General features: G+C 43.0%; 1 protein-coding gene across 1 annotated transcript; it reads right to left on the minus strand.

Moving 5' to 3' along the window:
* Positions 1-10,735: 10,735 nt before the first annotated feature.
* Positions 10,736-32,256, minus strand: TCF24 (transcription factor 24). Its single transcript, XM_068238381.1, has 2 exons — positions 31,819-32,256; positions 10,736-10,849 (listed from the first exon to the last, which is right to left on the minus strand). The coding sequence occupies exons 1-2, from the start codon at positions 32,254-32,256 to the stop codon at positions 10,736-10,738; spliced, it is 552 nt and encodes a 183-aa protein (XP_068094482.1).
* Between the last annotated feature and the right edge of the window lie 39,833 nt (positions 32,257-72,089).

Below are 72,089 nucleotides of genomic sequence, written 5' to 3' on the forward strand. Positions count from 1 at the left end.
TTGCTCTGGGTGGTAAAAGTATAACCCCCAAGCATTACATTATGACGGGCCCAACACAAAATCACATGGAGGAGGCCTCTAACACCGTGTGTTATGGTTCCGTCATTTGAAAGATTTGAAAAGCTTGACTGTGAAACATCAAGCAAATGTATGCCAGAATTGGTCCGATTTTTGTTAAATCCAGATTTTCAGGCTTCAGCATTTCCTAACTGGGCTGATAAGATAGTTTGCACTCTGTTCAAGGGCAAGTTTTTTGATTGGGCAGTTGATGTTTTGAATCACACTTCTCTGAGAGAAAAGCCTTTAGAATTTATAGCTTTTGTGATCCATAACTGGATAAGAATATCTCCATTACCATATCCTCTTAATGAACTGCTGATTGCTAGTCAATCAAATGTCTCTTCAGCAGGATTTAAAAGCTATGATGTGCTCTGTGTACCAGAATGCCCAAGTGTGTCTTGTGTGTCAGCGTACCCAGATGCTTCCTTAGTGGTGACATTTTCTGATATTGCCAGTCTGCCTGCATGCCCAGAGATGGTTCTGGTCCCTGAAAGCCCTGATCTTGATGTTTGTCCTGTTAACCCTTACTCTGGAATTGCCCTAGGTTCCATAAGGGTTCTTGATAGTTCTCCATGTGAGCCTAAAGGACGTTCTAACCTTTTGGGATCTCTATGGAGCTTTAAAGTGTTCTGGGAGATTTCTGAGGAAACTTGTCCTGGTGCCTTGGACTGGTTCGACAGTGGGTACTGTGTTGGAAAGGACAGTTCCGGTGGGCATTGCATTGAAAGGTTTGGCATTTTTGGACAGTCCCTGGAAGGTGGTGGGTATCGCTCAGAGAGTTTCGGGGGGCTTTTTCCTGAAAATCACAGTTCTAATGGGTATCACACTGGGGCTTGTAGTACTGATGGGCATGGTTCTGAGGGTTCTGGTTTCCGATTGGTTCAGTCTTGGTGTGACTGATTCTGGAATTTGGTCTCGTGGGCTATCCCAACCTTCATGATTTATCAGTCAGATCAGTTTGCTGGATTTTCTGCATCTGATTTTCTGGTTTGGGTGGTTCAGGAGAATTATGCCAGTTTCTATAGGCATCTGTAAGCCGCCTTTCAAGGAGGGGGGTACTGTAAGGAACCCTCCTGTTCTGTCCGTTGCAGTGGAGCTGCAAACGGACAGTTCTGGCTTATCTGCTTGCATTTGGTTGTACATTTGCAATAAGTCACATTGGCATTTGCAATCACTCTGCAGTTCTGGGCAGCTCAGGATGCTGTCATCATTCCACCAATTGCTTGTTGCAGCTGAGCTGCGGCCAGATAGCCCTGGATTTCCTGCATGCATGTTGTTACATAATACTGCATGTATTTCTTATGGGAGTCCTTTGCATTCACAGCCAGCTAGCAAATGGTAATCAAGCCAGCTCAGGATTGAATGATTACCATTCAGCTGTGTGGAAATTTGCATACTTGCATCCATTGGCTGATGCCGGTTTAAAAGTCTGCCTCCCATTTTAGACCCTGCCCGCCATAGTGGTCAGTACGCTAGTCTGCTGGGCACCTTGTTACTCTGTATAGTTCTGTTATTGTAGTTCTATGCAACCTTATTACTTGTGCTTTACCTAGTTTTTTGATAAATATATATGCAGACTTGCTAATATATATTTATCCGTTAGATGAGCCGTTTGTTATTTTTCCTATTATTGTGTATTGCCTAGTTCCATGCTTGATGGACGTTCGCTGCATCCACGGTGGGTCAGTGAAGTCCATTATCCAGATAGCTTGGATTCTGCCATCACCACGTTGGTGAATGGTCGTATTCCTGCTACTCTAGTTTCTGGGAACGTAACTATAGGCTGCAGTTGCTATTAGTTACGTTCTATCCTGTAGTCTTGCCTGGGTGGATGCTTGCTGCTGACTGTTGTTAGCCTGCTTGCTCTGCTTCTGTGGACTTGACTGTGAGCTGCGGTTGATACTAGTTACGCTCCAAACTCTAGTCCTGTCTTGTGCCTGTCTGAATGCTTGCTATAGCTAAGGCAGCGCAACATCGCACTGCGCTGCCATTGGCCTCAATTCACTAAGCTTAACTCCTGTCTTTAATAACTCTTCTGAGCTGTTTTACAGTTATCACAATTATATCACCATGGTGATAACTGTAAAACAGCTCAGGAGAGTTATTAAAGACAGGAGTTAAGCTTAGTGAATTGAGGCCAATTGTGTTTTATTTGTAGCGATATCGGAAGCCTAGAGCTGCAGTTGCTTTGGGCAGCCTGTGTAGCCTCTTCCATTATTCAGCTACCAGCCTTGTTGCTCTGGGTGGTAAAAGTATAACCCCCAAGCATTACAACTACGCAGGGCCGGCCTTAGGTTTCACAGCGCCCTGAGCAAAACCTGATTTTTGTGCCCTTCCATATGCAATTCACCTTTTCTCCTGAGATATCTCCTAGGACAGTGGTTCCCAACCTTTTTGACGTTGTGACACAAATGCTCAGGTCTCTGTGACACGTCACATATGTTTAATAGAACAAATACTATTAATAACTATGAATGGATAGAAAGAGTGCATTATCCTGAATACACTTAAAAATAAAGGCTGGAACCTTTCAGGAATATTAATAAAAACAATCAGTGGAACCGTTAGCCGCCCCTCCCCCCCATTTAGAATGAAAGCACAGCACCAACAATTTGCACAACGCATTATAGCCGCAGTGCGCCCCCCCAATATAGTGAGCCCTCAGACTCAGTTTAGGTAGGTAGCCAGGTATAGGTGCCCCCAGTGTAGAATCTCATGTGTAGGTGCCCTCAATATAGGTTGTCAAGCATAGGTGCCCCCAGTATAGGAAGTCAGTTGAAGGTCTCCATCCCCCCATAGGTAGCCAGGCGTAGGTGCCTCCAGTATAGGTAGCCAGCTATACATGCCCCCAGTATAGGAAATCAGGTGTAGGTGCCCTCAGTATAGCTAGCCAGCTATAGGTGCCCCCAGTATAGAAAGTCAGTTGTAGGTCTCCCCCCATAGGTAGCTAGGCGTAGGTGCACTTCCTCAGTATAGGTAGCCAGCTATAGGTGCCCCCAGTCTACGAAGTCAGGTGTAGGTGCCCTAAGTATAGCTAGCCAGCTATAGGTGCCCCCAGTATAAGAAATCAGGTGTAGATGCCCTCAGTATAGGCAACCAGCTATAGGCGCCCCCTTGGAAACCGGCGCCCTGAGCGACCGCTCCGGTCGCTCAGGTCAAAGGCCGGCCATGCAACTACGTCCACGCCATGAATATTACAACTGCTTTTTAGATATGGTTTTAATAGTTCAGCAAGTGAGAAGAAGGCATTTCAGAGTACTCTCAATTCCAAGATGATCAAACTTCTTTGAAGAAGAGGAAGCAGCCAATTCCCTTGGGCTGCTAATTCATGGCAGATTGCTGCCCATACTCTCTGACCGGTGTGTTGTTGGGTAACTAGTTTCCAGGATTTTAGAAGTAGGGAATGACCAGTCAAGTTTCTTTTTGTGAAGACACAAATGTGGAGATGTGTCTGTGTGAGGAGATATAACCATCTGCTGCAAGAGGCTGGACTTGTGCCACTGTCTGAGGAGGCCCAGTTGAAACAGCCTCAGCTGCAAGTGGCTCCACTAGTTCAGGGAAATGCCTGCCGATGGCAGATTAAGAGAACTTCTCTATTATAGATGTTACATTATTAGAACATGAGAGACAAGATTCTGAATATGGGACCTCATGTTTCTTACCAGAGAGATGATGCTGATTATCATATTGAAGGCTTCACCTCAGTGAGTTGTAGGGTCTAGTTCACCCTCTTCCTTTTCCTATTCAATACCCAACTGGGTTGTTAGCAGTCCAGAATGCCCTGGTCCCATGCTGGTCCACCACACTATATGCAAGAATCTGGCCTGTGCTTAATAATAATAATTATTTAGTATATTTATAGCGCCAACATTTTCTTTAGTGCTTTTACAGAGTATATATAGTCATGTCACTGAGGCCTCTTTTCCATGGATGGCTGAACTGCTTGTTTGTTAAGCAGTTCTGCCACCTGACGGCCATCCACAAGCAAACCACCTATCATTTATCAGTGACTTATCAGATGTCAGTGGGCTTCATTCCTTAATGAAAGAACGACACCCACTGACATCTGATACTGAGTGAGTGCCATGATTGGCACAATGACAGAGCCGTGGTCCCGCCTGCGAGACCATCGGCGCCAGTCAGTAAACAGAGCAGAGGGCAGCCGTGATTGGCAGGTCTGGTGGCAGCAGGCCATTGCAGTATCTACTGGTACTCGTGATCGCGATGTGGGGGGACACCTAAGCCGGTCCGAATTGTATTATTCTGACCAAAAGAGGCACTGACTTTTTCCTCAAAGTTTTGGGGGTGAAAAAGTGCGTCTTATTGTCCGAAAAAAATGGAAACTTATCTGTATGATTTGGGGATGCGGTAGGAAACCCACATAGACTTGGGGAGAACATCAACCCAAACATGTTTGTTGAAAGTTTTCCCTCTATTCTGCACAGTGGTTTGATGGGGGTAACCCATACCGTCAGCATTACTCAGATGAATGCGGTTAAATATTTCTCCCCTCAAATCCATTTGTCAACTGCATACCTGGTGGGAAAAAAGTGACTTGATAGGGGATTTGTTTTACAGCTACTGAACAATGGAAAACTTTTTCACATATTTTCTACCCTGTTTTGTTTGAGCACAAATGAAAAAGAAAAACTCCCAATGACTGGGAATCACTTTCGATAAATGGAGACTATTGTCCTCGATGTGACAGGCCACTTAAGATGACAAACTGTTTGGCTATTGTTGCATGCATTTAGTGCAAATGTTTTCACTGAGAGAAAGCGCTGCCTTCCAGCCAGGCATGGCAATTCAATTCTCTTAAATATACCAAATTCCTTAAAAGCACAATGTCAATAATGCCAAAAGCTTCTCAGGAAGATTAAACTGAGAAAAGGAAAGACGTGTGTCACACACTGGGGGCACGTATAAACCTGTGCGCATTTTAATTTACACATACAATACATTATTACAGCTTATGCACAAGAAATCTGGACAGAGCATAGAATACAGGTCACTTTACAGGACAAAACATATTACAAGCAGAAAATGACCACAATCCTTTCATTTCAAGAACAGACTTGGTAGGTCATACCTCAAAGCCCTGGAAGCCTATAACAGTAATTAGGAGTTGCATGTTTGAAAATGGACATAATGTATTGGTGGCTCTACAAATGTGAGACCACAATATATATACAGTATGCACACTATGAGTCAGATGAAATACACTGCGTAAAGTGGGAGTGCACAGCAATTTGGCCTCAGAAGCATCACACGCCAACACATTAGCGCCACGGGTGTTACTGCAGTAACGTGTGCATTGCTATGGTAACATGCTTTACACAGTGCAGGCATTACCATAGCAATGCATGGATTACCGTGGTAATATCCATGGCATTAACAGATTAACAGGAGGTGCTTTACCAGCCTTAAAGCGGACCTGAACTCAGAACTTAATGATAAATAATCTTTACAGGAAAAAAACATTTCCTTGATAAAGCCTAAAGAGGTGCTGCAGTGTAGTTACTTCCTGGTTTGCCGGGAGCACAGGAAGGGTTAAACTCCTATTTACATATTAGCTCTCAACTCTGCAGACTCGGCAGACAGCTGGGAGATCAAATTACACAGGCTCATTATTTGGTGAGAAGGGAGAATTAGACAGGCTGTTCTCTATAAACACATGCAGGGTGGATTTCTCTGTGTTCTCCTTCTCTCCTGTGCAAGAGTTCAGGTCCTCTTTAATAACTGTAAAATTGCCGTTCACTCCCTGTGCATGGCAACTTTATTTATTTTTATTGCATTATTATATTTATACATTTATTGCATCTGGCCCTATATCATCGCTTCAAAATACGATGCAATGATATTCCTATGAGGATAACACATTGATTGCAGTAGGGGGGTTACGCACTGCATGCAGTGCATTTACAGGGTAACGTGCACATTTACAGTGGCAGTGAAGCATACTTTCAGTGGCACTGTATGCTTTACTGTATGCGTTGCAAAGCCTCGCATTGCATTTGTAATGTGTGATGCAACTTTTTGGCAGCATAGTCTTGTGATTGTACATCGTGAGCAAGGAGACTTTAAAGCTTTCAATACTAATAGTGAGCACAAATGTGCCGAAATTTGGCTTTCTACTGATCCAAAAATAATCACCCTTTAGCTGCTGGCTAAACGCTATCAGGTCATCAAGTTCAGCAAGTTCAGGATCAGCAAGTACTGGGTTTGAGTTGCTGGATTTCTTTCACCCCCTGGGTCAATAAAAATCTCCATGTTAGTAGATATTTTTGCCCATTACTATTCAATAACTTTATTCTTGATGTTTCCAAAAATGTCATAGGATCTTTTCACTAATAGTTGATATTTCAGCATTATGAACTATTTTACCTTCCTAAAACAGAAGGTATGTGCAAGTTTCATGCCTACGTCAGCATAAAGTATCATCCATATTACATTTATTTAGGTAGGCAAATTATGAAAATAATTCCTTAACCTTTCTAACCCAGGCATGCAGTATGTACAGAGCTACTGTGGTACAGCCACCAATGCCTTTATTCATTTTACAGAGCTAAAAAATAAAAAATCACATTTCAGACAGCTGTTTCAGGCTGCATTGGGCATCATCAGTGAGGAATGAATTGGATATGTCTCTATGGTAAGACTCGCAATGTCAATATTAGGTAGACACTAGTGTTCTCACTCACTCATAAGCTTCTTATATCTTGCTAAGTCTCCAAGGGCAAACTCTAATGATGGCCATACACTCCTCAATATTTCTGGCAGATTCTGTTGCTTTGAAAAAAAATCTGCCATTGACTCCATCATAACTGACTGATAAACTTCCAATGATTTTGGCCAGTTTATTAAATGAAAGGATGAGCAGGTATGGGTCCTGGTAATTTGGCCAGTTTACAGTACATACATATATAAAATGTACAGGTCTCCCAGAATAAAATTCACTATAAATTACTTTTTCTCCTTGTTTGCTGTCACTTACAGTAGGTAGTAAAAAGCTGACAGATCTGATGGATTTTCGACTAGTCCATCTCTTCATGGGAAAGTCTCAGTACCTCCTTTGTTTACAAAAGCACTCCGTGGTAAGGATCTATACAAAGACGTCAGACAGCTTCTTATTTGCACACTATTCTGGCAGTTGAACGGACTTCAGTAAGGCCTTGTTTACATTGCGTTCGGCTCGCACCGCGATGGGCCTTTTTCCCCGCAGTTTTTTTAAGCGTTTTCCGCGATTTTCTGCACGTTCACTCGTTTTTGTGGGTGTTTTTGTAAGCGCTTTTGCAGAGCGCTTCCGTCTTTTGATCCGGAAAAAAATCCTGAAAAAAATAAATACAACGTATTTTAAAAAAGACGCTCACGCAATCACTTGCCAAAGCGATTTTGTGAGCGTTTTGCTTTTTTCCTATACCTTCCATTGAGGCAAATCGCCTCAAAAATGGCCCAAGCACCGCTTTTGTAAGCGGATCGCAAACGAACCGCTCAGATATGAACTGTCTTATAGAGAGAATCATTGCACAAGCGCTTTCAGGGCAATTTTGAAAATCGCCCGCGCTTAAAATTTTATAAAAATGCCTATAATGTCAACAAGGCCTTAGAGATTTTTTTTAAAATAAAGAAATAACTGAGAAAACCCTGGGAAGAGATGGACTAGTCCGAAATAAATATGTCAGATTTACATTATCAACGGTAAGTGACCGCGACATAGCAAAAAAAGTAATTTATAGTGCATTTTACTCTTGGAGAAATGTACAACATTATACAAGAAATGCCAAATGATAATTTTCCTATCTTTGGATCGCTTACTACCAATGCTACTGTGTGATAACTCATACAGCCATCTACTGTGCGCAGCTCTACATTCTACTGAAGGCATCACTTTTAAGCAAAAAACTTTGGCTTTATGGTATCAATAATAAATGCTGCTAATAGTTACGGTACCTGAAAACATACCAGAAAGATTTCAGTCTTCACGTCATCATGGCTCCTTTTCAACAGTGTTGTCTTGTAGTGCAGGTTACAGAAGAAACACACATGTTGTGTACATAACAAGAGTTTTGCTATGTGCTCAACACACACGTATTGTGTAAACTTGCTAAAATGCTTGTGCCTTGCCTGCACACAGCAATTTTACCACCGTCTAGTGCTTAGAGCCCATTTGGCTTTCTGCAGAACAGGTACTTCACTATGGAGGGGAAGTAGAAGGAGATAGCTGGTAATTTTAAAGGAAAATACAGTTACAACCAGATGAATAAATCTAGCTTGGACATATTGCTGAAGAGGCAGCAGTCAGGGGCAGGGATTGTAAAGACAACACACTGTCACCTGAAACAATTTTAAACCATTGTTTTGAACATCGACCTACTGTGTCTGTTAAAGAGACAAAAGAATGGCACCAGAGCTAGCAGCCGGGTTCTGTGCAGGCCACCCTGGGATCACGTACCTCCAATCCGTGCACTTACTGAGCAACAGTCCACATGCATGAAAACAGGGATGAGGGGTCACTGTAATTGCATTTGGTACCTTTATTCACCAGTGAACACAGACAACGTGGTTAGCAGTGGGGGTTAACAAGCCTGACAGGTGTTTTGTGTGTATACGCTTCCTCAGAGGCTAATAAAGTGACAAAAAAAGCAGTTTAACTTACCTGGGGCTTTTTGCCACTCCCTGCTGTCACCCTGTGCCTGCGCCGTCATTCCGGGACCCTCCAGCCAGCTGCGGCGACCCCCTCAAAGGAATCTAGCCGTTCGTGGCCAGTCGGAGGCCACTGCGCATGTGCGGCCTGCATCCTGATTGTGCTCCTGTTGTGGGGAGTGTTCTGCGCATGCGCAGTAGCGATTTTCCCATACTGCGCATGCACACAACACACCCATGCATGGGGATGCGATGAGTAGGCGCATTGCCGGGCAGTTTTGAGAGGGTCACTGCTGCTGGCGGGAGGCTCACAGAAGGACGGCGCAAGCACAGGATGACTCCAGGGGGCTGCAAGAAGTCCCAGGTAAGTAACTGCTTTTTCTTTTTAATTTAAGAATTCCTTTAAAGGATACCTATAACCACTAGGGGAATAAAATGACATACTAGTTAAAAAGAGTGAAGGCTCTGGATCCCTTAGGCCTCGTTCACATCATTTAGCACAGATGGATGTGCAATCGGAACGCAACGCATACGATCGCACGCCATCTGCACTACTATGCGCTGCGCTGCGCTGCAGACCCCATTCATTACAATGAATGGGATCTGTGCTGCGATTCCCCAAAATGCATGCAGCACGCGATAGCGCAATCGCGCTGCTGCGCGGCGCATATGATGGGAACGGTAGAAGGGCTGTCTATGCCCTTCTACTGTTCTTGCGTGTCGCACACTATACACGCTGCCAAAATGCGCACGGCAGCGCGTATAGTCTGAACGAGGCCTTAGAGCCTTTCCTCTCTGTGACCAGGGCCGGTTCCAGACTTTTTGCTGCCTGAGGCAAACTGAGGCCCCCCCCAACTGGAATGGTCGCACAGCACCCAACAATTTGCACTGTAAGTTATAGGTTCCGGTGAGCCCCCCTAAACACCCTCAGTATAGGTAGGTAGCCAGTTATAGGTGCCCCCAGTGTTGGTAGCTAGGTACAGTTTCCCCAGTATACAGTAGGTTGGCCAGGTACTCTTCACTTCCTGTTTCTGCCTCCTTGCTGCCCCCAGACTTCTGCCACCTGAGGAAGTCACCTCACTTAGCATCATGGGCAGACTGTCTGTGACCCCTTGTTCCACCGTAGGGCCCAATTCTAAATTTCCCAACAGCTGCATTTTCATGTTTCCACAGTAGGCTATGGAAGGACTCGGGGTACCTGAGTCCTTCTGAAGACAAGAAGCTTCGTACCGTACACGCCCGTTCATCTTCATAAGTACTCAGAGACTCGAGTGTTCCCGTAGCCTTCCGTGAAGACCTGAAGGGTTTTATAACATTAAAGTTGGACACCGGGAAGAGGGGCCTGGGGTCGGAACGGGGGCACAGAGAGAGAACCAGGAAGGCTCTAAGGAATCCAGAGCCTTCCCTTTTCTTAGGTGAGTCAGTGTGTAACTTTTTCCCCCTGGTAGTTACAGGTATGCTTTAAGGCAGTGCTGCCACTGTTTATACACTTTTCACCAGTTCTTTTTAGCGATGGAAGTATTATACTGGCAATTAGAGCACTGAAAATATACCAGGCTTACACTCCGCATAGTGTCATAGCCCTACTCATCACACTGACAGCAAATTTACATGACCACATTAGCAGAATATTGCTCCTGTCATTGCAAATAAAGTTTGCCTTTTGTAGTATTACGGTGAGAGTTTTAGTACTGACAGACATAGGCTTCCCTACTTTTTGACATGGCAGCCATTTTCACCATCCCTAGTCATGAAATGGGATTATCCTGTTGCAGAAATCACATGTGCAGACAGTCAATAAAATGTGAACAGATTTCTACTGTAATAAATACAGATATATACCAAGGCTTACATTCAGCCACTGTTAAATAAGCAGTTTGTGAGATGCTTTTTACACATAATGCTTCCATTCCATGAGGGCCTTTTAGGCAGAACATGTCACTTGCAGTGAGGAAGGAGAATGAACCATGAAAGTGTTTATAGGGAAACAGATCCAGAGCCGTCATCACATTTGCAATTGCTTGTGCCGGCATTAGCTCTCTGATCGGGGGACATTTTCATCCTGGTCTTGGTTTTCAGAACCTGAGGGCTGGTGGAGGAACTGTCCTGTGGCTCCAATGTAAAGCCGGGATCTCATAGGCCATTTCTGAAAAATAATCAGAAAACATTTTAAACCAACATGTAATAGGAATAACTTGGAATACAGCACAAAGCATACCAAAGGAAAGGGGGACACCGCAATGCAACTGGTTCTAGTAAATCTACCACAAAGCTTGATGAATGGCAAATACATTTTGAGCAGTTTATGTGCAGACTCACCCGGGTGGTTAACATGAACAATTTAGCAAGAAATTTTGGCGCTCATAAGCACTAATGCAAATACTGGCTATTAGGCACACAAAGCAGAAATTTGGGCACACAATAATTATCATTTTGAAAATTACATTATTGTTTTTAACATGTTTAATGTTTAGTACCGTATTTACAAATTAATTATTTTTGAAAATTGTTTTGAAATGTATTATTTTGAACTTTATAAGGTTAGGAAGGGGGGTTTTAGGATTAAGCATCAGGAAGGATGGTTTTAGGGTTTGGCATCCTGAAGGGGGGGTTTAGGGTTAGGTACCAGGAATGGGGAGTTAGGGTTTGGTGTCCATAAGGGGGGCTTTAGGGTTAGGTGTCAGGAAGGGAGGTTTTAGGGTTAGGCATGAAGAAAGGGGGTTTTAGGGTTAGGCATCAGGAAGGAGGAGTTTAGGGTTAGGCATCATGAAGGAGGAGTTTAGGGTTAGGCATCGGAGGTCAGAGAGTTCTGTGTGAGAGTAGGACTAGGTTAAGTTGTAGTAAAATATTGTTCATAAAATAAAATTATTGGTAGATATTAACTATAATTTTATTAATGAAAACGGGTGCCCATTTTTCCTCGCACCCTTATTTTATGCACACCTTTAGGTCGGGTGTCTGAACCAGCAGCCGGCAGCAGCCTGGCGTCTTGGTCAAATGCTTTTCTGCTAGCGTGTAAAAAGTATTTGCAACCTTCAGTGGTTTTTGGGAACTGTGTCTTGCTTTGATCCCCTCAAGGGGACACAACAGTGCTACAGTTCAGGATGAAACGAGATAATGAGATCAAGAGTGGGGTTGGTGCAAACAATGGTAAATAATCGTGTCATCAGCGGCTGTTCATTCACTAGACTGGGCAGCGCTTAAATGACAAGTGCCGCGGCCATCGTTTACACCATGTAGATGTGTGAATCATCAGCACAATACTGCTGCCCCCTTATATACTTACCTGGGGCATCCTCCAGCCCCTTGTAGCTGACATGTCCCACGCCGTAGCTCCGCTCACACGCCGCCGGCCCGGGGTCCCCGCTAGTGCAGAGGCCGACCCAGAGGTCATCCTTACTGCGCCTGTGCGAGCACCAATTGTCAATCTAGTCCACACTGTCTGCAGTGTACTGCGCAGGTGCAGAACTACTACGCCTGCGCAGTACACTGGGGACAACGTGGACTTGATTGACAGCGGCGCTCGCGCAGGTGCAGTAGAGGAAGTCGGCCTTTGCACCGGTGGGGACCCCCGGGCCGGCAGCTGCGATTGGAGCTGCGGCGTGGGACATGTCAGCTGCAAGGGGCTGGAGGAAGCTTCAGGTAAGTATATAAGGGGGCAGCAGTATTTTTCTGATGACTCCTTTAAGTGTACTTAATAGAACAACAAAAACAAAGCAGGTTTAACGGCCCAAAGAGTAAAACGTAACTTTTATTACAATAGCAAAACCTTTGAGCAGCCTTAGGTGGGCCAATTCAACAGAGGCATAGAGTTGTGGTAGAATGCCTGTGAAGAGATAAATTTAAAAGCAATATTGAACAATTAACATAGTGCCACCTACAGTATGTTCGTTATGCCTTGTTTTTGTTGCTCTATTGGTTATTGTTATACGGGGTGGCCCGCCTCACTATATCATTGTATATTGTATGCCCTTTAAATATGTTGCTTAAATCAAATGGTGAAAACGCCAGTAAAATTTATTTTAATTCCAGTTGAAATTATTGTAATGTGTGGAGAAGTCCAAACATGGGTGACTAATTATGCAAGGCATTATATATTTATCCCTTTCAAGTTTAACAAAACAATTTTACTCTCAAGGTCACTGGGGGACATTTATCAAGAGTGTCTGAGCCAAAATATTAGTAGGTTTTTAGAAATCCATGCAGAAATGGCTCAAACAGCCTAAGAAATCACTAAATAGTGCAGATTCCTTCTAAAACTGTTGTAAAATAGGAGGAGCTAGGAGGAGTCTCTCAGACAGTGCAGTGTGTGAGGGGAATTGCTGTTGCTGAGGTAACCAACACACCTGCTGTATTGATAGCAGCAGGCTCTGAGGAGAAATTCAGCAGGGGGAGGAGCAGATCACAAATCATGTCTGGCCTGCACTCTGAAATCATGTCTAGCCTGCAATTCTACATCTGTAGAACTTCTATCAAGCACTTCTTAATCTGCGCCAGTTTAGGGATGGATTTGCACTTTTCTTAACTGCAGATGATACAAAATTGTGCAGAATCATCAACTCTCAGGAAGATAGTGTCATATTGCAACAGGATCTGGATAGGATGGCTAAATGGGCACATACATGGCAGATGAAATTCAATGTTGACAAATGTAAAGTCATGCATTTTGGAAGTACTAATGGTCTAGCACCATACAAAATAAATGGGATACAGTTGGGGACATCAAACTTGGAGAAGGACTTAGGAGTACTCATCGACAACAAGTTAAATAATCGCACTCAATGCCAAGCAGCTGCAGCTAAAGCTAACAAAATTTTGGGATGCATTAAAAGGGAAATAAAAACTCGAGATGCTAGCATAATATTGCCCCTGTTTAATTCTCTAGTAAGGCCACATCTGGAATATGGAATCCAGTTCTGGGCACCACATTACAAAAAAGATATTGCAGTTTTAGAGCAGGTGCAGAGACGGGCAACAAAATTGGTACGTGGGATGGAAGGTCTCACTTATCAAGAAAGGTTAGATAAACTGGGTTTATTTAGTCTAGAGAAAAGACGCCTTAGAGGGGATCTAATTAACATGTATAAATACATCAGAGGGCAATATAATAGCTTGGCGGATGAGCTTTTTGTCCCTAGGCCTTCTCAAAGGACTAGAGGACATGATCTGCGCATGGAGGAAAAACGTTTTAGCCATTTATTTAGGAAAGGGTTCTTTACAGTAAGAGTGATTAAGATGTGGAATGCATTGCCACAGGAAGTCGTTATGGCAAACTCTATACCTGCATTTAAAGGGGGCTTAGATGCTTTCCTTGCATTGAAAGACATTGATGGCTACAATTACTAGGTAATGCCTAATGATGTTGATCCAGGGATTTTATCTGATTGCCATCTGGAGTCGGGAAGGAATTTTCCCTTTAGGGGCTAATTGGACCATGCCTTGTAAGGGTTTTTTCGCCTTCCTCTGGATCAACAGGGATATGTGAGGGAGCAGGCTGGTGTTGAACTCGATGGACGTATGTCTTTTTTCAACCAAAATAACTATGTAACTATGTAACTATGTACTGCAGCTCTAGAAATCTATGCTAAATTGCCACTGTTACCTAGGATTTAGGAAGGTTCTTATTATCATGCAGAACTGTTCTGTCGGTAATGCGTTGATAAATCTCCCTCACTTTGGTTATGGATTAAGTGAGAGAGCAAGTCAGGGTGCAAAATAGCAATGTTTTTCTGATGAACCCCTCTTACATTGAGCCCCTCTTAACACTCCTCATAACAAGTCAGGTCACCATTACAGAGGCGTAGCTATAGTTGGGCAAGGGGGGACATCTGTCCCCGGGCGCAGCACTGTGAGGGCACTCAGCACAGCTGCTGCACCCCTACGTGCGTGAGAAGCGGCTCGCTGGCTGCACGAAGTGCCCCTGCTTCTCTCCCTCCCTCTGCAGAGGAGTGCAGAAGCATTAACAGCAGCAGAAAAAAGGCGAGCACATCTGGCTATATAAACAGGGGAAAGGGGCACATCTGACTATCTAGAGGGGGCACATGTGGCAAATCTGTCTATTATGGGAAGGGGGCACATGTGGTTATCTAAACAGCATTTGTACATGTCTGTCCACCCATAGCCACGCCCACATTTTGATGCGGGTCCACACCCATTTTGTCTGGGGGGGTGCAAAAACTGTCTCAGTCCCTAAAAATCATAGCTACGCCTCTGCACCATTAGCTACTGGGAACAGGGGCGGTCACTACGGCATCTTATCAGGCTGGCCTTTATTAGAGGCAAGGAGGGTAAGAAGAAGGGGGGGGGGGGGCTGTGATTGCAGAGGCTGCTCTCTCAGTTACACCTCTGTTTTCAACCCTCTCCAGGACTATCTTAAACATTTCCATGAAGTGCAGTGAGAAGTATTTGTACACATGAAATGGCCTCAACTGACTAAGCTTTATCGAATACTTTATCGAACATTTGATAATTTACCTCATGAGTAAAATCTAATTTTGAATTCACTAAGGTGTTAAATTATCAAACGTTTGCTAAAGTGTTTGATAAAGCTTAGTGAATTGAGGCGTGCGTGCGTTTTGAGTGTGCATGTATACACTGAACAATTTTATGATAGGAGGCACCATTTTTCACTGTATATTCTTCTGATTTCAGTTATTAAATATTCTTATGATACTATGCAGTTACCTGATAAATCATACATCACCAACTACACTGACTGTATTAGGTAATGCGATGCTTAAAGGAGGTACCGATACACTGGTTCGAAATCACTGTGATCGAATCTGCTGTGAAATTGTTAATGCAAACATTGACCGATCGACCGATTTCCATCCAACATCAGTTGATTCAGTCCATTGGTCCTGAAGGAAAATTTTGCTCGACCGGTGGCGGGTTGGGTGCGCATCGCTAGCGGTGTTCGATTCGGCGATGACCGATGCAGCATAGCGGCAGAAATACTATTACCTGTCCGCCAGCAGTCCGTGCTGTCACTTCTTCCGGCTGGCCTTCTTCTCCATATCCTATTCACTTCCGGTCTTGTCCTGTAACAAGTCAACGTTCGAATAGTAGAGCACCCTCTACTGTTTGAACTTCGGTTTGCCACAGGACTGGAAGTGAAGAGGACACAGAGGATGCCAGAAGAAGATACAGCAGGACCCAGGGACTGGCGCCAGGGGACAGGTGATGGCTGCTGCTGACCAGAGAGCCTGAATGGGGGAGGCCTGGGGGCACTGAGGCAAGCGGCGGCTCCGCAGGTTTGAATCGATTTCATGCTGAAATTGATTCTAAATTAGTGTGCAGTGTATGGGCAGCCATTAGATCCCTCTGTGATCAGATTTGATCAGAGAGGGATCTATCTGTTGGTCGATCCTGTGGCTATCGACCAGTGTATGGCTACCTTAACAGGAAAAGCAAATGAAATAAAAATCTAACTATCAAACACGAAGGTGTTAAAGGGAACCCAAGGTGAGAAGAATATGGAGGCTGCCATATTTATTTCCTTGTAAACAATGCCAATTGCCTAGCAGCCCTGTTGATCTTCTGGCATAAATAGTGTCTGATTCAAGACCCTGGAACGAGCATATGGCTAATCCATTAAAACCTGAGTCATCTGAGTGTGAGTACCTGATCTGCTGCGTGCTTGTGTAAGCTCTATGGCTAAAAGTACAAAGTACAGAGATACAGGATCAGGAGGATAGACAGGCAACTGGTATTTTTAAAAGGAAATAAATATGGCAACCGCCATATCCCTCTCACCTGGGGTTCACTTTAAGAAGATTTACACAGGGAATTAAAAGTGAGCCATCACCATTGTTTTTTGTTGTTGTTTTTTTTGAGCAATACGTGTTGAAAATAGTTGCCAATAGCTGTCAGACATTATTTTATAATAATATAAATGTTGAATGAGGTATAGGAGCTCATTTCCCAAAGCAGTCATTCTTACATTGACCTGTGTTCAGTTCAAATACTTAAATTCATGCTCAATAAACCGGATTCACAGAGTAAATAAAAAAAAATCTGTTAATTTGCCAAATATGCAGTTTAAAGTCATTCTTAAAGAGACACTAAAGCGGAAAAAAAAATATGATACAATGATTTGTATGTGTTGTACAGCTAAGAAATAAAACATTAGGAGCAGAGACATGAGTCTAATATTGATTCCAGTACAGGAAACTCCAGTTGTTATCTATGCAAAAAAATCCATTGAGCTCCACGACTTTCAAAGTCGCAGAGAGCTCTGTCTTCTGAAGCTTGTTATCTCAAGTGTCAGTCACTGTATTTTATTTTTCTCTCCAGAGGACAGGTCAATAGTTCACTGGCCTGCTCTGTAAAATCATTTAGAATGCTGAGTAGTGTGTAAACTGCAAATATTAGAGAATGATGCAATGTTATAAAAACACTATATAACTGAAAATAAAAATCTGAGAATATTTTCTTTGCTACTAATGTTTTAGTAATTATCCGCACTACACAACCAATTCATTATATCATTTTATTCACTTTAGTGTCTCTTAAACACCCTTCTATTTTACAAAACACACAATACAGGCATTTATTACATGCTTATAGTATTAAGTTGTACTTTGATAGCTGCCTATGTTTTTAACTTCCAGGTACTGTTGGCATGCTCCTTTGCTTTTATTATTTGCCAAATTTGTTCTACATTGAATTTCAAGCAGTGGCATTGCACATGATATCAAAGTACATTCAATTATTTTATGAGCTTGTCAAAACATTTTGAAAAGGTCCAGAATATAGAAAAATGAAAAAACATTATCCTGTAACCACCGCTGGGATGTAGGTTTACTGACATATAGCCATAGTGCGACGCATCAACAACATTTCAGGTCTAGTTCCCTTTATTAAAGTGGACTAGATAAAAGGAATGCATAGAGAAATGCAACAGGTTTGAATAAAAAATATTGAAACCGAGAAATGCAACAGGCAATGTGCATTATTTAAAAGGAAATAAACTTGTCAGGTTCCATATCCCTATCACCCTCGGGTTCCCTTTAATTATTTATTGAAAATCACTACTTTTTTCTCTGCATGCTGTTTCTCATTCTCATTTCTCACTATCTTTCTGGTCTTCACTGCTGAGCAGTTTTTTTTTTTTAATTAGAAGATGCATGTTCTGCATGTCTCAAATGATAACAATGTTGTATTTATGTCTATAGTGTGGAATAATCCTCTGTTAGGACCATTCATGAAAAAATACCGCAGAAGTCAGATATACTGTTAGCATCTGCAAAGCCCATTGTAAATGAATGAAGGTTGAACACAACTAACATTCATACTGAAATGGCCACAAATATATTTACTTTAGGAAATTCCTTCCCGTTGGAAAATAACCGTATCTTGCTGTTAGTCACTGACATCGCCCTTTTCAAACACATCCACTAAACCTCTAGTTCTGTTTTTATGTTTAAAAAAAATGTTTTTGTAACATTTTTTTCTTTCTTTTTTTTTTTAAATATGTTTTTATTGAAAAACGTCAAATTATTAACAAGAAATAGTAGTAACAGTGAAAGGTTACGTATTAGTACAGTGTAATGTTTATAGACATTTTAAACACAAAGATTATCGAGACATAACGATAATGCATGAATGACAAATATGAGAATAAAATAATATCAGTTATTGTCCATTGACATGGCCACTCTGCACTAAACAATAGGTGAGCTTATATAATCAGGTAATTCCAATTAAATGAGGACAAACTGGATCACCAAATTGCATATACTTATATAGTTGTTTATAGTGAGTAAGTTATGCCTTCACTATAGAAACCAAACTTAAATTGTCAAACTTAAAACTAACTAGTCGAATCGCAGTTCTCCTTTTCAGTATTATAGGATTAAGGTGATAAGACTCTGTTAATTAAAAATATTTAGTTGCACCACTCTGACACATATAAATATAAATAAACACTCCTTCAAGCCTATGGGCATTTCAGTGCATGCTTCTCACCCTTCTCTTTTCATAACTAGGGTTATACTGGTGGCAGCCATTAGCAATTCCTCCATTGCCAGACACCATCTACTCCACCAGTTTGCTGGAAAAATCCCGGCAATATGAAAGGAAGGGAGGGGTTCCTCCAATAAATGTAAAATATTTTATATTTGTCATCATGCAGCTGAAAAAAGGCTGCTATTTATTATTATCATTTAGAAAATAGATTTTATTTCTGAAATCTTGTATTTTTAATTTGGGTCCACTTTAAGGCCAAATAGGACCTTCCTCTGTATAACATAGATTTTTTTAATTATTGGGTATGTGGGTAGGTAAAGTTAGGATATGTAACTTTTTTCAATGCAGTGATAGCTACATTGGAATAATTATCTGCTGGACCAGTGCCCAAACACTTTGAACATGCAGACCTATCCTGAATGATAAACGCTGACAACTTTTTTTTAGAAAAACAAATCCTCACTTTGGTGGGTATTCACTTTATGTAGGTAAAATTGCCATGTGCAGGGATCATTACCAAGGTAATGCAAGTCACGCTAATTGCACAACAAGTCTCACCTCACAGCCGGAAGTACCGGTAAAATAATTGTTTTAACGACACATAGTGAATACACCCCTTTTTATTAGAGTCACCATCAGTTTGCTGTACAGAACTTACACCCAATCACTTTGACTTGCAGGTACCTATTTCATTATCAACTATAAGCTTTTATAAACCTTCCAAAAATCAAATGTATCCGGGACTTGCAGGGAACAGTATCAATAGAGAAACATTATCATATTGATGATAGCTTCAGTCAGTGGCGTAGCTAAGGAGCTGTGGGCCCCGATGCAAGTTTTACAATGGGGCCCCCCCAAGCACTCTATACATAGCAATTGATACGGTGCACCAAAACCTGCCAATGGCAACTACAGTGTCAGAGGTGCAAGAAGGGGATGGGAAACAGTTTGTTAATGATTACCACTGTTCAAAGTATCTAAAGAAGTGATTATTATGAGCACAGGACCAATAGAGAGCTAATACTGTAGTTGAGGGAGGGCCCTTCGGGGCCCCTCTGGCCCAAGGGCCCCGATGCGGTCGCTACCGCTGCACCCCCTATTGCTACGCCCCTGGCTTCAGTGTAACTGCAGTGATTGTACAAAAGGATTTCCCAACAAAAAAAAAGAAGGCAGCTGAAATATGCTGATCTTTAACAAGCATGATAAAATGGCCATTTTTATTTGGTTTTTATAAAGTTTTAATAACTTCATTATTTTGTTTATGTATAGAGTAAGCACTTGTTATGTTAACATTTTAATGATTATTTATTAACCCTTACACTGCCAGCTATTTTTTTTTAAAGCTACACTCCAGTGCCAACAATGTTTTAATTGTGTTTTTTTAAATGTCTTGCCCAAATCTACATCTACAAAAGTCCACATTATTCAGTGGGGATTGTCACTTGAGATGCAAATAAATTTGAGATAATGGAGAATTGTATTAATCCGTATGATACAGAATTATGCTAATTATGAATATCTAAAATGTAAATGGTCTAATCAAATCTTGCAGTGAAAGCATTTGATGCTGAGATGCTGCATAGATTTGCAGTGACATTCTCATAATCCTGCATCAACTTCGAATTATTTGCATATTTCATGTCTAGTATGACATTTGTACTGAGCCAAAGCTTTGAACTAAACACCTTTAGACATGTGTGGCACAGGAATATGGGGAAATAAAAATGTCCATTAATGTCCCGGCAGGCAGAACTAATTTTGCCTTAGATGTCCGTGGCGTATGGATGCAGAAACATAGAAATGCCTATAGATATCCACAGCAGTCTAATGGTAGCCATACACTGGTCGATTTGACATCAGATTCGACCAACAGATAGATCCCTCTCTGATCGAATCTCATCAGTGAGGGATCGTATGGCCACCTTTACTGCAAACAGATTGTGAACTGATTTCAGCCTGAAACCGTTCACAATCTGTGGTGATGGTGGTGGTGGTGCTGCCACCGCTCCCCCCCCCCCCCCCCCGCATACATTACCTGCTCCGCCGGCGCGACTGCCCCCGGTCACCGCTGCTCCGTCTCCGCTCTGGTCTGGTCTCCGGGTCCGGCATGCTTCACTTCTTCCTGCCCGGCAGGAAGTTTAAACAGTAGAGCGCCCTCTACTGTTTAAACTTCCTGCCGGGCAGGAGGAAGTGAAGCATGCCGGACCCGGAGACCAGACCAGAGCGGAGACGGAGCAGCGGTTACCGGGGCAGTTCGCCGGCGGACCAGGTAATGTATTGCCGCTCTATTGCGTCGGTTGTCGGGCACTCGAACTCCGCTAGCGACGCGCTCCCTACCCGCGGGCGATCGACGGTAATTTTCCGCACGGAGTGATCGACAGGATCGCATGGAATAGATCGAAATTCAGCGTGTAGCGGGAACAATGTGACAGCAGATTCGATCCCAGTGATCGAATCTGCTGTCGATCGGCGGGGAATCGGCCTAGTGTATGGCCAGCTTAAGGGTTAATATTTTTCCCTACAGCTATTCTCAGTATACACACCTTCGTCACCTAAACAGGTCTATGGCTGTAGACCTTCATGCCAGTGCCAGACCCCTGCAGGGACACCACTCCTGCGATCCAACAGTAATAGAACAAATGGAGATGGCACACAAATGGCTCAGTAACGCACTGCATTATCAGCATACAGAAGCACACAACGTGTTTGCCAAAGGCGTTGCTATTTGTGTGCCATCTCTTTGTTACATTATTTTTACCTACAAAGTTCTATGTACTCTTTATTTGGCTTATTGATCGGTTTATGGGAAAAGGGGATATTTTTAATTATTCACTTTATTGAATTTAGGGTCAAGTGCATTTATACCTACAGTGGATATATATATATAATGTACTCACATCTGTTAAGATTTTTGTGATGTAAAACACAAGGACCACTAAAAAGCACTGCAAACTTTCTCTCAACTTTAATAGGGCCTGTACAATGCAACTGAGAGACAAATACATCTGTTAGGAAAATAATGCATGTTTCTACATTGGTGATTCCTATTTTATTTTTCAACAAACTTTTGTAAGCGATTTTGCAATTTTTTTTATATAAAGGTACGTTTGTTTTTCTGTAATTTTTTTGTGTGAATATTAATGAAGCTAATTTACATGTAAATACATCTAATTAATGCCAAATTTTGTTGCAAATTTATATGCAAAATGCAGATTTTCATGCAAATTTTCTAGGTTCCTCTAAATTTGTGTTGACACATGAATTTCTCATGAAAATAATTAGATCTGCCGTCTGCATTTTTAATGCAGAAAAATTGTGAAAGCAAATTTCACTTACGGACAAAATATGATGCAATTGAAAAGCATTGCAAGTGTGGTAATCATAGTTTTGGAAGATTATTATTATTATTTATTGTATTTCTAAAGCACCAACATATTATGGAAGATCACAAATTGCATGAGGTTTTAAGTTTTGGTGTGAACTTTTGTTACATAGGATTGTACAATCAATAATGGATACCAATAATAACTAACTGATAACAAGAGACTATTAATGTATATAAATATTATCGAAGAGAAACTCATTTGAAGTGTAGAAATATAACACAGAGATATATAACATTTTGCTTCAAATGAAAGTTGGATCAAGGCAGAATTATAGCTATCCTATAAAACATTTCATGTCACCTAACACACAACAACAGATTGGATTGTAAAATGTGACTTACTGGTAATTTTATAGTAATGTAAAACCTTAAATTGGTCTAAACATAATTTAGCCTATTGTGATATGGAAACTACAATTAATACAGACATCACTTACTGTATGTCATGTCCTAATTAAAAACAACATGTTTTATCTAATTTCAGTGCAGGTTTTTTCAACAAAAAAAGGATGACCGAGGGATTCAATTTTGACAAAGTAAACTTTTTAAACAATTCTGAGGCCAGAAACCCACTAGGAGCGATTTTCTGAGCGCTTTGCAATTTGAAAACTCTTACTAATGTAATGCGATGGGTGTGATCCCACTTGAGGTATTTGATTTTATAAAAATCCCCCATAGCATTGCATTAGCAAGAGCTTTTCAAATCACTAGGGATTAGAAATCGCTCCTATTGGGTTTCTGGCCTCAGTAAAATTTAAAGCAGTTTCTGATCTAGCCCTTTGAGTGGACAATACAGTCAATTAAGAAAAAGGGCTAAGGGCCCATTCACACTTGCGTTTGCAAAACGCCGGCGATTATAGCTGGCGTTTTGCAGGAGTGATTTTTCAGCGGAAAAATCACTGAACACTGCGGCGATTTTTCTGCGATCGCGTTTAGCGCTTTTATAGCACTGAAACGCGATTGCCGGGGAATCGCCTGAAAATGGTGCAGGCGACGCGTTTGTGTTTCATGTTTTTGGGCGATTTGCGGCAATTAGCGCAAATTGCCCAATTAAGAACGGGCCCATAGGGTTTAATTACACTAGTGCTTTCAAAAGTGCTAGTGTTTGAGCGTTTTGCCGAAATCGCCGGCAAAACGCTCAAGTGAATGGGCCTTAATAGTAGCAGGGAAAATGCTGTCTCTGCATGGTAACTGTGTACATAAAAACACACATATTTAAATGGCTCAGAACTAGTCTGCATTGGGCATCTGCTACTGGACTAAGAAAGAATAGAACAACGAAAAACGAAAGAAAATAGTTTCCAGATTATAATACAGTGAAAGTTGTGACAATGAAAAGGAAAAAATAAAAATGCAAAGATTCCCTTTTGGGGGCAGGGAATGGGAACGGGAAGCAGCACCCAACACGGAACATTCATTTTATTTCCCTACTAACACAGCATGTGGTGCTGCAAAACAGTAGTAACATAAACCAAACATTATGCTGTATCTACTCTATATTAAAGCATTTGGAATTCATCATTTAAACTCAAACATGATCTGGCAAAATTCCATACCATAATCCAATTCAATTACCATAACGTAGCTTTTATAAAAGCTTATTTGTCCTTATGTCCTCCTTATCTGATATGTCCCTTTTTTACTTCTCTATCTATGTTCACAGTGGGATGTTGCGTTGTGATGCATTACAACGCAGCGCAAAAAAAAGATGGTAACGCACATTAATGCTGTTTTACCGTTGCATATAGTAGGTACTGTAAAGCATACAGGCAATGAAAAGTATGCTTCCCTGTACCTGGTAACCTGTGCATTTAGAGGTAACGCACTGCAGCAGTGCCTTACCATGACGCTACGCATTACAATGCAACGCTAACGCCGCACTTAGAACGTCCCATAGCTTTAGCATTGCAGTGCGGTAAGCTGCGTTATAAGACTTTATAAGGCAGCTCTGCAACGTCCCACTGTGAACGTAGCCTTAGTCTTTTCTGTTCTTTCTTGAAAGTACTATGGTTTCTCTTGCTTTGTCTTTGCTTTGCTTTGTTTTTACAATTTCTCAACTGCTTGGTCTTCAGCTCGGTTCCCATCTGTAGCCGGATCACATGCAGCCAGCGGGAGTGGACAGTGTAGTGTCTGCTTTGATGGTCTGCTGTGGTCCAGCTGTAGCCTGGGGCAGATGCATTACCACCATAGGCTATATGGGGAATGCATCTGCCTGCCTGGGATTATTGCTGACTGCACAGAAATGCAGCTGCTTACAGCAACAGATCCAATGCATCCGTTGCAGACTGACAAGTGTTAACGGCTTCTATATACAAAATAGGAGCCGTTTACTGTCAGTTTTGCAATGAGCGGAGGATGGACAAAAAATGTCTCGGCTCAAGTGGGAACACAGTCTTAACGGCTGTCTGAACTGTCTCTACTATAACCTTTTATATTGTGGTTGCACCCACGCCAACATATTTTATCTTATAATCCTTACCTATTTTCCAAGCAGTGCTGGTTGTATCTTTTGAGAATTGTCTGTAGACATAGAGCTTCTATTTTACAATACATAGTCGGTTCAGCCTAAATGGACGAGCAAGCTCGTCCAGGCAGCGGCAGCTAAAGCCTAACTGGACGGGGATGCACGTCCAGGCGCACTTCCGGGTGTGCGCACGCATGGTCGCGTGGTGCGCGCGGTGCGCGCTCGTCCCCGACGGCTTACAAGCCGCGCTGTTTGGTGAAGAGGAGCCAGCGCTCCTCTGAGCCAATCAGAGCAAAGGAAGTAAAGAATTCACATAGTTACATCCAGTAACAATGTGAATTCTTAATAATGTTTGTAAATAACAGGTTTCCCCCTCTCTGTCTCTCAGCTCCTGTCACACAGATCAATCACTGTTCTGTGGTGACAGGAGCTGAGAGACAGACTGACAGATAAGCTGGTAGGAATTTCTTTTAATAAATTTGCCCCCCATCCCTGAATTTTTAACCCCATACTGCCCAGAATCCCTGATTCTCCCTCTCCTTGGCCATTTATTACCTACTGATCTATTGATCACTGATCTATTGTGATCTTTTTCTTCCTATCTGTTACTACCTATACTCTACTGTCCCCCCCCCCCTCTCCTCCTCTACTGTCTCCACCCCCCCTCTACACCCCCCCCCACCCCCCCCCCCACCCCCCCCCAAAAAAAAAAAAAACTGTCACTTTAAAAAAAAAATCTTTCTATCTTTTTATATTTCTCATCTTTATCTATCCCTTTTTAAATGGCGAGGAGGCTCTATTCTGTGGAGGAGGCAGCCGCCATCCTCCAGCAGAGCAGCAGCGAGGATGAGTCAGGTAGTGATTGGCTCCCTCCGTCCGGCTCTGGTTCAGGATCTGAATCTTCAGAGTCCGAAGGGCCGCCATCACGCCGCTTGAGGAGGGACCCAAGTCCTGAGTCCGCTGATGAGGGACCATCAGGACTGTCCACAGCAGGGGGCTCCGTGGGCAACCCAGCATCGGGCTCCGTGGGCAACCCAGCATCGGGCTCCGTGGGCAACCCAGCATCGGGCTCCGTGGGCAACCCAGCAGAGGGCTCCGTGGGCAACCCAGCAGAGGGCTCCATGGGCAACCCCGCTGCTGCTAGCAGCAGTGCGCCAGGGGGAGCTAGGCGCAGACAGGGTAGGCAGCCACAGGTACCTCGCAGGCAGGAGGTACCGCTTCATATATTAAATGGCACCTGGGAACCCCCTAATTATGCTGCGCCCAACATCCCACCCTTCACAGCCACCGCTGGTGTGTCAGTGCCCATTGTCACTCAGGCACCAATTGACATTTTCCAGCTTTTTATGACAGAGGCAATGTGGGAGCATTTAGTAGAGCAAACTAATTTATTTGCTCTACAATTTTTAGCTGACCACCCCACTAACTATATCACCAGAAAATGGCACCCCACCAACGTGCCCGAAATGAAGGCCTATGTAGGCCTCACGCTCAGCATGAGCATCACCCCAAAGCCCCAGATAAAAATGTACTGGTCCAGGGACCTTTATCACAATGCACCCCTCTATCCAGCAATAATGCCCAGGCAGCGTTTTGAGCTGTTGTCAAAGTTTTTCCACCTGAATGACAACTCTCAAGATGTGGAACATACCAACCCTTCCCATGACAGACTGTTTAAGTTGAGACCCCTGTTGACCCACCTAAGTGCAGTGTTCATGGATGTATATACCCCACACCGGGAAATTGCTGTGGACGAATCCCTGGTACCGTTTCATGGGAGACTTTCCATGAAACAGTACATCCCAAGCAAGAGGGCAAGATGTGGGGTGAAAATGTATAGGGCATGCGAGAGTGGCACTGGCTATACCTTCACTTTTAAAATCTATGAAGGCAAAGACTCCATTCTGCAGCCAGCTGGGTGCCCTGAGTACATTAGCACCAGTGGCAAAATAGTGGTGGACCTATTAAATCCACTTCTCCACCAAGGCTACCACGTCTACTTGGACAACTTTTATACAAGTGTGCCACTGTTTAAGTTCCTCTTCTCAGTCCAGACTGGCGCATGTGGGACGGTGAGAGCAAACCGTAAAGGCCTCCCCCCACAGGTAGTAAATAAAAAACTATGCAGATGAGAGTCTTACGCACTCAGATCTGAAGAGCTCCTGGCAATAAAGTTCCACGACAAGCGGGAGGTGATGATGCTATCTACCATCCACACTGAGGCCACAGTTCTTGCCACATCCAGAACGGAACAGCGTACAAAGCCAGAGGCCATAGTCGCCTACAATAAAAATATGGGAGCAGTGGACTTATCAGACCAAGTCTTGGCGCCTTATTTATTAAGAAGAAGAAGAAGGAAAGCATGGTACAAAAAAATAACATTCTTCTTGTTGCAGATGACCATGCACAATGCATTTGTGGTCTATCTAAAAACAGCCACAACACCAACAAGCCAACAGATGACCTTTCTTGACTTCCAGATTCAAGTCCACAAGTCCCTAATGTATTCCCCTGGCCAAATTGCACAACAACAGGATCCTATCCATTTGGAGAACTCAATTAGACTGAGGGAGAGACATTTCCCTGAACTAATTCCCCCCAATGAAGTGAAAAAAGCCCCCCTGAGAAGATGCAGAGTGTGTGTGAAACACAAGAGACGGTGTGAGTCACGGTATTTTTGCCCAGATTGCCCGTCAGCCCCAGCACTGTGTGTTATCAAGTGCTTTAGGGCATACCACACACTTGCAGATTACTAATTTCTTTTTTTCCTTTTTTTTGTGTTTTTTTTTCTTTTTTTTTTTGTGTTTTTTTTTTCTTTACCTGGACATATTTGACTGGCATTTTCCCCTTTCCTATATATTCATGTAACTTACAGACCCTCAAAGGAGCTCACATTTGGCATACCCCTATGTTTTTGGGGTGTTGGAGGAAACTGAATTTTTTGAGGAAAAAGAAAACACAAACAAAGTTTAAAATTGAACTTTGGACCCTGCTGCTCCCATCTTCTGACTCTTGGATCTGCTTGACCCCTGACTTATGGCCTCTGGCTTTTCTCTAATTCTGCAAGACATCCAATGGTAAGTTCCAATGTATTTGTTATCACTGTGAAGAGAAGTGATATATTCAAATTAGCCACATTTTGGATTTGTTATAACCAGGACAATGTGAGAATTCCTTTTGCAGTGTTCCTTTGAGAAGGTAGCTCACAAAATACCTACTGATGAATAGCCCTGGTTGTTAGCCTTCTATGATGGTGTCATGTGCGGTCTTTGTTTGATTCCAATCTCTCCTGGGAATATGCAAACAAACAATAGCTCTGCAACAATTAGTGCAAAAAAAATAGTGCACATTGGGTATAACTGATTGCTGCACCCAACCATTTGTTACTAAGTAAGGCATATGTTGTATCATTTTAACCATGATGAGCTGTAGAAAAAATGTTGGTGTGTTTTAGGACTGAGGCCTAAGTCATCAGATTTTTTTCTAGTGCCAAAGTGAAAAAAATATGTAAAAAATATCATTTTCCAAGTTATGATTCAATTTTAGCAAAACCACAGAAGTCCAATTGTTTCAAAATATGTGTATCTCAGTAGGCCTGGGTCTCTAGTTTTCAGAATGGTGACATTTGTGACCTGTTTCAAATGTTCTGACACTCCAGGGGCTTTGCGAACAAAGAATGACTGTATTACTTTTGTTGCAAAAAATGGCCTTGAAAAATGCATTAGTGCTGCTCATGGTTAACAGAGTATTGCGTGGCCAAGAAGCTATCTGATTATGTGTATAGGGTATCATTTTCACTGGGACAAGCAAGAGAATAGTATTTGGGGTCTTTGAGAGACAAGAACTATGTTAAGTGTTTGTTTTTTTTGTGCCAAAGTGAAAAAAGATGTAAAAAAAATACCATTTTCCAAGTTATGATTCAATTTTAGCAAAACCGCAGAAGTCCAATTGTTTCAAAATATGTATATCTCAGTAGGCCTGGGTCTCTAGTTTTCAGAATGGTGACATTTGTGACCTGTTTCAAATGTTTTGACACTCCAGGGGCTTTGCGAACAAAGAATGACTGTATTACTTTTGTTGCAAAAAATGGCCTTGAAAAATGCATTAGTGCTGCTCATGGTTAACAGAGTATTGCGTGGCCAAGAAGCTATCTGATTATGTGTATAGGGTATCATTTTCACTGGGACAAGCAAGAGAATAGTATTTGGGGTCTTTGAGAGACAAAAACTATGTCAAGTGTTTAGTTTTTTTGTGCCAAAGTGAAAAAAGTTGTAAAAAAATACCATTTTCCAAGTTATGATTCAATTTTAGCAAAACCGCAGAAGTCCAATTGTTTCAAAATATGTATATCTCAGTAGGCCTGGGTCTCTAGTTTTCAGAATGGTGACATTTGTGACCTGTTTCAAATGTTCTGACACTCCAGGGGCTTTGTGAACAAAGAATGACTGTATTACTTTTGTTGCAAAAAATGGCCTTGAAAATTGCATTAGTGCTGCTCATGGTTAACAGAGTATTGCGTGGCCAAGAAGCTATCTGATTATGTGTATAGGGTATCATTTTCACCGGGACAAGCAAGAGAATAGTATTTGGGGTCTTTGAGAGACAAGAACTATGTTAAGTGTTTGTTTTTTTTGTGCCAAAGTGAAAAAAGATGTAAAAAAAATACCATTTTCCAAGTTATGATTCAATTTTAGCAAAACCGCAGAAGTCCAATTGTTTCAAAATATGTATATCTCAGTAGGCCTGGGTCTCTAGTTTTCAGAATGGTGACATTTGTGACCTGTTTCAAATGTTTTGACACTCCAGGGGCTTTGCGAACAAAGAATGACTGTATTACTTTTGTTGCAAAAAATGGCCTTGAAAAATGCATTAGTGCTGCTCATGGTTAACAGAGTATTGCGTGGCCAAGAAGCTATCTGATTATGTGTATAGGGTATCATTTTCACCGGGACAAGCAAGAGAATAGTATTTGAGGTCTTTGAGAGATTAGGCGTATGTGATGTGGTTTTGTTTTAGCAGCAAATGAAATGAAAAGCAATGCAATTGTTATTTTCACATACTCTGCACCAAACTAATACACTTGTAAAAAACACCAAAAGTGACAGAATTGAAAAGTGAATACTTAAATAGTTACCTTAGGGACTCCGCTTTTTAAATATGTATGTCATGAGGATGTATTACTGTTTTTTTTTCAAATAAAGGCTTGTAATCATTGGTAGTGTGCAATGAGAAAACAAAAAACACAACATAGAAAAAATGCACCTTTATTTCCAAATAACATATTGTCACCATACTATGTACTAGGGACATAATTTAAATCTTGTGATAACCACGACAAATAGGCAGATAAAATGTGTGGGTAAAATGTTCAGTAGCGTTGTTCATTTTAAAACTATAGAGGCTGGAATTGGAGAAATAGTGTATTTTTTCATTTTTTCCCTCGTTTTTCTCTTTAAAATACATAGACATTTTAGTAGTTGCTAAAAACAAAAATCACCCCCCAAAAGCCAAATTTGTGGTGAAAAAAACAAGATCTAAATAATTTATGTGTGATGAGTAGTGATAAAGCTATTAGCGAATGAATGAGAGCAGCGCTGACAGGGGAAAATTGCTTCAGTCCTTAAGGTGAAAATAGCTGTGAGGCTGAACCGGATAGTTAATAAGAAAATGGTCAGAAAAGTATCAACACCTCCAAAGTAATTATTTTCCTAAATCAGGAGGATTTGGTCCTTACCTACCCCAAGTGTACTCTTCCCCTCATGCTTTTGAGATTATTTTCCGCAAATGTATAATCTGTGAACCTTACTAATTTATTGTGCGGTACTGCATAATATGGTGGTGATATAAATATAAAGGATAATCATGCTAGGTACACACGATACAATTTTCTGGCAGATTTACCTGCCAGGTCGAGTTTTTCCAACATGCCCGATCTGAATTACAATCGATTTTCCGATCGTTTTACCAATCGATTTACGTTCACTTCTATGGAAATCGATTGGAAAATCGATTGAAATTCTGATCGGACATGTTGGAAAAAATTTATCTGGCAGGTAAATCTGCCAGAAAATTGGATCGTGTAGCATAAGGCTAGGTTCACAGTAACCGTTGCATTGTGTTCCCTGTAACATCAGGAACAAAACAGAACAGGAGAGCGGCGCCTCACATTATCTTCCATCTCATGCAGTGAAGTACAGTGAAGCATACAGTCAACAGAAAGTATCTGTCAATGGGTGCATTTTGCAGTAATGCGCTGCATGCAGTGCGTTGTAATGCTGCACTGTGAACATTGCATAAGTGTTGCACTGCAGTGCGGCATGGCACATTACAAAGTGGCTGTTATGCAGTACCGCAATGCTCCACTGTGCATGTAGCCTTAAGATATACTTTGATGTACTCTTAGGGCCTGTTTCCACTACACGCAGATTGGATGCAGAATGGATGCAGAAAAACTGACTCCAATGAATGCCTATGTGCCTGTTTCTACTAAATGCGATTTTTCTGATGCAGATATTCCCATAGGCATTCATTGGAGTCAGTTTTTCTGCATCCAATCTGCTTGTAGTGGAAAGAAGCCCTTATATGAAATTATGCCACTAACGTTCACTTGTTGCTGGTACAAGTCATACAAGTGACAGCAACTTATACCCGCATGACCCATATTATGAAACATGCTTGGCATTAAACTGAAATGACCTGTTTACACCAATAACACTTCTCGTTCATTGTTTGCAGAGTTGCACTACACTTACTGATCAGTTTGGAGTTGATCACAGAAAATCAATAGCGCACTGAAATGTTATCGGTACTTAGGGCAGTTATGTAATGTGCATTGCGTGCGTGAAAATCTTTTGTCTGTGGGGGTACCTCAAGGCTCTGTCCTTGGCCCCCTCCTCTCTTCCATGTACATGCCCACTCTTGGCAACTTAACTAATTTGGTTTTCAATACCACTTCTATGCAGATGACACACAACTGTACCTCTTGGCCCCAGACCTGAACTCTTTCTTCACACGTGTTCCTGACTGCTTGTCTGCTATATCCTCTTTCATGACCTCTGGCTTCTTAAAACGTAATATGAGTAAAACAAAACTATTCATTTTTCCACTGTCTCTGTCCAGCTCTCTGCCTGATACGACAATTAATGGTAATAACACCCCTGTAACCTCAGTTTCCAAAGCACGGATCCCAAATCAGATCCCAAATCAGCTTGACTTCTGTACCACCTTTTATGCTCATGTCCCTAAATAAAGCATGGATGGAGATGAAAGGAGAAACAATATTCCCTATTCCACACACCTTGACAGGATGTAGATATCCATCACCACTGTGTAAGGTCCCCAGAAGATCTGGACTAACACTGGTGGAGCTGCTTGGGCTGCTGGATTGGTGGCTATGGCTTTTCTCATCCTCCTCCTGGAGACTGCGGGTAAGGTGAGCAATATAGGTTGTAGCAAGTATAAGAACATCCAACTTAGAGAGTTTTGTATCTGGAGGAACTGAAGGCAGAGTCCTCTGCAGCTCCATGAAAGCATGACGCAAGGTCTGCACTCTGTTCCTCTCTCGGGCAGCATTAGCAGCAGCTGGGCGGCCTACAATTCCACTTCCCTGACTTCCTCCTGCTCTTGCTGCATCAAATTTTCCTTTTCCAAGTGTGTCCTCTTCAGAGCTTCCAGGAGGCTCTTCCCTGATGTGCACCAGTCTGGAACCCAGAGGCCGTTGGACCTTTTCCACCATATCCACAGAAGACACTGCAAACATCAATGTTATAAAGGTCACTGTTCTGTGCATTGGTTGTATCAAGGGTTAACATGACAATGTCAAAAGAAATGCTACAAAGATTTACTACAAAATTGGAACAACAAACCAACAAACGTTGATTCCGGTGATAACTTTAAAAAGGCACTTAAAGGATAGGTCCAGGCAAAATCAAAAACAAAAATCCACTTACCTGGGGCTTCCTCCAGCCCTTGCAGCCATCCTGTGCCCTCGCTGCAGCTCCGGTGGCCCCCGGTCTTCTCCGCTGCAGAAGCCGACCTCGCCAGGTCGACATCTGGGTCGGCTTCTCATGCGCTTCACCGCACCACCGCTGACATCAGCAGCACTGTGCCTGCGCAGTACTGCGCCGATCACATCAGCAGTGGAACGCATGAGAAGCTGACCTGACGAGGTCGACTTCTGCAGCAGAGAAGATCGGGAGCCACCGGAGCTGTGGCGAGGGCACAGGACGCCTGCGAGGGGCTGGAGGAAGCCCCAGTTAAGTGGATTTTTGATTTTGCCTGGACATATCCTTTAAGCCTAGAAAAGTTGTACTCACCTGGGGCTTCTACCTGCCCCCTGCAGCTGTCCCGTGCCCTTACAGTCACTCTCGGATCCTCCTGTCCCCCGCCACTAGCCTCTTTTACTTTGCCGACAGGCCTGACCGCACGTAGCCTTCTACGCGTTCCTGTCCGCAGTAGCGTCCTGCCCCTGCACAGGAGTAGTATGTAGTAAAATATTGGTAACTTCAATTACCAATTTTTTACCATTTGCGGCTTGCTGATGCGGCAATCCCGCTATACATACTCCTCCGCCCCCCTCCATAGAAACAAAACGCATCTCTAGTTTGCAGGCTAGAGACACATCTTTGCCCTGACCTTTCACCCCGGGCGATTGATTCCTGATCCCTGCCAGGCGACAGTTTACGTAGTGTATGAGGCTAAAAGGACAATTTTGGGGGAACCCATTAGCTTATTAGCATGCGTACCAGATGAGCGCCTGTTTAATGTGGGAACTGCAACTGAGGTACATTTTTGTAACCAACGTTTGCATAGACACATGTCTAGGTCTCCATTCCTGAAAGCACTGTGTACAAATAACTGATGGGGATAAAAAAAAATCATTTTTGATTACAGCAAAGTAATTATTTTAACACAGCAGTAGACAGAATGTTAAATGAGAGAGGGATAGAGATGGCTCTGTTCAGCTTGCTGTGCACATTACTGCCGTCATAAGCCTTAAAGAGGAACTGTAGCAAAAAGAATGTAATGAATTTAATTACTTATTTTTTACAATATTCACTTATAAAATTGTTTAATCAGTGTTTGCCCTTTGTAAAAATCTTTACATTCTGAAATTTATCCCAGTAGCGACACCTTTAGTCCTGTCAGGTGCATTTCTGCGGAATGTTCTTTTACTGAGAGTTCTGAAGCCAGTACAAAGTATACCTGGCCTCCAATAATTCTCTGGGAGGATAATTTCGCATAGCTAATAATCCTGGGCTAAACATCACTGGGAGGGCGGGGCTACATGCCAACCTTCAGCAGTATATAGCTTTATGAAGTTTTTCTGATGAATTTACTGCATTCTATTATATGTTACTGCAGTGCCTCTTTAATAAGAACATCAGCAACACACTCCAGTCAGTTTGCAGGCATCAATGAGCCTTTTTTTAAATGTCTATTTCATCCAGAACTTTGTACTATTTTTTTTAATGAAACCAAAAGGCTGGGCTCACACATAAAAGGTGTCCAGTCCTGTCCTGTCAGTTATTGACGGTTGGCATCAGTTTTCTATGGCTTGGTTCGCACATAAATCTGTGCATTTCTGGTCCTGTCCAGACCTGTAAGTTTTGCATCAGCTATGTATGGATTTTCTATGGCTTGGTTCACACATAAAAGGTGTACATTTCCTGTCCAGTCCAGTCCTGTGCTGCCAGTTCTGTATCAGTTTTCTATGGGTGTGCTCACTGCTCACACATAAAAGGTGTACAGTCCCAATCTTGTCAGATAAGGCTGTGTTCCCACTTGAGCAGAGAACTGACATTTTTTGTCCATTCTCTGCTCATGGCAAAAATGACAGAGAACAGTCCTATTTTAGTCTGCTTCTGGATCCATTGGATCTGTTGTGGTAAGCAGGCCGCACTTCTGTGCAGTCCGCGATAATCCGCCAAGAGCAGATGCATTCACCATATAGCCTATGAAGGTAACGCATCTGCCCCGGACTCCAGTTGGACCGCAGCGAACTATCACAGCGGACAGTACACTGTCCACTCCCACTAGCCACAGGTGAGTCGGTATAAGTGGGAACTGAGCCTAAAACTGATAGAAAACTGATGCGAAACTGACAGGAAAGGACTGGATTGGAAATAAACAGATTTATGTGTGAACCAAGTCTAATACTATAGCAATAATATAGGCACTAAAGAAACATACGTTATTTTAATTAGCAAACCTATTCTTGTCCAACCCTTCTTATTCTTGGCAACAGATTCTCTTTTTTTTTAATAAAAAAGATGTAATTGCAACAATTGTAATTAATGACATTATTGCATATTAGATTTGTGTCAGGACCGGCCATCTCTGCAGTGTACAGTGTGTTTCCAGCCCATTTGGCACAGACATCTTTGGCTTTGACTGAGAGAACATCTGTGTATACAGCTGTGTATCACATCGGAGATATTTATACAAGAGAGCACAGCTGACTGCTGAATGAATGAGATCAGGATTACTGTATATAAAGCAGAGGTGAGGAAAATCCGACAGAAAGGAATCTAATCCAAATAAGTGGTTTGTGGAACAAAACGCAAGTGATATGGACCAGTGACACAGAGCTGTAGATGTGACATGGTGCTAAGCTCCCATCACATGTAAACACACAGCCCTGTACAAATAGTGATGGCTTCTCTCACTAACAAGTTCCAGGTCATCTGTGAAAAGTACAGTATGATAATCTGCACAGCAGCTGTCTGGTTATCCCTCCAGCAGTGGTGTAGCAAAAGGGAATGTAGGGGCTGTGACCGCACCTGGGCCCTTGGGCCTGAGGGGCCCTCCCTCATCTGCTGTATTAGCTCATTATTGGTCCTGTGTTGGTAGCTACAGATGCGTTGAATAATAGTAATCATTAACAAACTGTCCCCCATCCCCTTCTTGCACCTCTGACACTGCGGTTGGGGAGCAGTTTAAAATGGCGCCAGAGCCTACAGTGTAAAAATGGTGCCGCAATAATTTGCATTATAAAACGATATTTATCGTTTTAGGATTACAAAAATGGCGCCGCACTTAAAACGATATCGTTTTGAAATGTAAGTCATAAAACAATAAATATCGTTTTGAAATGTGTTGAATATGGGTTTTGCTCCCAATGTGTGTGTGTGTGTATATATGTATATATATATATACACACACACACACACACACACACACACACACACACACACACACACACACACACACACACACACACACACACACACATACATATATACACGCACAAACACACAAACATATACACACACACATATATTAACACACACTCACACATATACACACGCACACATATACATGTATATACACGCACGCACGCACGCACGCACGCACACACACACACACACACACACACAAACACATATCTAGGAAAGGAACTTTTCACTCTCAAAAACGAAAAATATTGTTTTCCGTAAAAACGATAAATATCGTTTTTAGTAAAAACGATAAATATTGTTTTGGGTAAAAATGATAAATATCGTTTTAAAAAATTATCGTGCGTTACCAGGCGCCATTATTTGGCTGGCGCCATTTTTAATTGGACGCTGTGGTTGTCCTTTGCAGGTTTTAGTGCACCTTATCAATTGTTATGTATTGAGTGCTGGGGGAGGGGGGCAATGTAATACTTGCACTGGGGTCAATAGCGCCTTACTTACTCCACTGCCCTCCAGCCTCACAGCTGCTGGATGCTGATGGGTTAGAACACCACTGCGCACTGTACATGGGTTAGGCCTAGAACCCACTACAAATCGCAAATCGTTAGCGCAATCGCTAGCATTTTTAATTAGCGTTTTGTAAGCGATTTCATGAGCGTTTTCTGGCGATTTTTGCCAGCAATTGTGATAGCGATTTGCGATTAGCGATTTTCATTCTGATTGGTTCTTTCAGTTTATTTTAATTGTTTTGACAGCATGCAGTAGTTTAAAATCGCACACAAATCGCTGTGTGTAGTGATTCATGAGCGATTTGCTGCACAATGCTGCATGTTCTGCGATTGCGATTTTGCTCATCGCAATCGCTACTGTGGAGTTTGTTACATTTATTTACATTGGCAGAGCTTTTAGGGAAATCGCTAGTGATTGAAAGCGCTCCCTCAACACTCAAAAAGCGCTCTAGTGGGTTCCAGGCCTTTACCTAGGATTTCTCTGCTCCAATCTCCACCTGTAAACATACCGGCAGGTAAAATGCTATCGGACAAACCTCTCTAACCTGCTCTTATGGTTGTGATTAGATCCTAAGTTCCTCTGGAAGTAGGGAATCCTGTGGATGGCTCAGTGCAATGTTGTCATTGCCAACGTATCCTTTTAATTACCTACACATATGAATTATACAGATCTACTGTATGTGGCTAGTTACATGCAGTTTGGGTATTAATTATGTAGCCCAGAACCAGTGGTGTAGCAATAGGGGATGTAGAGGTTGTGACCACATCAGGGGGCCTCTGAACCTATTAAGGGCCCTCCTTCTTCCATTTTATCAGCTTTTTCATTGATACTATACTGGTAAAGAACACCTCTACGTGTGTGTTGCATAGTAGTAATCCTTAAGGGCTTATTCACACCTAGGGCGTTTTGCTTTTTTTTAAAGTGCTGGCGATTTTCAAAATCTCCCTAAAAGCGGTTGTGCAATGATTCCCTAGGAGAGTATTCACATCTGAGCGGTTCCATTCCGATCCGCTCAGCAAAGCGCTGCCTGTACCATTTTTAGGGCCAATTTGCTACAATGGAGCGTATAGGAAAAACGCAAAATGCTCACAGAATCGCTTTGTGCGGTGATTATTTTTATTAAGAATAAATACATTGTATTTATTGTTTTCCAGGTGAAAAAGTTCACTTCCTGACTTGCGGGATTTTTATAAAATCAGATCGCTCAAGTGGGATCACACCCATAGCATTACATTAGCAAGAGCTTTTCAAATCGCAAAATGCTCAGAAAATCACTCCTAGTAGGTTTCTGGCCTTAAGCTACGTACACACATGCGACAATGATCGTTCGTTGTGAACGACGAACGATCTTTTAATTAAGGAAAGAACGACCTAAGTAAAGTTAGCTTTTAAATGTGTGTAACGATCTGATAGTTAGAACGAACGTTACATCACGTAAAGCAACTATTGCGCATCAAAATGAAAAGTTCCATGGAGAAATAGCGAAATGCGCATGTCAAGCCTAGTACAAACGACAGTTTCCAACGATGTACTACTTTTGCAAACGATCGTCGTTGGAAAAAATCCGCCAAGCTAGATCAATCGTTTTTAACGATCTAGCTCGTCCGTCGTTAGACTTAATGGTCGTTGGTTGCTTTTTTTTTTTAAACGATCGTCATTTGAAATGATCGGGGAACGATCGTTTCAAACGACTATAGTCGCATGTGTGTACGCACCTTTAGATGTGTCAGTATTTAAAGGGATAGTTTAGCAACCCTGCCTCAGTGTACTCTGTAAAGTGCTGCCTACATATGTGCATCATACATGGAAATCTCTAATTCATCTTTAACTCTATGAAGAAAATGGATAGGTAGCCCAGTGCCTACTGGCTCCCCATTGCTCCTGCAAGTCTAGGGTCTTGCTGAAAATCTAGTTTCATTTAAAAAGGATAGTAATAATCAATTAAAGTACCATGGCACAATCTTGCAGTACAAAATTTGATACAACTTTATTGGCAAAAATACAAAAAATGGCGTTTTAATAAAAAAAAAAATTATCTTTTAATTTGTGAAATCAATCTTAAAAAAGCAATAAAGCATGTCAAAGAGGGACTTCCATGAGACTGACAGACTCTATAATCTGGCTTGATGTATTGAGCAGTTATTGTTTCAGGCAGCGACATGTTCATTTCGGGCAATTTATGCCCTTCATCAGGGGCCTCTGTATATATAAAATATTCTAATTGGCCCAACCAGCAACGAGAACCAGACCTGCACAGTCCTATATATAGAAAAAATGGCATCCAAACCAACTAGATGCAAATGACACCATCCCACCATCCGGCATATAGGAACAGCCCTGCAGCTAAACGCTGCAAATCTCCCCAGGGACTGACTTTGCCTGTGAGCACTCCATGTTTTCACCAGAACACAGTGGAGGGTTATCTGTCCAGTAGTTGTGTGTACATGAATATGTTTGTGTGGCAGGGACATTATGCTAGGTACACACAATGCAATTTTCTGACAGATTTACTGTCAGATTGTCTATTTCCAACAGGTCCAATCTGATTTCCCATTGATTTTCCACAGAAGTGAATGGAAAATCAGATCGAACCCATTGGAAATAGTCGATTTGACAGTAAATCTGTCAGAAAGTTGTATTGTGTGTACCTAGCATTAGAATCTGGTGTCAGATTAGAATGCAAACTCTCCCCATTATGTCTTCATGTCGCCAGTTTGTGTAAAAATACAGCAACAACAATAATAATAATAATAATAATAATAATAATAATAGTTCAGTTGAGAAGTCTTTGTAAAGGGCTATGTAATATGTGTGTAAACTATGGGGGTACTGGGAGGAAAAAAATCAAAAGAAATTGTATTTTTTTTATCAACTTAGCAAGTAGAACAGCGTGCAAAATACATTGACCATATTTGTGACATATTACTCTCGTGTTATATTTGTATTATTTTTTGTTTTGTTTAATACATTTGTCACCAGAATGTAAAATATACACGACTCTCCAGAAGCTGAGTGAATATTTAATGTGAACACAAAGCATATAGAAAGACAGCTAGTATTCAGTGTATGAGTCCTGTGACCATATAGAACACAAAGCATATAGTAAGACAGCTAGTATTCAGTGTATGAGTCGTGGGTGCTGCCCAGACGCTGCAGAAGGTTCCAGAGGACACATATCAGTTTGATGACCTCTGCTACAGGTAATCTATTACTTATGGTCACATATAATATTGCTGGGACAGTCCCGACTGGTGATAAGATTGCCATTAAAGTGGACCTGAACTCTTGCACAGCACAGAAAAAAAACGTAGAGAAATGCACCCTGTATGTATTTAGGGAGTTTAGGCAATTTTCCCCTCATCTGTGTTTAATCACAAGTTGTAATTTGATCTTTCCCCTGTGTCAGTCGACTGCCACGGCAGATAAGCTCATTTGAAAGCACAGGATGTTAATAATATTTCTGCTTCCATGTAAGTGAGAAGTAAACAAACTGCAGACTTATTATTTACAGGATTTGTATCAGCCTTAACAAATAAATGTTTTTCTATAAAAGTTATTATGCTGTTACTTATCTTTTAGAGCAGAGCGGAAGTTCTGAGTTCAGATCCGCTTAAATCCACTCAGATTGCAGCCACAGGCACTGAGAACAGACTGTGCAATAATTTCTTCATCAATATTACATTACAAAATATCAGTGTTCCCATCCAACTCTGCAAAATGTGGAAAAATGATGTCAAAAAATGTGCCTTCTGTGTAATGCAGCCAGATAGAATGTAATAACAGTGCCCGGTGTGTTTGGATCCGTGTTGTGATAGAATCAGGGCAGAAGCTGGTGTAAATTATTTAGATCAAAGTGCAGTGCGATGTATTGTATTACATAGAAATATTATTACACCACACTTCAACATGATCAAAGAAATGGGACTAAACATTATTATTATTATTATGGTATTATTACTAGTACTATTATTATCTGTTGTTGTTAACTTGTTATTATTATCATTATTATTTGTACTTGTTATCAGTATTAGCATTTAGCAGCAGTGTTCAGTCTATATCGCTCTACACTAACCTGCTAAACTAGATTTATTTGGGGTTATGTAATTTCACGTCATCTCAGTTATATCTATTTATTTTATATCTACATTAAAAGAAAGTGCATAAACGGATCCTCTCTGCAATTTGTTATATCTGCAATAAATAACAGTACCTTCATCTGATGCACGAGTTCAGTACTGCAATAATAATAGTAGTAACAACAACAATAATACCCTTTATAGAATTATCGATTATAAGACATTCCCAAAGCATAATGGCAAATTAAAAAAAAAAAAGAAAAGAAAGAAAAGAAAAGGAGTTTAAAGAAAATGAAAAACATGGATGATGAGGGGATTGGATTGATTAGATTGTGAGCTCCTCTGTCGGACAGTGTTCCGGAAGATGTCAGCGCTATATAAACACATAATAATAAATAATAGTAATATAGTGTGGGGTAGACTAGGCGTTATACCTGTAAGCTTGCAGACATTATTTACGGAGACAAAGATGATCTAATCTATATTTTCTGCAAGAATTGTTTTCTAAAGCAATGAATTGTGCAATACATAGCAGAGCCCGATCTGATCGCACAGGGATCGCTGGGACAACTTCCCGATCACGCACATGATGAGAAGGACATTTTGGTCATTTCACGTTTCGGCTGCATAGAATTTCTCAAGTGAAAGGAAAAGTGCTGATATTTTCAAGAACTTAAAATGCAACGTTTCGGCTTTTCGGTCAAGACCAGTTTGAACTTTCTGTACAAACTTTACTGATTACAGTAAAATACCATTATTCTCGCGAGCCACTCCCTGCTGTCATTACAATAAATTCGTTTGCATGGATTTCAACAAAAACAATTTGTTAAAAAAGAGGGAGAGGGAAAGAGTAAGAAGAGATATGGATGGGGGAGAGGTGACTCCTTGTTACCTGGATCCAGGATCAATCGGAGGCTGCTCTCTCTCCCCCAGCTGATCAGGCAGTGTCTTCCACACAAGACTGGTCCTCTTTCCTCTGATCAGGCAGCGTCTTCCACACAAGACTGGTCCTCTTTCCTCCGATCAGGCAGCGTCTTCCACACAAGACTGGTCCTCTTTCCTCCGATCAGGCAGTCTTTTTCACATAGGACTGGTCCTCTTTCCTCTGATCAGGCAGTGTATTCCATGCAGGACTGGTCCTCTCTGCACTGATCAAGCAGTGTCTTTCACACCGAACTGGGGCTGTTGGATCACAGAGATGGAGCAGGCTGTGTGCAGGGGTGTCATAACTGAATGTGGATGCAGTATGGAGGGCTGGGCTATGCCAGCTTCTCTCATCTGCTCCGGCAGACACGGTGGAGATCTTGCTTGCACTGATGTGAAAGTTTCAGCTTGTAGACTTGCCTTCTTATTCACACCCCACCCAGAGATCTAATGACCTCAAGCAGGCAGTGCGCATGTGTCAAGCCAGGTCATGCTGATTGCATTGGAGAGAGCTGCTGTCACTTGTGACATGTCCCCTAGGTGCTGACTGAGTGTCCCACCTACTTTCAACAGAAATCTAACCTGGCTTCAGCACTGTTAAATAAACGTGAAATATAACAAGTACCAGAAGTAGACAAGGCACCAGAAAGGCACTGATGATGAACAGTGACAGGGACTTTGTGACAGCTGTGTCACCTTATAATGGTTTGGGCCACATGCATGTGTCAGGTTTCCCTCAGTCCTCTGACATGCATGGTTACATGACAGGCTTTGCTTAGTTTCTAAAAAAAGGTGTACATCTATTGCAGAGAAGAGCTAAGTACTAAACAAATATGACATTTTCTTTGCTGATATATTCAAGCTTTTTAAAGCGGACCTGAACTCAGAACTCCCTCTCTGTTCTAAAAGATAAGCAGCATCATAATAACCTTTAAGGAAAAATCATTTCTTTGTTACAGCTCATAAAAATCCTGCAATACATCTGCAGTGTGTCTACTTACTGCTTTCATGGAAGCATACATATTGTTAACAGCCTGTGTTTGCAAATTAGCTGCTCTGCCAAGGCAGACAGCTGACACGGCCGAGAGATCAAATTACAGCTGTGATTAGTCACAGTTGAGGGGGAATTAGACAGGCTCTTCTCTCTAAAGACACACGGACCCATATGCAATCACCTTTTCCTCCTGAGTTTTCTCCAAGGTGATATTTTCAAACGTGTCAATAAAAAGCCTGTTAAACCACCAGCAGGCAAAAAAAATACTCAAAATAATTTTGATTGCGCATTTTCTCCTACTTTTTGGTACATTTTCCATTGCAAAGTACTGAAAACTTATTCTAAATCGAAGAAGAAAAATGATCTACTAGGGGAAAACTCAGGAGAAAAGGTTAATTGCATATGGGACACAGGGTGGATGTTTCTGCATTTTCCCTGTGTCCTATGCAAGAGTTCAGGCCTCTTTCACAGTGCCACGTTAAAGTCGCACATTAAACCATCATTTAGTGCAGAATAACTCACTGCACTGATAAATCAATGCCCCATTCACAGTGCACACGTTGTGTTGGTGATTAACGCTGCACGTTAAGTGAAAGTACTGCATGCAGTGCGTTATACACGTTATTAGCTGCGTTGGACTGTTGGCACATGCTCAGTAATGACTTGGAAACATACTTATTATTGCCTGTATGCTCTACTGTATGCGACCATAACGGGGCATTAGGTTGTGTTGCAACTTTTTGGGGGGCATTGCGTTGTAATTTGCGTTGCAACATTAACGTGGCATCAAACCGCAACATCCTACTGTGAAAGAGGCCTTAAACTACGACATCATTGGGAAATAGTTTAAATTAAGAAACTGGGACATTGCATTTGGCTGTCTTGAATAATTGAGTTCAAAGGTTGGTTCGAATATAGGTCAAGGTTGGTTCAAATGCCGGTCATACACATTCAATTTCTGGCTGATCTGATCACTTTTACCAAATTGGCTGGGGATTTATTGTCTTCAGTATGCCCAGTTGATCAGTTGTGGGCAGTTCATAATTTAGAGGGGTTCCTGGCCATGTAAGTGGTACGCCTTGTTTGAGCTCTTTCCATTAGGTAAACGTTGTAAATCAATCCACATACAAACAGACTGAAAAACAGCTTTTTCCCATCCGCCATAAAATTGATGAATCCTCTCTGAAATAATTAACACTGTGCTCAAATTGTTTAAACATCCGTAATGCCTGACATACTTGAATAATCTCTTCTCTTTCTACCTTTGTTAATATCACTATGTTCTCTATATGCACCGTTGGGTTGTCATGAAAAGTAATTTTGTTGTGTTACACAATGACAATAAAGTTCTTGAATCTTTAATCTACTGGTAGAGAGGAAGAGTATTGGGGGGGAGGGGTGTATTGTTCCACATCAAGCTTAACAATGCTAGTACTCTGTGAATTCTTAAGGTGCCCATCATTGATGCAATTTTGATTGTACAATCTTATGACATGTGTGTAATATGAGCGACTAAAGGTGACCATATAGTTGTAGATATTTTTCATAAATATTTGGCCAATTCAATCATTTGATCAAATCTGCAAGAAATTGATGCTGCAAAGGATTCCTGTATGATCGATTTATGGCCCGAAAAATTCTGTTGATCGTGCTGGACTGAGGATTTCACTCAACTGGCAGCAAGTTGGGAGCACATCACTAGCAGCGTTTGATTTCGGGTCGACCAAGGCAGCACTTGTCCCCCGGCACTTCCTCCCATGTCTTCTCTCCTCTGCTGAGGCTTCACCCTGTCTTTTCACTCGTGGGAATCACTCCTGGGAAGCTTTGTATCACGCGACAAACACTAGAGACCAAATACTAGAGGACTCTAGTGGTCACATAAGGAACATGCCACAGTGCTCCTAATGTTTGGCCTTTAGTGTTTAGTCACAGAGTGCCCGGGAGTGAAGAGATACGGAGAAGGTGGAGAGAAGACACGGGAGGAAGCAAGTGTTGACGGACAGGTGAGAGAAGCTCTGCTGCCCCTACACTCTGCATGGCTCGGGGAGGAGGTGGGACTGGAAGACCTGGGGACTCAGCAGGCAATACACACAGATTTTCAAAAGATTTCATGATGATATTTATTGGAAATCTGAGTGCAGTGTGTGGAGGGATTTGATCAGATAGATGCCTCCATGCCTCTCTGGTCAGATAATGAGGGATCTATCTGATGGACGCTTCGACCAGTGTATGGCCGGATTAACTAAAGTATCCATCCAAAGTAAATTTACTCTGTTAAGGCTGCCATACACTGGTCGATTGCCACCAGATCGACCAGCAGATAGATTCCTCTGTGATCGAATCTGATCAAAAATGGATCTATTGGCTGCCTACACTGCAAACAGATTTTGAATCGATTTCACTATAAAACCTATTCACAATCTGTGGAGCTGCCGCTGCCCTGCTTTCATAGATTCCGGGGCAGCTGGTAATTTCATTTATTCTGTCCTTGCTGCTAAATTGGGTATTCCTGCTGTACCTTTGCAGAACAAGATTTTTGTCACGGCTATAGACAACACCCCTCTGCAGACCAAGACACCCATTTCCATTACCCCTGAAATCACTCTGCAGGTTGGGGCTATGAATTTTACATGCTTAGAATGCCCTCTAGTCCTCTAGTTCTCGGTTTGCCATGGTTGCAGATTCTCAACCCCTGCATCGATTGGTGTTCCGGACAACTCACCAGTTGGTCACATTGTTGTCAGGTCTTGTGTTTGAAAATATCCCACTTTCAAGTTTAGGGGTGAGGCCTAATGATATTCCACCACCTTATCAAGACTTCTCTGATGTTTTCTCCCCACAATCTGCTGATAAATTACCTCCACATAGGCCATATGACTGTCCCATAGATTTGCTCCCTGGGGTCATCTTTATAACCTGAAAAAATGGCCATGAAAGAGTATATTAGGGAGAATTTAGACAAGGGGTTTATTCGACCTTCTACGTCTCCAGCTGGGGCAGGGGTTTTTTTTGTGGAGAAGAAGGATGGAGGATTACGTCCTTGCATTGACTATAGGGGGCTTAGCAAAATTACAGTTAAAAATCGGTACCCTCTACCTGTGACTGATGACCTTTCGCCCAGGTTTCAGGAGCTAGTATTTTTTCCAAATTGGATTTATGAGGTGCTTACAACCCGATAAGAATACGCCAGGGGGATGATTGGTAAACAGCTTTTAACACCCAAGATGGGCATTTTGGTCTTTGTAATGCCCCTGCTGTCTTCCAGGACTTCGTGAATGATCTTTTCAGAGATGTGTTGGGTAAATTTGTAGTGATTTACTTAGATGGTATTCTTATCTATTCTAGCACACTGTTAGAACATCGGGATCATGTAAGGTTTGTGTTGCAGAAATTGAGAGGAAATTCTTTGTTCGCTAAGTTGGAAAAATTTCTTTTTGAGGTAACCCAGGTACCTTTTCTTGGATACATAATTTCTGACACAGGACTTTCTATGGATCAGAAAAAACTCTCAGCAGTCTTCGATTGGCCACAGCCTAAGGGACTCAAGGCTATTCAGCGGTTCCTAGGGTTCATAAACTGCTATCGTAAATTCATCAGGAATTTCTCTACGTTGGTTGCTCCTACAACTGATCTAACGAAAAAAGATGCAGACCCGGTCAATTGGCCCGCACAGGCTTGTAAGGATTTTTCTGAGCTGAAGTCCGCTTTTTGTGCTGCTCCTATCCTCATTCATTCAGATGTTACTTTACTGTTCTTTGTTGAGGTTGATGCCTCTGAGGTCGGAGTGGTAGCAGTTCTCTCTCAATTTTCTGGTCATCCCGAACGTATACATCCCTGTGCATTTTTTTCTAAACAATTTTCATCAGCCGAACGCAACTATGATATAGGCAACAGAGAACTTCTGGCTGTAAAGATGGTTTTCGAGGAGTGGAGGCATTGGTTGGAGGGGGAAGTTCATCCTGTTACAGTTTACACCGATCACAAAAACCTAGAGTATATAGAAGGGGCTAAAAGGCTTAATCCCAGACAGGCATGTTGGGCAATGTTCTTTTCTCGATTTAACTTTATAATTACATATAAACCGGGTTCCAAGAATGTCAAGGCTGACGCCTTGTCCAGAAGCTTTGAAACTGAAACTAACTACTCCTGAGAATTTTTGCCTTCAAATCAAGTTTTTGCTGCGGTTCATAGTACAGAATTTCCTGATTTGTATGGTTCTTTACAGTCTTTTCAGCAAGAGAGTCCTCCTGGAAAACTACCTGATGTGGACTATGTTCCCTTACACCTGCGTCTTTAGATACTTCAACTGTTTCATGAGTCTAAATTGGCAGGGCATCCTGGTGAGACTAAGACATTGGAACTTTTGTCTCGCCATGTGTGGTGGCCTTCACTCAAAAAGGACTGTAAGGCTTTTGTGGCTGCCTGTGCCACTTGTGCCCGAAATAAGTCCTCTCGGATCGCTCCCCGAGGCCACCTCATGCCTCTACCCATTCCATCTAGACCTTGGTCCCATTTGTCGATGGATTTTGTGGTGGATTTACCTTCCTCTGGTGGTAAAAAGGTAATCTGGGTTATCATAGATCGTTACCCTCTGCTAAGGAATTGGACAAATTATTTGTGGTTCACGTGTTCCGGTTATATTGGATTCCAGAAAATATTGTGTCCGACCGGGGAGTCCAGTTTGTCTCTCGATTTTGGCATGCTTTCAGTGCCATGTTGGGAATTTCCTTGTTTTATTCTTCTGGTTACCATCCAAAAACTAATGGGCAAACTGAAAGAACTAATCAATCATTAGAACAATACCTCAGTTGTTTTGTGTCGGATTGTCAGGAATCATGGCTTGACTTTTTGCCTTTCGTTGAATTTGCTTTCAACAATCTTCCTAGTTCTTCTTCTACGAAAATGTCTCATTTTTGGGTTGTTTCTGGCCAAAATCCGAAATGTACTTGTTTCCCATCCTCATCCTCTTCAGGAATGAAGTTCTCATGTTCAACGCATCTGGCCTCAAGTACAACAGAATTTACGGAATGCAGTCTCTCGTCAGAAATTCTATGCTGACACCCGACATTCACCTGAGTTCAAGGTTTCTTCTGGAGATCTTGTTTGGGTATCCACTCGTAATATCCCTTTGCGTCAGCCTTCAGCTAAGTTGGGACCCAGGTTTATTGGACCTTATCCTATTCAGGAAAAATTAATGACGTAGTATATCGGGTGACCTTCCCTCCGTCCATCAAAGGAGTCGATTCGTTTCATGTCTCTCTCTTGAGACCTGCTGCTAACATAATTTTGTCTTCAGTTCCTCCACCTCTTGTTGAGGTGGATGGAGAGCCTGAGTATGAAGTGGAGAGAATTCTCGACTCTCGGAAGATCCGTAATTCCTTACAATACTTAGGGGATTGGAAGGGGTATGGCCCAGAGGAGAGGAGTTGGGTTCCTGCACGGCAAATTCATGCTGATGAATTCATTCAGGAATTCCATTGTCAACAACCTAGTAAGTCAGGTGGGGAGTGTCCGGAGTCCACCCCTCGGGAGGGGGGGGGGGGGGGTAATGTAACAAACTTATCTGGTATGGTCTCTGGATGCTGTCCTGATAGTGTGGAGCAGCTGGAGGAAGCTTCCTCTTCCTCTATGGTTAAACGCATCCCCAGCTCCCCTGTAGACATGAATCAGCATGATGGCATCCCCGGCTCCCCTGTAGATGTGGGTCGGCGTGTTGGTTCTGGCGGGACGCGCACAGCTCAGAGCTGCCTTTATAGGTTGAGGAGGCATGTCTGATGGGGTGTCAGCTGTGATGTCATCAGCTGACACCTTTTTGCAGGAGGTGCTGTCAATTCTGGGGGCTGGGCTTTTGCTCTGCCTCCTGGGTACTTAAGGCCAAAGTATTCACTTGCTCGTTGGCCTTGATACTAATCAGTTTCGCTGGTTCTTGGCCCTTAGCTAGTGAGAGTTTGAGAGATACATTTAATATGTTGCGCATCAGTGCAATATATATGTACTCTAGTCAGTCAGTATTGTATTATTGTAATATTGTATTGTGTACTGACCTTTGCCTGCCTCTTGACTACGAATCTGCCTAACCCTTCTGTACTACTGCCATCTGATCTCTGTGTACGACTCGGCCTGCCCCTGACTTCGATTCTGTTAGATCCTTCCAATACGACTGACACCTGACTTATGTGTATGACTCTGCCTGTTACTGCCCTAGACTATTATGGACATATAGTTGGCATTAGATTGTGAGCCCCTCTGAGGCATAGTTAAGTAACAAGACTATATATACTCAGATGTCAGAGATATATACGGTAAATACTAAATAATCATAATAATAATAATACATCCTCAGCAACAGGCAGCTGCCTTCTCACAGCCAGTCAGCCTGAAATACTTTCTGTCAGTTGAAGCAATGCCTCCTTGCTGACTTGTGGCTTCAAACATACAGGGAGGGGGTGGCATGAACACAAATCTCCTTTTCATTTTCCAATAGCTGCATGACTTTTGGCAAAACTGTTTCAAATCATTTATATTTGTTTTATTATAATAATTATTATAATAATTTATATAGCACCATCATCATTGTCCATAGCACTGTACTGTATAATTGAAAGGAATGAATACATAAAGGAACATATTCAGTAAATATTGGTAAAGTTGCCATGCACAAAGAGCACACAGCAATTGACTTTGTAGTGCCCATTGCGCCATTATCACACCCCAAGTTACCTAGGTTCCACAGGCATTGCTAGGGTAACGTGCACTACACAAGTATCATAAAATTGCTTTGCGCTTCCTCTACTGTTGGTTATTCCACTTTTATAATTTACCAGGTGAAGTGTTCAATTGACTGTTGTCTGTATGGTCCTCATTTTACAGCTGCATGTGCTTTGTATGATCTACTGTAATGGGTATCAGGTAAATCAGGCGCATGTGGCTTTCTGGACAAATTGGGCACTGCCATAGGTTTTGATTGAAAATATCAGCAAGCCAGCGCCAAAAGGGAAATTTAAGCTCCAGGCAGCACCCGGTAATTATTGTTTTTTGCTGTTTTTTTTTTAACCACAGGGGGGGGGGGGGGGGGGTCTTAGAATTAGGCACCACCAGGAGTGTAACTAGAAATCACTGGGCCCCCTCCGGCAAAACTTTGGATGGGGCCCCCTATCCAAGTAGAGTCAACGGCATTGGTGGATGTAGATGACGGAGGCATGCAGAGCTGTGTCTCTGCCTGGAACCAGAGAGAGGTGAGTTCCCCACCTGCTACTATCGTTTCTGGAGGGGGAGGTGGGAACGCTGAAGTGGGAGGCCCTACTTTCCCCCTCCCCTCTGCCGTGTGCCCACTGCCCCCACTGATCTGCACTCCCCTCCTGATGCTAAAAATAACCCTGGGCAGGCCCCCTAAACAGACTTCACCCCCCACAGGCCCCCCTACACCTGCATCCCTTGCAGGGGCTATTGTTACGTCTCTGGGCACCACCAGGGAAGGTTTTAGGATTAGGCACCACCAGGGAAGGTTTTAGGATTAAGCACCACTAGGAGGGGGTCTTAGGGTTAGGCACCAAAAGGGGGGGGGGGGGGTTAGGTTTAGGAATTGGTAGTGGAGTGTTCTGTATGAGAGTAGGGTTAGGTTTAGCTACAGTAAAATATTGGTATACTAACAAAAATTAACAATTTAAATAGTAGAGCATCAGTAAATTTACCAATAAATGTACTGTTCCTGCGCCTGATTTTTCATGGCGCCCGATATTTACGTACGCCTGTATTGTGCCACAAAAGTTGGCTCTATATAAATCACTGATAATAATATTAGAGGTATTTTCCTCCCTGCGTCAAATATCTCATGAAACATATTATTATGTGAATGTAATAAAAATAATAATAATAATATAATATACAGATTGAATCATGAATGTTGTTTGTCTTTTATATTTTGCACTAACTATAATTTCCATAGGTTACAATGTACTGTTGACCCAAGCGAAGAAAAGAAAATATATTAGTTGACACAATGAAAAAGTCCCCCCATGGGCAGCCTGTAAAGTCCACATATCACATTACCACTTCACAGTGAATTCAGCTCTGTCTATGGCTGGTTCCAAGGGACAATTGGGAGCTCTCCCTGTGGCAGGACACCAAGGGCAGAGGCTTTGTCCATATTATCCTGGCCTCTTACTAGCTGTCACTCTCCCTGCTACTGACAGCTTCCCAGTGTCAATATGTGTAGAGGCCAAACAACATGTACTCACCTGGGACTGACAGACTGGAGCCATTTATCAACTGATACCGACAGGCTAAGCAGCAGCACTCGATAAATATTGTCATATAAAGCTTTGTTTTTGAAGGACACTTTATTAAAAGTATGTATAATTATCTCTTGGACTGAATTTCTGTTTGATAAATGCGAGAGCAAACTTGTCTAAAAGTGGCCAGCATTTTGTAGGAGATAAATTCTGTATATAATGTGCAGCAATATAGACACTTTGTATTTATAATATGTATCCATTAAATGTAGGCTGATATGACTCTTCACTAATCTAGTATTGGTTATATCAAGCCTGTGAGGTGTGATTTACCACAAATCAAGACAAGTCACAGAACAGCTATATCACACTTCTCTCCCTGTGGACTCAAAGCATCAGAGCTGCATCCACTAGGGTGTGCTCTATAGGCAGTAGCAGTGTTGGGGAGTCTTGCCCAAGGTCTCATTACTGAATAGGTTCTGGCTTACTAAACAGGAAGTGTAGTACAGTCTGCCTGGCACATGGTTTATAGGCTTGAAATCATTACAGGTTTGCTTAAAGGGAACCTAAACTGAGAAGGATATGGATTTTTCCTTTTAAAATAATACCAGTTGCCTGGCTTCCCTGCTCATCCTGAGTCTCTAATACTTTTTAGCCACAGCCCCTGAACAAGCATGCAGATCAGGTGCTCTGACTCAAGTCAGACTGGATTAGGTGCATGCTTGTTTCAGGTGTGTGTTTCAGCCACTACTGCAACTAAAGACATCAGCAGGAGAGTCAGGCAACTGGTATTGTTTAAAGGGAAACATCCATATCCCTCTCAGTTTAGGTTCCTTTTAACTTCACTTCATTAAACATTGAGCTGTTCCCCATGAAGAGAGCATGGACATACAATAGGGGAGCTGTTCGCCATGAGGAGAGCATGGACATACAATAGGGGAGCTGTTCGCCATGAGGAGAGCATGGGCATGCAATAGGGGAGCTGTTCGCCATGAGGAGAGCATAGACATGCAATAGGGGAGCTGTTCGCCATGAGGAGAGCATAGACATACAATATGGGAGCTGATCCCCATGAGGAGAGCATGGACATACAATAGGGGAGCTGTTCCCCATGAGGAGAGCATGGACATACAATAGGGGAGCTGTTCGCCATGAGGAGAGCATGGACATACAATAGGGGAGCTGTTCGCCATGAGGAGAGCATGGACATACAATAGGGGAGCTGTTCCCCATGAGGAGAGCATGGACATACAATAGGGGAGCTGTTCCCCATGAGGAGAGCATGGACATACAATAGGGGAGCTGTTCCCCATAAGGAGGGCATAGACATACAATAGGGGAGATGATCCCCATGAGGAGAGCATGGACATAGAATAGGGGAGCTGTTCGCCATGAGGAGAGCATGGACATACAATAGGGGAGCTGTTCCCCATGAGGAGAGCATGGACATATAATAGGGGAGCTGTTCCCAATCCCCATGAGGAGAGCATGGACATACAATAGGGGAGCTGTTCGCCATGAAGAGAGCATAGACATACAATAGGGGAGCTGATCCCCATGAGGAGAGCATGGACATACAATAGGGGAGCTGTTCCCCATGAGGAGAGCATGGACATACAATAGGGGAGCTGATCCCCATTAGCAGAGCATGGACATACAATAGGGGAGCTGTTCCCCATGAGGAGAGCATGGGCATACAATAGGGGAGCTGTTCCCCATGAGGAGAGCATGGACATACAATAGGGGAGCTGTTCGCCATGAGGAGAGCATGGGCATACAATAGGGGAGCTGTTCCCCATGAGGAGAGCATGGACATACAATAGGGGAGCTGATTCCCATGAGGAGAGCATGGACATACAATAGGGGAGCTGTTCGCCATGAGGAGAGCATATACATACAATAGGGGAGCTGATCCCCATGAGGAGAGCATGGACTTACAATAGGGGAGCTGTTCCCCATGAGGAGAGCATGGACATACAATAGAGGAGCTGTTCCCCATGAGGAGAGCATGGACATACAATAGGGGAGCTGTTCCCCATGAGGAGAGCATGGACATACAATAGGGGAGCTGATCCCCATGAGGAGAGCATGGACATACAATAGGGGAGCTGTTCGCCATGAGGAGAGCATATACATACAATAGGGGAGCTGATCCCCATGAGGAGAGCATGGACTTACAATAGGGGAGCTGTTCCCCATGAGGAGAGCATGGACATACAATAGAGGAGCTGTTCCCCATGAGGAGAGCATGGACATACAATAGGGGAGCTGTTCCCCATGAGGAGAGCATGGACATACAATAGGGGAGCTGATCCCCATGAGGAGAGCATGGACATACAATAGGGGAGCTGATCCCCATGAGGAGAGCATAGACATACAATAGGGGAGATGATCCCCATGAGAAGAGCATGGACATACAATAGGGGAGCTGTTCGCCATGAGGAGAGCATGGACATACAATAGGGGAGCTGTTCCCCATGAGGAGAGCATAGACATACAATAGGGGAGCTGTTCCCCATGAGGAGAGCATGGACATACAATAGGGGAGCTGATCCCCATGAGGAGAGCATGGACATACAATAGGGGAGCTGTTCCCCATGAGGAGAGCATAGACATACAATAGGGGAGATGATCCCCATGAGAAGAGCATGGACATACAATAGGGGAGCTGTTCGCCATGAGGAGAGCATGGACATACAATAGGGGAGCTGATCCCCATGAGGAGAGCATGGACATACAATAGGGGAGCTGATCCCAATCCCCATGAGGAGAGCATGGACATACAATAGGGGAGCTGTTCGCCATGAAGAGAGCATAGACATACAATAGGGGAGCTGATCCCCATGAGGAGAGCATGGACATACAATAGGGGAGCTGTTCCCCATGAGGAGAGCATGGACATACAATAGGGGAGCTGTTCGCCATGAGGAGAGCATGGGCATACAATAGGGGAGCTGTTCCCCATGAGGAGAGCATGGACATACAATAGGGGAGCTGATTCCCATGAGGAGAGCATGGACATACAATAGGGGAGCTGATCCCCATTAGCAGAGCATGGACATACAATAGGGGAGCTGTTCCCCATGAGGAGAGCATGGGCATACAATAGGGGAGCTGTTCCCCATGAGGAGAGCATGGACATACAATAGGGGAGCTGTTCGCCATGAGGAGAGCATGGGCATACAATAGGGGAGCTGTTCCCCATGAGGAGAGCATGGACATACAATAGGGGAGCTGATTCCCATGAGGAGAGCATGGACATACAATAGGGGAGCTGTTCGCCATGAGGAGAGCATATACATACAATAGGGGAGCTGATCCCCATGAGGAGAGCATGGACTTACAATAGGGGAGCTGTTCCACATGAGGAGAGCATGGACATACAATAGAGGAGCTGTTCCCCATGAGGAGAGCATGGACATACAATAGGGGAGCTGTTCCCCATGAGGAGAGCATGGACATACAATAGGGGAGCTGATCCCCATGAGGAGAGCATGGACATACAATAGGGGAGCTGTTCGCCATGAGGAGAGCATGGACATACAATAGGGGAGCTGATCCCCATGAGGAGAGCATAGACATACAATAGGGGAGATGATCCCCATGAGAAGAGCATGGACATACAATAGGGGAGCTGTTCGCCATGAGGAGAGCATGGACATACAATAGGGGAGCTGTTCCCCATGAGGAGAGCATAGACATACAATAGGGGAGCTGTTCCCCATGAGGAGAGCATGGACATACAATAGGGGAGCTGATCCCCATGAGGAGAGCATGGACATACAATAGGGGAGCTGTTCCCCATGAGGAGAGCATAGACATACAATAGGGGAGATGATCCCCATGAGAAGAGCATGGACATACAATAGGGGAGCTGTTCGCCATGAGGAGAGCATGGACATACAATAGGGGAGCTGATCCCCATGAGGAGAGCATGGACATACAATAGGGGAGCTGATCCCCATGAGGAGAGTATGGACATATAATAGGGGAGCTGTTCCCCATGAGGAGAGTATGGGCATACAATAAGGGAGCTGTTCCCTATGAGGAGAGCATGGACATACAATAGGGGAGCTGATCCCCATGAGGAGAGTATGGGCATACAATAAGGGAGCTGTTCCCTATGAGGAGAGCATGGACATACAATAGGGGAGCTGATCCCCATTAGCAGAGCATGGACATACAATAGGGGAGCTGTTCCCCATGAGGAGAGCATGGGCATACAATAGGGGAGCTGTTCCCCATGAGGAGAGCATGGGCATACAATAAGGGAGCTGTTCCCTATGAGGAGAGCATGGACATACAATAGGGGAGCTGATCCCCACGAGGAGAGCATGGACATACAATAGGGGAGCTGATCCCCAAGAGGAGAGCATGGACATACAATAAGGGAGCTGTTCCCCATGAGGAGAGCATGGACATACAATAAGGGAGCTGATCCCCATGAGGAGAGCATGGACATACAATAAGGGAGCTGTTCCCCATGAGGAGAGCATGGACATACAATAGGGGAGCTGATCCCCAAGAGGAGAGCATGGACATACAATAGGGGAGCTGATCCCCAAGAGGAGAGCATGGACATACAATAAGGGAGCTGTTCCCCATGAGGAGAGCATGGACATACAATAAGGGAGCTGATCCCCATGAGGAGAGCATGGACATACAATAAGGGAGCTGTTCCCCATGAGGAGAGCATGGACATACAATAAGGGAGCTGTTGCACATGAGGAGAGGAAAGACATACATTTTCCTCTGAAGAAGTTGGTATTTAGACCATGATACGGGTTAGGAAGGAGCTCTGTCCTACCTAACCCGTATTTTTGGATAAGCATCTCCTTTCTTTTTAATTCTCTTTCCTTCCTTAGATTTAATCTCAATTCAGATTTGTTTTGTGTATTGCAGCGCTATAGTTAATTTTTTCACTACCCTCTTCTGCCAATATTTATCTATTTTTCAGTCGTGATTTGCACTTTTTATCCATTGATTTTTACTAAGCAGTATGCACTTTAGTGTGCTTATGCATTCATTTATTAATCATTAATTTGCTAATTTATGAAGTGGCACTATTCACTTTATTTTGATGCAATATTGGTTGGCACGAAGCATTTGTTGAACTTGTTAGTGATCTGATAATCTATAATATATTATTTACGCAAAATTCTTGACTGGTGTTGTACCATTCTTGTTATTATATTCAGCCTAGATTAGCCCTGCTCCATAGATTTCCATTTTAATGTTTGTAAGTATTATTATGCATGTGTTCAATCAATAATGATTTATACTGTACATTTCATGCTAATGATTTGGTGCTGTAGATGTGGACTGCGTTTTCGTTTGTTTTTTTGCTTATGAATTCCCAGTACCATTAGCATGTTCCTTATTTCTATTGTTGTATGGTGCAGGTCCTCAACCTTATGTATGTAATTATGTATTTAACCATTGTCACAACCTCCCAGTGTCCTTATTAAAGCCATGTGTACTTCTCATCACCCTGTCCTGCCTGAAACAGGAAGCCATGTCTCATTTCTCATTTCAGGTCAATGACTTGTAAAGGTAGCTATACTCTATTTCTCCAGCACTCTGTACAGTCAGTAGACTCAGTCTATTATAAGTGGAACACCATAAGGGAGAATCCTTGGTTTAATCGGCAGTGGAAGGCAGAAGATGGTGCCAGCAGCGTTCTACAGGCCTGGATATGGGGAGGGGTGACTGGGTAGAGTTATTGGCAACAGATCAGTAGAACGACCAGCATACTGGCAATGGGCAATAATTATGGAGGAACTGACAGGGAAATTGCATGTTCATTGAGCAGTCATGGAGTGAACCCTGAGTTCATAGTTGAGTAAACCATTTTTACCTGTTCGCTCGTGTAAAAATAGAGACATGGTTTATAATCAAACTGCTTTATATGTGACTATATACAGTAAGTTTATTAAAGTGCACTGTTAGCATTGACTTTATTAAAGGCACTTTGAAGTGACATAAAACATGGGGACAAATTTTACTAAATATCGGTAAGATTGCAGTGTGCAGGCAGGCAGCACCACGTAATGTGACCGTTACTTATGCTGACTACATAGCGTGTGGTGCATTATTAGCACAATCTATGTTATCTGGATAACACTTGTATTGTAAGGGCAATGCCCACTACACAAGGCCCTAGCAAAGCACACCACATAGTTGGCATAAGTAATGGAAAAATTGATTTGCCCTGCCTGTGCACAGCAATGTTACCAATATTTACTGAAATTGGTCCATGATGACATGATGTGAGCTGTATTTTCCGCCGTATAAGACGCACTTTTTCTCCCCAAAAATGGGGAGAAAAAGTCCCTGCGTCTTATACGGCAAAGGCAGGGAATCCCCGACTTATGAACACCCGCCGATAGGAACCGCCGACCCGACGGCATCAGGGATTCCCTGCCTTGCCTGTGTCCCGCTGTGAGTCCCCCCCGCTTGTCTCCACCCACTACTGTGTCGCCGAATCCCCCCCCTGTGTCGCCGGGTCCCCCCCTGTGAGAAACGGCAGTGGCAGAAGCTTACCTCCCCCATCTTGCCCGCGGCGATTGAAGATGTCTGGCTTCTGTGAGCGGCTTCCTCTAGTGCCGGCTTCTAATGACGCGTAATTGATGATGCGTCATTACAAGCCGGCACTAGAGGAAGCCGCACACACAGAAGCCGGATGTCTTCAATCACCGCGGGCAAGATGGAGGAGGTAAGCTTCTGCCGCTTCTCACAGGGGGGGACCCGGCGACACAGGGGGGGACCCGGCGACACAGGGGGGGACCCCGCGACAGGGGGGTAGAGACAAGCGGGGGGGGGGACTCACAGCGGGACACAGAGTGGAGAGGACACTTGGGGGGGACAGGAGGACACTTGGGAGGACACTTGGGGGGGACAGGACACTAGGGGGACACTTGGGGGGACAGGAGGACACTTGGTGGGGACAAGAGGACACTTGGGGGGACAGGAGGACACTTGGGGGGTACAGCACTGACACATGGGGGTACAGCACTGACACATGGGGGTAAAGGAGAACACCTGGGGGTGACAGGAGGACACCTGGGGGAGACATGGGGACACAGGAGGGCACCATTTGGGGGAGGTCATGTACAAGACGCTCCTGAAATATGGACGCACCAGGTTTAGTTTATATTTTTTTTACCTGGCTTTTGCCCTCTAAACCTAGGTGCATCTTATATTCCGGAGCGTCTTATACAGCGCGAAATACGGTATATACCGTACCAATGCTACTTTTTCCCTGACTGTAGTGTTAGGGATCTAGGGCTCTATATGACAGTTTCTCTGCAGTCAGACCATAGGGTAGCTCTCATGGATAACTAATTAGAGGTCATAAAACTCCTGTGGAACTAACAAACACTTTTATTTGCTCTTTAGAAAATGGGCTTGACTTCAAAAAGCTAAAGTCAAGCTCAGAGAAGCTTTTTTGCATTGATACCAACTCATTTTTTTACTTTTCCTGTACTGAAAAACAGAACGGGACTTCACATAATTTCTTAATAGGACTAGTATCATATGTGTATATGTTTATCTCATCATGTCACATCAGGTTAACTTTAAGCTGAAAATAGCATGAGAAGGATGCTGTGATCATTTATTTTTTAAGAAGTACACATTTCAATTAAAAAAAAAAAAAATCAAGTCCTAAACCAGTGTGACCTGTGCCAACCGTCGGGGTGACCACAGACAGGCAGCCGTTGCTCTTTTGACCAGGAGCCGAGGGCCACTGTTGTGGGCGCCTTATAGTCACTGGAATCAAACTAGTTAATAATATTTATTTTACTGTTTAAATATCCCATCCCTTATGAAAGGAGTGATTATGCTGCAGAGTAATAGATTCTATGAGCCCTGCACACGGCTGTTTTCATTGGAGTTGGGTAACAGAAGAGCTGCAGGCTAGTAACTGAGACCAGGGCTCCCAGGTTCAACTGTTTCCCCAGCCTGACTCTGCTTCCATCCATTCTTATTCCAGCAGCCACTATCACATAGTTTTTCACTGTGTAATAATGTGAACACAGACAAACAGTACAAAAACAGGGAAATAGAAAGAGAGAACTCAATTCTTAGACAATTAAATCCACTGAAATATATATACAGACAACCAGGTCATCATCATACATGATAATAAATCTAATATGCAGACATATCACATAAGTTAGTACACCTTGCACATTTTTGTAAAGATTTTATTATATCTTTTCACGGGACATCACTGAAGATATGAAACCTTGATATAATGTTAAGCAGTCAATGTACAGCTTGACTAAATTTGCTGTCTCATCAAAATAACTCAACACACAGCCATTAATGTCTAAACCACTGGCAACAAAAGTGAGTACACTCCTAAGTTAAAGTGGACCCAAAATAAAAATACAAGATTTCAGAAATAAAATCCATTTTCTAAATTATAATAATAAATAGCAGCCTTTTTTCAGCTGCATGATGACAAATATAAAATATTTTACATTTATTGGAGGAACCCCTCCCTTCCTTTCAAATTGCTGTGATTTTTCCGGCAAACTGGTGAAGTAGGTGGTGTCCGGCAATGGATGAATTGCTAATGGCTGCCCCCAGTATAACCCTAGCTATTAAAAGAGGAGGGTGAAAAGCATGCACTGAAATGATCATAGATTTGAAGGAGTGTTTATTTATCTTTGTATGTGTCAGAGTGGTGCAACTAAATATTTTTAATTAAAAAAATGTTTGGTTTGGGTCCGATTTAAGAGTGTCAAAATTCTGCCCAGTTAGACATTTTCCCTCCCCAGGGTCATGTTACTTGTTAGTGTTACAAGGTCTCAGGTGTGAATGGGGAACAGGTGTATTAAATTTGGTGTTATCGCTCTCACATTCTCTTAGACTGGTACACTGGAAGTTCAACATGGCACCTCATGGCAGAAAACACTCTGAGGATCTTTAAAAAAAAGAATTGTTGTTCTATATACAGATTGCCTAGGCTGTAAAATTGCTAACATCTAGAAACTGACCTGTGGTAAGGTGGCCATGTCATCACAGTGATTTAACAGGACAAGTTCAGCTTTGGTCCACAAACGATCTTGAGTGTATGTGCTCAGCGTCATATCTAGAGGGTGTCTAGATGGCACCATTGCTGCACAGGTTGAAGGGGTGGTAGTCAACCTGTCAGCATGGCCGGCCTTTGACCTGAGCGACCAGAGCGGTCGCTCAGGGCGCCAGCTTACAAGGGCGCACAGTACAGTGTCGCCGCTCTGCCGCCCACTCTGTCTCTCCCCGCCGTCTGTCTGTAATTAGAGTGGGACTACAACAAAATGGCCGCCGATGCCCACAAATGCGGACATCGGCAGCCATTTTGTTGTAGTCCCGCTCTAATTACAGACAGAGATGAGGTGGGGAGAAGCAGGGAGAGAAGAGTGACGTCAGCGCTGGATGTCTGCAACGTGGATGACAGGTGAGTAATTCTCCACCTGCTATCCACTGACACTATCTGGAGGGGGAGGGGGAGCACAGAAACTGACTGAGCAGAGACTGGGGGCAACTATACTAGCTACATAAACTGGCGAAACTACTACCTATTCTGGGGGCAACTATACTAGCTACATCTACTGGGGCAACTATACTATGCTTGGTTACCTATATAGAGGGCACCTACACACTGACTTCCTATACAGGGGGCACCTATAGCTGGTTACCTATACAGATATCACCTACACCTGACTTCCTGTACTGGGGACACCTATGCCTGGTTACCTATACAGAGGGGACCTACACCTGACTTCATATACTGGGGGCACCTATAGCTGGCTACCTATACTGAGGGCACTTTAACCTGGCTACCTATACTGAGGGCACTTTAACCTGGCTACCTATACTGAGGGCACTTGTGCCTGGTTACATATACAGAGGGGACCTACACCTGACTTCCTATACTGAGGCGCCTTTAGCTGGCTACCTATACTGAGGGCACCTACACCTGGCTACCTATACTGGAGGCACCTACACCCGTCTACCTATTGGGGGGGGGGGGGTACCTACACCTAACTCCCTATACTGGGGGCATCTATGCTTGGCTACTTATATTTAGGACAACTGTGTGTGTAGGATGACGGGGACGGGGGGGGGGGGGGCACCAAATTCAGGCTTCGCTCAGGGCGCCAAGAAACCTAAGGCCGGCCCTGCCTGTCAGTGCTCAGATTGCTTAAACTGCACACTGCACACTGCTTAAAATTGGTCTGCATGGCAGTCATCCCAGAAGAAGGCCTCTACTAAAGATGATGCACAGGAAAGCCTGAATACAGTTTGCTGAAAACAAGCACATGGATTACTGGAACCATGTCCTGTGGTCTAATAAGATCAAGATGAATGTATTTGGTTCCGATGGTGTCAAGCGTGTGGGGCAGGAACCAGGTGAGAAATACAAAGACAAGTATGTCTTGCCTACAGTCAAGCTTGGTGGTGAGAGTGTCATGGTTTGAGACTGCAAGTACTGTGACATACTGAAACCCTTTGGAAACTGCACCACAGAGCAGTATTCCAGCATAAAATACCCCAAACACATCTCCAAGAAACTGAGGAAACTACCTTGCTAAAGAAACTGAGGGTAAAGGTGCTGGACTGACCAAGCATGTATCCAGACCTTAACCCTATTGAGCATCTGTGGGGCATCCTCAAACAGGAGGTGGAGGAGTGCAAGGTCTCTAACATCCACCAGGTTTGTTATAGAGGAGTGGAAGAAAATTCAAGTGGCAACCTGGTGGACACACAAAATATTTGACATTCTTCACTTGGGGGGGTAATCACTTTTGTTGCCTTTAGTTTAGACATGTACGCTGACTACTTTGCATTGAATAAAAGTGTCATATCTTCAATGTGTTTCCACAAGACTTAAATGAGACACACACACACACGTTGCATAAATAATTATGCTGGTACTTACAGTATGGCATACCTTTAAGCATGTCTGCTTCAATGCATTATCATGACTGTCGGTAACAATTATTATTTACAGATAGGTGACATTTTACATAGGTGGAATGATCATGGACATAAAGCAATAACATTTTTTAAATACTCAAGTTGCTACAGGGCTTTGTGCTAAATTGTCTATATTGTTAAAGAGACTCCGTAACAAAAATTGCATCCTGTTTTTTATCATCCTACAAGTTCCAAAAGCTATTCTAATGTGTTCTGGCTTACTGCAGCACTTTCTACTATCACAGTCTCTCTAATAAATCAATGTATCTTTCCCCTGTCAGACTTGTCGGCCTGTGTCTGGAAGGCTGCCAAGTTCTTCAGTGTTGTGGTTCTGTGATGAACTCCCCCTTCCAGGCCCCTCTATGCACACTGCCTGTGTGTTATTTAGATTATGGCAGATTCTCTCTTCTCTCTTATCTTTTACAAGCTGGATAAATCGTCCTCTGAGCTGGCTGGGCTTTCACATACTGAGGAATTACAGACAAGGGCAAAGCTGTTTGCAAGAAGAAAAGAGCAGCCTGAAACTTCAGTGCATGAGAGATGCAGGGGGAAAGAAACACACAAATGATCTCTTGAGATACAAAAGGAAGGGTGTATACAGCCTGCTTGTGTATGGATGTATTTTCTATGTGTGGACATACTGTACATCAACCTACTTCCTGTTTTGGTGGCCATTTTGTTTGTTTATAAACAAACTTTTAAAAACTGTTTTTAACCACTTTTAATGCGGCGGGGAGCGGCGAAATTGTGACAGAGGGTAATAGGAGATGTCCCCTAACGCACTGGTATGTTTACTTTTGTGTGATTTTAACAATACAGATTCTCTTTAAAGGACATTTTTTTCACATCAAGAGCATAGCTGGACATGCAGTAAGTATTAAGCCTTAGATGACCTCCCATTTGTAATGTATATTTGCATTAATCACTCAGCAATGTACAAAGCATTTAGCACAGCAGGCCGGTGGTTTTTGCAATACAGACATTTAAAATTTCTAAATCCTCTACTTCCTTGCTGTCAGCAGAGTGGAGTTTGTTTTCTCATCAAACAGCCAATTACCTAGCTCGCCTGGCTCAGTCTACTCTCTGTTGTTCGGTAATATTATTACTCTTTATAAAAAGATTGATAAAGAGTAATGACATTACTTTTTGCTCACAACCTCTGTATTTTACCAATATTTTTGTCCAATTTCTCCATATTTATTAGAAAAAACACAGTAATTATCATACTAAATGTTTTAGTAAATGTTGATGCTAAAGTTGTGAAAATACGTCAAGAAACAAATAAGAAAACGAGCCTAAAACTGGGGTAACATTTCACCTATGATTCTCTTACTTTGAGAGGCTAGAAACCCCAGATTTTACCCGAACTCTTGCACAGCGCACAATAAAAATTCTTTATTCCACATATAGTTGCTTAAATGCCCGTAACCACCACACAATTTTTCCAACGATTTTTCAGATGACTGGCACTATTTTTGAGCAACAAACGCTCATTTCAGTGATCTCACGGCGTGGGTACAGGCGCGCAATCATGCGAACCACATTTAGCACATTGCACTGCGATAACAACCGTCACGGCGGATCAGATTTTTAAGATCCTTGCTGACTCTGCGTAAGGAACCGCAATTGCTTGACTTCCCGTTCGCACTCGTCGTGTAACATCGTGAGCAGGAAGAGGAATCGCCGAACTCTTGTTGTCAAGGGGACTTTGCTGGACACATCCGGTGGTGAGTCCTCAGCTTAAGAAATTCACTGCTCTATGCTTGTTTAGCCAGACCCAAGTGTCTAATTAGTTCTTATTAGCAGCTGTGAATAGATTGCAAGCGCTTTGCCTAGGCAGCTTTTCCCATATAGTAAACATGTAGGCTTAAACCTTTCAATGCTCCTTGCAAAGTGAAACCAAGTGAAATGTTCCGTTTTGTTTTTTCAGGATTTGCATAAATTGGAATGAAGATTTTTTTTTACATAAAGGTTTTCATGCTGTGGCTAATTTTTTAGAGCAAAGAGTAAGTTTAGAGTTTTGTTTCACTTTAAGCAAAGCAGGTAAAAGCTGCATAAGTTTAATCAGCTGATTTGCAAAGTTCCGATTTTCTGGGATCACTTCCTGTTTTAGTGTATGATCATGCCTGGCAAATCAATCAATCAAATTGACCTCATGTTTCACCATGAGTTCTCATGCACAAGCATTGCTATGCTTCAGTTAATATAGTTATGCACTTTTAAAGAAAGATGAGATAGCCCAATTTTAACAAAAAAAAAACATTTAGAGATACTAAACTGCTGCGCTATATTTTTATTTACTTCTTTGCTCATGAGCCAGACATGTAATTACTAAACATTACTTGTTTGACACGGGACAGTATCTGCATAAAACAGGGATTGTCCAAGCAAAAGTTTGCAGTCCACCATTTCTCTTCTCACTGAGATTAGTGCTGGATTTTTACAAGCTAAACTTAGCCTACAAGAACTGCTAAACAAGGGGGGGGGGGGGATACACACGGAGGAGGGAAGCTGCTGCAAATAAAACTAGAAGTGCAAGTACTTACCTCCCAACTTTCTGCAATAAGAGGGCCACCTTTAGGACACACCCCTGTTATGCCTCTAACCACACCCTTACCACACCCCTGGTCGTGCATACCACAGGTAATTCATAAGCAAAAGACGTGCTTATAAAATTCAAACCAAAGTGGTCTTTTCTATCATCATTAGCTTTTCCTCATATTAACATTCAAAAAAATAAAAAAATGTATCAACCTAAAGGACTAAAATAACCGTTGCTATCAAAAACTACAATTGCCGACTACCAGTTGCGTACCTACCATGAGGCTGCAGGTGCTCACAGCACTGGGTGTAGCCATGGCTAGTGGTGCCACTGTGGTGCTCAGTCACTGGGTTCTTCCACTTGGGACCTTTTTTTCATAGTTCGGGCAACATTTGGGAAAATAGCAGCTCACCTAATTTTTCGAAGCCTGCGGCGATCAGAGATCTCTCCTCTGCCTCACTGTTCCCCTAGTTCAGGGTTCTACTGATGTTGTGGGCTCTAATGGATTAGGAGTGCCGTGCTGCTGCTGCTGCTTCCATCTATTCAGGGTGAGTGGAGGAGGACACAGGGGAGCAGGCAGGGGCGTAGCTACAATTCAATGGGCCCCATAGCAAATTTTGTGGTTGGGCCCCCCCCCCCATAACCAACCCCCCCACCCTCCATAACCAACCCCCCCCCCCCCCTTCTTCCCCAGTATTGTACATACTGGAGGAAGTAGAGATCAGCAAACACTGCAGCTAGTTTACTATCAGTACAGGCACAGAGTAACAGCTTATACTGTACATACTGGAGGTATGAGAGCTCAGCAAGCACTGCAGCTAGTTTACTGTCATTACAGGCACAGAGTAACAGCTTATCCTGTACATACAGGAGGCAGCAGAGATCAGCACACACTACACCTATAGGCACAGAGCAACAGCTTATTCTGTACATACTGGAGGCAGCAGAGATCAGCAGCACACACTGCAGCTAGATGACTATCAGTACAGGCTCAGAGTAACCGCTTATACTGTACATACTGGAGGTAGCAAAGATCAGCACACACTGCGGCTAGTATAGTATCAATACAGGCACAGAGTAACAGCTTGTACTGTACATACTGGCTTATACTGGAGGCAGCAGATATCAGCACACACTGCAGCTGGTTTACTATTAGTATAGGCACAGAGTAACAGCGAATGCAATTAGATTGGTAGCAGTTTCCCACAAAAGGCAATCAGCTTGTTCCCTCGTGCCACCTCTTGCCCCCTGTGTCTCCTCTGTTCCCCCTGTGCCCCCATGCCACCTCTTGTCCCCCTGTGTCCCATATGCACTCCTTGTGCCACCTCTTGTCTCTGTGTCCCCTGTTCCTCCTCATGTGCCCCCTGTGCCACCTCTTTTCCTCTATGTTCCACCTGTGCCACTTCTTGTACTTCTGTGCCACCTGATGTGCTCCTCTGGTTCCCCTGTGCCACTCTTGTCCCCTGTGTCCCCTATGTTCCCCCTGTGCCACCTCTTGTGCTCCCTCTTGTCACTCTGTGTCATCTATGTTCCCCCTGTGCCACCTCCTCCCCCTGTGCCACCTCTTTACCCGTGTACACTCTGTCCCCTCTGTGCCACCTCTTGTCCCAGTGTGTCCCCCCTTTGCCACCTCTTGTCCCTCTGTGCCACCTCTTGTGCTCTTCTGTTCCCCCTGTGCCACCTCTTGTCACTGTGTCCTCTATGTTCCCCCGTGCCACCTAATCTCCCTGTGTGTCCCATGCCACATCTTGTCCCCTGTGCCACATCTTGTCCCAGTGTGTAGCCTATGTCCCCATGTCACTTCTTGTCCCTCTGTGCCACCTCTTGTGCGCTTCTGTTCCTCCTGTGTCCTCTTGTCCCCGTGTCACCTCTTGTCCCCCTGTTCCATCTCTTGTGTCCCCTCAGTTAACTGTTCCGCCACCTGTGCCACCTTGTCCCCTTCCCTGTGATCCGCCTCTGTTGCACCCTTTCTGGAATACTCACGGTGCATCGATCCAGCGTGGAATCTCACAGATCTCCTGTAGGCTGCTCAGCTCCAGGCAGGCACTAGTTACTTCCATCTGCGCTGATGACATGAAAGACGCAGACCGGAAGTTACCATGGTGACGGGACACTAAGCAGGAGAGCTTAGCGTCCCATCACCATGGTTACTTCCGGCCTGCGTCTTTCATGTCATCAGCGCAGATGGAAGTAACTAGTGCCTGGAGCTGAGCAGCCTACAGGAGATGTGAGGTTCCACGCTGGATCGAAAGAAAAATGCCACGGAAAATCAGCAGCTGGGGGGGCTGCGGGCAGGAGGCAGCAAGTTACCTGGTGCGGGCCGCTCTTGCCTTAGGATCGCCACTGACCACGTGGCTCAAGCCAGGGGCTCCTCCAGGCCCCAGCACTTCAGCAGGCAGGCTCTTCCGATCCGGCTAGGACGCCACTCCTCCTTCCTCCCTGGCCGGAACTACAAAGTAATTGCCGGGTCTGGCAGCCGGCAAGGGAAGTATTCAGCCGCCAAAATAGTCCCCCCTCACCTGCTATTTGCGGGGACTGGGGGGCAGGAGGAGGGATGTAGGGAGGGGGGCCCGGCGCCCAGCTTCATTATAAATATTTAAAAGTAAAAAAAAACATCCTCTCAGCTGCGGGCCCCCTGTGGCCTAGGGCTGGGGGCGGGCCCCGTAGCATTGCTATGGTGGCTATGGCCATTGCTACGCCACTGGGAGCAGGGGACACATGGGGAACAGAAGGGGACATATGGGGGACAGAAGAGGACACATGGGGACAGAAGGGGATACATGAGGAACAGAAGGGAACCCAGGAGGACACTGGCTGGGGGAGGGGTTAAGGAGGTTGGTCAAAAAGTATAAATGTTGCCCTGGCAACAATGCTTTGGAACTGTTACATTAACTGACCTACACCTATTTGTTTGCAATTGAGTTTGTTTAAATCATTTTGGTGCATGTACAATGATAAAGTACCATAATTCAGCATCTTGTGAGATAAATGTATTCCCATATCCAGTACAAATAGAATGCAAACTACACTCACCATATTCTGCAGTACAATCAATCACAGAAACTCGTATTTATTGTTCCTTTTTCACACTTTCCAGATGACCTAAATATTTGCTGGATGGATGTAAATGAGGAATACGACATTACATACAAAATGTGTTCACATTCTCTTCAGACTACTCACAGGGGAACCCTGCATACAGTTCGCCTGCATTCATGTCTGCCTCTGTACACAGGAATACATGGATTACACATGGAGCAAGAAAATCATTTCCCACAGTAATGATGGGCAAACTTAAAGTGAACCTTAAGTCAAATAAAAAAAAAGAGTTTTACTCACCTGGGGCTTCCCTCAGCCCCCTGCAGCTGATCGGTGCCCACGTAGAGTCGCTCCGATCTTCCTGGACCCGCCGGCGGCCACTTGCGGTTTCGCCATCAGCCGCCGACAGGCTGGGAACGCGATACTGCCGCAATAGCAGTATAGGGGGTGCTATTGTGGCTGGGAACGCGAAGAATCACTCGCGTTCCCAGCCTGTTGGCGGCTGACGGCGAAACTGCAAGTGGCCGCCGGCGGGTCCAGGAGGATCGGAGCGACTCTACATGGGCACCGATCAGCTGCAGGGGGCTGAGGGAAGCCCCAGGTGAGTAAAACTCTTTTTTTTTTATTTGACTTAAGTGCCACTTTAAAGAGAACCTGTAACCTAAAAACCTCATATAAATGAACATACCAGCCTGTAGGTTTTCATCTCCTGTCTGTCACATTTTCGCTGCTCCCCACCAGGATCCTGGCCCCCAAAAAAGCAGTTTTATAAACTGTTTTGTAAACAAAAAACTATGGCTGCCAAACAGGAAGTTCATCATAATATTGCATGTTCCTGTAAACTGCATTACAGTTTCCATGAAAGGTTATATTATTGAACAATACATTCAGCCTTTAGAGTTTATTTCATAGTTTAGAAGAAGTTTTACCTTGTAAAGAATGCTGCAATCTTTAGTAGTGATTACTGTCTGCATTCTGCAATAGTCTATGAGCTATGCTTCTCACAATTATCAGCTTTTACCAGTAGATGATACTGAGTTACTGAGAGCAGGGAATGCTTTTCACAGTTTTCAGTGTGTGAAAGACTCTAAGGGCCCTTTTCTACTAGCAATCACTAGTGTTCGTGCTAAATGCTAGCGATTGCGATTCAGCAAAAGTTAAACATTTCCCGGTGATTTCCCGCCGTTTGCGATTGCAATTTTGCTATGCAATGCACTGCATAGCAAAATCGCGGCAAAAATTATTCCACAGTGTGATCATGATTTAGTAAAAAATGAATCGCGGTAGTGGAAATTACCTACCTCGATTCCTATGTTATTTAGCAAACCGTAGCGATTTTAAAATCGCTAGCGATTTGCGATTCAGCAATCGCAAATGCTCTAGTGGAAAAGGGCCCTAAGAGACTCTGAGCAGGGCTATCAGTGTAACCTCCTCCTGTCTGTAAACAATTACAGCCACTTCCTCTTTGGGCCGACAAGCCAGACAAAGGAGAGTAAATTTGATTTATTACAGCAATGGAGCAACTAAAAAAGGCTGCAGTAAGCCAGAGCACTTTAGAATAGATATAGGAACTTGTAGGATAGTAGAAAAAAGGCTGAAAATGTTGTTACAGAGTATCTTTAACAAATACAATACTGTACAATTTAATGTCATGACTTTTTAAACAGTCTGATTCTAAATTCAGTAAAGAGTGTAAATCATTAACCACTTCAGCCTTCAGGGTTGTTGTAACCTTATGCATCTGAGCAATTTTCACATTTTAGAGCTTCTCCCATTCACTTGCCAATAACTTTATCAATACTTATCACACCTAAATGATCTATATTTTGTTTCGCCACAAATTAGGCTATTTAGGGGCAATTATTTTTTCTAGCAAGTACAGTATTTTTTTCTCTATCCATTCTAAAGGTAAAAAAGAGAAAAAATACACTATTTCTCCATTTCCATCCACTACAGTTTTAAAATAAAAATGCTACTGCAAATAAAACCCACACATTCTATTGGCCCATTTGTCTTGGTTATACCAACATATACATTATGTCCCTCCCTAGTGCAATGAATGGGGATAAAATATTATTTAGAAATAAAGACATACTTTTTCTTTGTTACTCATTGTACCTTAGCAATAATTGCACTTATTTGCAAAAGATAACAGCGATATACCTCATGGCATACTTAAAAAGCTAAGTCCCTAAGGTAACAATTTATGTATTCTATTTTAAATTTTGTCACTTTGTTTTCTTTTTACAAGCTTTTTATTTTGGTACAGAATATATGAAAATAAAAATGGTATTGCTTTTGAATCACAAGACATAGGCTTCAACCCTAACACACCCTAATATCAATTCTACAACTTATCACATTTAAAATAATACCACACATCTCTCAGTTGATAGCTAGTTGCACATCTAGCAGGCCAATTTTTCCACTAAGTATTTTAGTCCCAGAAGAGTCTGGACAGCAAAAAAAAAAGGCCACAAATGTCACCATTATGGAAAACAAACAACCAGGTCTATTCAAAGAAGGAGTTCAACCTTCCTGGCGGTAAGCCCGAGCTGAGCTCGGGCTATGCCGTGCAGGAGGATTTCTCAGGCCCTGCTGAGCCGATTTGCATACTTTTTTTTTTTTGCTACATGCAGCTAGCACTTTGCTAGCTGCGTGTGCATTCCGATTGCCGCCGCTCCGCGCTCATTCGCCGCCGATCGCCGCGCCGTGCAGCCCCCCCCCCCAGACCCCGTGCACTGCCTGGACAATCAGTGGATCGGGACGTCATCCCGCCCCGTCGACGGGGATTTCCTGATCAAAGATCGCCGGGAGGCGATCGAAGCGGGCGGGGGGATGCCGCTGTACAGCGGCTATCATCTAGCGAGCCCTAGGCTCGCTACATGATTTAAAAAAAAGAAAAATTTTAAAATAGTGCTGCGCTGCCCCCTGGCGGTTTCTAATAGACCTCTGGCAGGGTCCTCCCTTCTCTAGTGTAGTCTACATGATTGTGTGCTCCTTTCCTATGACAGTCTTGTACTAGTATTACTGGGGCTACCTAACCAGCCCATAATCGCATGATCATGTATCTTGTACCGTTTGGCTTGTATAACCTTGTTCTATGTTGTATAACCTTGTTACGTCTGTCATTCTTGTATCATTGTACAGTGGTGTGAAAAACTATTTGCCCCCTTCCTGATTTCTTATTCTTTTGCATGTTTGTCACACTTAAATGTTTCTGCTCATCAAAAAACTTTAACTATTAGTTAAAGATAACATAATTTAACACAAAATGCAGTTTTAAATGATGGTTTTTATTATTTAGGGAGAAAAAAAACCTCAAAACCTACATGGCCCTGTGTGAAAAAGAAATTGCCCCCTGAACCTAATAACTGGTTGGGCCACCCCTAGCAGCAATAACTGCAATCAAGCGTTTGCGATAACCTGCAACAAGTCTTTTACAGCGCTCTGGAGGAATTTTGGCCCACTCATCTTTGCAGAATTGTTGTAATTCAGCTTTATTTGAGGGTTTTCTAGCATGAACCACCTTTTTAAGGTCATGCCACAACATCTCAATAGAATTCAGGTCAGGGTTTTGACTAGGCCACTCCAAAGTCTTCATTTTGTTTTTCTTCAGCCATTCAGAGGTGGATTTGCTGGTGTGTTTTGGGTCATTGTCCTGCTGCAGCACCCAAGATCGCTTCAGCTTGAGTTGACGAACAGATGGCCGGACATTCTCCTTCAGGATTTTTTTGGTAGACAGTAGAATTCATGGTTCCATCTATCACAGCAAGCCTTCCAGGTCCTGAAGCAGCAAAACAACCCCAGACCATCACACTACCACCACCATATTTTACTGTTGGTATGATGTTCTTTTGCTGAAATGCTGTGTTACTTCAACGCCAGATGTAACGGGACACGCACCTTCCAAAAAGTTCAACTTTTGTCTCGTAGGTCCACAAGGTATTTTCCCAAAAGTCTTGGCAATCATTGAGATGTTTTTTAGCAAAATTGAGACGAGGCTTAATGTTCTTTTTGCTTAAAAGTTGTTTGCGCCGTTTTTGCCCAGTCTCTTTCTTATGGTGGAGTCGTGAACACTGACCTTAATTGAGGCAAGTGAGGCCTGCAGTTCTTTAGATGTTGTCCTGGGGTCTTTTGTGGCCTCTCGGATGAGTTTTCTCTGCGCTCTTGGGGTAATTTTGGTCAGCCGGCCACTCCTGGGAAGGTTCATCACTGTTCCATGTTTTTGCCATTTGTGGATAATGGCTCTCACTGTGGTTCACTGGAGTCCCAAAGCTTTAGAAATGGCTTTATAACCTTTACCAGACTGATAGATCTCATTTACAGTACTTTTGTTCTCATTTGTTCCTGAATTTCTTTGGATCTTGGCATGATGTCTAGCTTTTGAGGTGCTTTTGGTCTACTTCTCTGTGTCAGATAGATCCTATTTAAGTGATTTCTTGATTGAAACATGTGTGGCAGTAATCAGGCCTGGGGGTGACTACAGAAATTGAACTCAGGTAAGATAAACCACAGTTAAGTTATTTTTTAACAAGGGGGGCAATCACTTTTTCACACAGGGCCATGTAGATTTGGAGTTTTTTTCTCACTAAATAATAAAAACCATCATTTAAAACTGCATTTTGTGTTGAATTATGTTATCTTTGACTAATAGTTAACGGTTTTTGATGAGCAGAAATATTTAAGTGTGACAAACATGCAAAAGAATAAGAAATCAGGAAGGGGGCAAATAGTTTTTCACACCACTGTATATATGTATTGTCCAGTGCTGCGTAATATGTTGGCGCTTTATAAATACAATAAATAATAATAATAAGTAGGAGTTTTTTAACTAGTATTGCTGGCACTTTGATCAAAATTTTGAAAATGATATTATTATTGAATTTTTCCCTACCTATATTTTATGTGGCAGAGGTCCAAGCTATAAGGCACATCAAAATGTATCCTACAACTCAATATGATTAAAATGAAATCACATATACGTAATTTGATAACGCATTCATGCGCACGAGCATCACAGGAAGTAATGTACTTCCTGTGTAGACTTTACACTGATCACCGTGATCATTGCGGCTTAAGGGGGCACCAATCTGGTCCCTCGCAC

The sequence above is a fragment of the Hyperolius riggenbachi genome, chromosome 5 (assembly GCF_040937935.1).
Source record: "Hyperolius riggenbachi isolate aHypRig1 chromosome 5, aHypRig1.pri, whole genome shotgun sequence".
NCBI lineage: Eukaryota > Metazoa > Chordata > Amphibia > Anura > Hyperoliidae > Hyperolius > Hyperolius riggenbachi.

Excerpts from the sequence above, each read along its gene's own strand:
- TCF24 (XM_068238381.1), bottom strand. The coding sequence starts at position 32,256 with ATGGTGGAAAAGGTCCAACGGCCTCTGGGTTCCAGACTGGTGCACATC. Across the intron at positions 10,850-31,818 it reads GATATCTACATCCTGTCAAG|AAATGGCCTATGAGATCCCG; the intron begins GTGTGTGGAATA and ends ATTATTTTTCAG.